The sequence below is a fragment of the Oncorhynchus tshawytscha genome, linkage group LG04, assembly GCF_018296145.1.
Source record: "Oncorhynchus tshawytscha isolate Ot180627B linkage group LG04, Otsh_v2.0, whole genome shotgun sequence".
Lineage (NCBI taxonomy): Eukaryota > Metazoa > Chordata > Actinopteri > Salmoniformes > Salmonidae > Oncorhynchus > Oncorhynchus tshawytscha.
The window spans coordinates 30,035,526-30,098,997 of NC_056432.1; the positions used below are offsets into that span (position 1 = coordinate 30,035,526).

General features: G+C 42.5%; 1 protein-coding gene across 6 annotated transcripts; it reads left to right on the top strand.

Moving 5' to 3' along the window:
- The first annotated feature begins 4,053 nt into the window (after positions 1-4,053).
- Positions 4,054-55,435, top strand: LOC112233530 (MLX-interacting protein). Of its 6 annotated transcripts, none has more exons than XM_024401225.2 (17): positions 4,054-5,033; positions 25,614-25,720; positions 26,064-26,149; positions 26,413-26,502; positions 27,165-27,206; positions 28,731-28,971; positions 32,321-32,410; positions 32,610-32,704; positions 32,864-33,455; positions 33,827-33,933; positions 34,040-34,151; positions 36,568-36,680; positions 36,845-36,952; positions 37,500-37,627; positions 37,748-37,871; positions 38,237-38,366; positions 54,327-55,435. In XM_024401225.2, the coding sequence occupies exons 1-17, from the start codon at positions 4,720-4,722 to the stop codon at positions 54,338-54,340; spliced, it is 2,493 nt and encodes an 830-aa protein (XP_024256993.1). In that variant the 5' UTR covers positions 4,054-4,719; the 3' UTR covers positions 54,341-55,435. The 6 variants fall into 6 exon arrangements, with proteins under 6 accessions (XP_024256993.1, XP_024256990.1, XP_024256991.1 ...); XM_024401222.2 differs by lacking the exon at positions 54,327-55,435 and adding an exon at positions 50,895-51,600; XM_024401223.2 differs by lacking the exon at positions 54,327-55,435 and adding an exon at positions 50,895-51,600 and having other exon boundaries at positions 28,800-28,971.
- The last annotated feature ends 8,037 nt before the right edge of the window (positions 55,436-63,472 follow it).

Genomic DNA, 63,472 nt, shown 5'->3' on the forward strand with positions numbered 1-63,472 from the left:
CAGACAATGAGAGCTCTTACAATTTTCAATAATTACATTTCTCAAAAACAGGTTATAGGTTACATGTGCACCACCATGTCAAAACAGTATTTGAAATTAAGAGGTGGAAATAGGCCAAATGTTTAGGGTGAAGCACATGGGCTACTAACAGCTTACTACACAACATACACTTAGTATAACTCTTTTTTAAAACTTTTACCCCTTTTTCTCCCCAATTGGAAGTTAGTCTTGTCTCATCGCTGCAACTCCTGTACGGACTCGGGAGAGGCCAAGGTCGAGAGCCATGTGTCCTCCGAAACACGACCCAACCAAGTTGCACTTCTTGACACAATGCCCACTTAACCCGGAAGCCAGCCGCACCAATGTGTCAGAGGAAACACTGTGCACCTGGCGACAGTGTCAGCGTGCATACGCCTGGCCCGCCACAAGTAAGGCTACAGTGCAATGGGACAAGGACATCCCTGCAGGCCAAACCCTTTCCTAATCCTGACGATTCTGGGCCGATTATGTGCCGCCCCATGGTTCTCGGACGGCTGCGACAGAGCCTGGACTCAAACCAGGATCTCTAAAAAGAGGCCGAGTTTCGGATTTACAATTTGGAGTTGGATGAAAGTTCAAAATGTATTTTCCCAGTCTTAGTTAATTTTTCCAGTTCTCAGTTGTCTTAAACTCACTAAAGTCAGATTTTGCAGTTCCAAATTAAGTTGTTTTGTGCGCGGCACAAATCATGCTTCATTGACAACATGGCCGATGTTGAATGTTATTTTAAACTAGGAAAAGAGGCCCTTAATCTTAGACTTGTGACCACACAGCCACTTCACTGAATAGGAGGATAATGATTGCTTTGCAATGCTAGCAGTTAGCCACTGATTCCTTCCAAACCACTCTGTTGAATGCAATTTCCAACTTGTGTAATGTTTATGTCCAATGGCTGATGAGCACCAATACGTTTTATCTATAATTTCTCTTCATATGACAAGGATTAAAAAGGATTTGCCAGTAGATTGTTGACTTGATTCATGGTGATGCCTGCTAGCTAAGATTTTGAAAGTCCAATCAAAGCTACTGTAGATATAACACGATTTTATGTCATTCTGTGGCCAAGGACCTTGAGCATTCTTGGATGGGCACTTCTAATAACTCTATGGCAGCACCCAAGGGGGCTTGAATTTTTGAGCTCTGCCCTTAGACTTGGTGGCGACGTAGTGTCCCCATGAGTGACAGAACACTGGGCCAATCACAGCACAACGCTCTTCTGCTGGCTTGTCCCACCACCACAGAAGCACTGAGCAAGGCTGAAATACCTGCATTTTGGAGCTGCCTTGCTCAAAATAAACTAAAAAGACACCATGTTTGTATGCAGTTTTATTAACTCAATGTATATATTTTTTACATTGTTTGCAAACTGATGTGACATGTATTAATGCCAAAATAACATGGAAAACAGGCAAGCCCCCCTGCCATTAACCCTTACCTAACCCATTTAAATTTTCAACTTCAATGGGGTAGGATACGGGAGAGACAAAATGCATGTTACGTGCCTGAAGACCCTGAGCTGTCTACGGACAGTGAACTTGAAATTGATCCTGACTAAAGTGAGAAAAAACCTGGGTCGTCAGGTGGTGTGACGGTTTCTGAGCCTCACTCCAATGATCAGGAAGACTCTGGCCCAATGGGAGTATCCATACCTTTGGTCGATCTGTTTGTGGTTTTGAGTCTCGGGCTGAAAGTGGTGTCCTGCTTACAGAGGTAAAATTAGTTTTATATTGGGTATTCGGTTTCCTCATCAATAGCTATTGAACCAAGCATAACATGACTATGAAGATGGTATATTCCTAATCGCGTGGATGTTGAAAGGTCCAAGGTCAATTAACTACTTGACAATATTTCTACCCAAGTAATTACACAAAAACAAATACATCCCCTCCAACAACGCTGTAGTAACAACACTTCACAATTTTACACACATGTACCAGCATACAATCCATTCTCCAACTAAATATTCACAATGGTTGCTAGTTATATTACACAGTACTAGGATTAGTCCATCCATAAAAATGAGAAATTAAACTGAAGGTGCAAACCGGACTATGACTTCACTCTTTCCCGAGTGTGTTAGTATTACAGTATGAATATCCTTGTCAATTGTCATGGGGCATTCTATCTTGGTCTCCTAAGCCAGGTATGTAGATGTCTTAATGCACTGAAAGATCTCTCACAGCTGCTAACGGATGGTCAGCACAGTCTGTATGATTGCCTTCAGTGATGGGAAAATATCAGTGTCTAACAATTTATACACACAGGACATGTCAGAAGTGGCATATTTATGTTTAGCAAGGACTAGTTCCTCTGCCTTGAGATTAATATGCCATGTTTGTCTTGTGTGGGCCTGCCCTCTCGAGATGTTCTCCTGTCTTCTCCCCTCTCTTCCTTGCTGTCTGACGTTCTGCTGTCTTGGATTTCCTATATTATTACAGAGAAGGCATAGTATCAGTGCCGTAGCAATATGGACTATCCTGAACAGACAAACACACAAGCAATATGCACGCAACATGAACAGGCAAATAATGTTTACATACATTTTTTTCACTCAATCTTAAACCTGATTAACATTCAACTGTCTTACCCTTCACTAACCACAATACCTGTGTTCTCTCTCTGTCGCTTTAGCAACAAAATCTAAATGCGTGCAACCATGTGGCAAAACAAATTAGGTTGGCTTAGATTGTTAACATGTAAGCTATATTTATGTTTTATTGAAAACAAATACATTTGCACAATGACCACTTGTTGTTTCAAATAAATCGTTACAGTTGTTGGTTAGCTAGCTAGTGAATTTGAGCCATATTTGCATTGACATGAAATCAGTCAAAACAAGACATGGGATCAATAACTTGGATGAAATATGCCGAAATAAGACACTTATTATTTCCACACATGGCAGTGTCATTCTTGCTAGCAATCTGGCCATCCAGAATCACAACAGGCTGATTTAATCCCCATGGAAGATTGCACATCATTTTTGTGACGCTGTCAGCCAACCCATCTATGTAGCTAGATGCTAAATAATTGTATTGTACACACAATCTATTCACTTCCTTCTGCAAATACAACAACCGTCTCAGTGTTAGCTCGACTGGGTAGTCCCTCAGGTTAGTTCGTTAGCTTAACGTTACCTGTCAGTGCAGCTTTTGAGTCAACATGTTGAATGTAAATTACTCGAATCTGGATTACTGTGAAGTCAATAACTCTGAATAACATCATTATGGGCAAAAAAAAGTGCTATAGTAATAGCAAACAAAGTTTACCTCCAGTTCTCCTTCTCATCTTTGCGCTCTCTCCCACAGAGAATGAGCCTGTGCACAGCAAAAGATATTTTTTTTGGGGGGGACGAATAAAAAACGACTTCAGAAAACCACTTGGTTTCCGCCTCCTAAAGTGACACCATACACTGAAATGCTGGTTTTAGGCAGCACTAAAAAGACAGGGCAGGCCAGGGCTCATGTTTGTAGGATTCTTTGCAGTGTAGAATAGCTTATTTTACACTATCCCAGCAGGGCAAAGACTCGGAACAGAGACTAAATCATTCGGGGCTAAAGCCTGGGCCTGGTGAAGTCAATGCGTGATGCAATGCAGACCCGGTGGAGAGCGTGAGACTGAGGAGACCCGGTCTGTCCTTTAGAGTTTTGATGCAGAGTGTTGCCGGATAAAGTCATGCTAGGGTATAAATTATCCTGTGAGAGTTTTTGTTCCGAACCCACTAAGGTGTTTCAGGTGCCAAATGTATGGTCATGTTACAGCAGTATGCAGAAGGGAGATTAAAGTGTGATAAGTGTGCAGGAGGGCATGGGACAAGTGTAGTTTAAAGGGAAAAAGTGTGTGTTTCAATTGTGGGGGTGACCATGTTGCTGGGGATCAGAAATGTATTGTGCTAGTGAGAGATTTGAGCCCTGTGAGTAGTAGGCCTTGTTGATTGGAGCCCTGTGGGTAGTAGTTAGCTTGTTGCTGTTATGGTCATTAATTGTACCACAATGAGGGGAAGGAAATCTCAGAAGATTGAATTGGTAGTAGCAACAGCAGCAGAGATGTTCTAGGGTATGAGAATTGTGCTGAAGAACTGCAGGGGGCTTTGAGAGAAGGCGGTCTAACCTCCCAGGCCTGGTGTGGGATCTGTTTGGCCAAAGTAGTGGGAATGTGTGTTGGGCATAGTGGTATGTATAGGATTATGGCGCTTCAATTTCCTTTACCCTTTTTCGTAAACAAATATACAATGCACTTTCCCAACTGGGAAACGCTGCAATATGGAACAAAGCGTCTACCACACGAAGACGACTACTCTCTACGTCGGAAGTTATTTTGAGCCTGCAGCTCGAGTGGAGGGTGTTTCTGTGATACTCCAGCCAATCACGTTGGCAGACATGACGGCGCAACAGTTAGTCCCTTTAGCTTCACTGGACATACTTCGATACCAACAACACTTTTGTTAGCTGTAAGCAAGCTATATATAGCTAGCAAAATAGGATACTGAAAAGACTGGCAGTGGCTGCCAACAATGCAACGTTTCTCAAAGGGTGGAGCAAAACTGGAAAATGTATTCGAAAGAGCAAAGTAACATGTATGAATAACTTTATTTTAACTCGCAACTACTAGCTATGAGAAGAGTTAACGTTAGCAAAGAATTCCAGAAGAACTAACGTTAGCTAGCTAAATAACTAAGACATGGCTACCACCAGGGAAATACAATACCGAAGCCCCACAGTGAGTATCAAGCAGGAGCAGGACGATGACTCGGACACGGAGGAGTCTCACATTGGTTTCAAGAAGTCGGATGGACGCGAGTCGCAGATAATCCACAGTGGTCACTTCATGGTGTCCTCGCCGCACATTGAACACCCACCAAGAAAAGGTTACGATTTCGACACAGTCAACAAACAAACCTGTCGGACGTATCACTTCGGGAAGAAGTGTACATCACATCTCTCCATTGACGCCTCGTTGACAAAACTTTTCGAATGCATGACCCTTGCATACAGGTTTGTGTATTGGTTGATTCTCGTCGTCAATCAATTTAACGTGTGCTAACTAGATAGTTACCTAGCTTTCAAGCATTGCTTTACTGCGGTGGCATTATAATTGAATTGGCTACATATTGGACTGTGTTAAAAATATGCGTTGTCCATACCCAGCTACCGAATGGGGAAGTTTGTTTTGCATGGCCCGGTGCTCCGGTTGAGTAGAGATGTGTTTAAAGACCAATGGACTAGCCTCAAAAGATAAACTCCGCTCACGCGGTGCACCGGGAACGCAAAGTGAACTCGACCAAAATCACGCGGTGCACCGGGACATGCAAAACGAACTCCACCAATGACAACTATCTAAGTGGTTTTATTTTCTAAGCGAATCACAAGTTGGACGAGCCTTTCCTTTTCCAGTGTCTCTCGAGTATTTGATCCCACGCCCAAAGCATTGGGTGTAGCTGAAGTCACGGGTCTACATTTCTTAAACACAGGCTACAGTATAGTGGCATACAACAACGATAATCTAATTAATGCTTTAAATGTAATAATTCGATGCAGCTCCTTCACATGTAGTGTCTGTCAATTTAGTTCAGTTATATCTATCCTGGGCGTGGCGTTTGGTCGGAACGATGTGGCTGGGTAGCCAGGCAAATATTCGGAATTTGCTAAATATTATGTGTTGTGCAGCGGTCCCAATATCAGTTGTCTGTTGTTGCAGTATACTGTCCTGTCCTACTTGCAGGTCTGGTCTGGATAACTTTGCATAACAGTTTGACAGTTACACCGCATTAGGCACTACCTATCAGCATAACCTTCCGTTATTTTTTTAAACTGTTGAAATATTAAGTCATATTTAAACCCACTCTAATAATCAGACGTAGGGCTATTGGAAGAAAACTATTTTTGTACACAGAAGGTAACTCGGCCGAAAATGTATTCTCCAGCAGGTAGCGTTTTGAGTTTTTTTGTATGGAGGTCAATGAATGTCGAATTTGGTCAACCAAAATGTGTCTTTATATGCTATGTGAGGTTTATTTGATCAAATAGAAGTTTCGTAACGCTTATGCTGTTAGGAGTGTACTGGTATAAATAGGACACGTGTCATCCCGGCAACTTTGAGAAAAACCACTATCAGAATTGTGCCTGAGGGTGCAATCCGGAATCTTTTTGACGTCGCTACCCCAAAATCCTAACCATAACCCTATCCGGCACCTAAACCAATTTAAATGGCAACTTCAATGGGGTAGGGACGTCCCAAAGATCCCAAATAGCAAAGACCGTTGTGATTCACACGCGTATCTGCCCTTTCTTTGAATATAATACTCCCACCTGATGCCGCCTCCGGATTACTTTCCATTTTTAAGACATTTATTTTCATTGTTAGAGCGGCCAATGGAGTATCTGGTCAATATAATGGAACATTTGCGGCCATAATTTTCAAACTAGCAGAGATCCCACTCTGGAAAACTATACGTGTGTGTCTAATCCAAGATGGCGTAGCAGTCAGACATCTTTTGTCCTGTTCTTGTCGTGTCCCGTGTATATATCTTTTTATCTTTTTTTCTACGCATATATTAAAAAATATTTTTCTTAACCTCAAACTTCAACATAGTCTCCTGCAATCCGCCTCAATCAATGTGGTATGGATCTGCTATTTTCTCTACTTTTGAACAGGAAACCGCAACAGAAGCTAGCCAGCTACGTAATGGGTCTGCGGTCAAACAATCACCCCTAATCGCTGTCAAACGCTCCCTAAAACACTTCAGCGAGCAGGCCTTTCTAATCAACCTGCCCTGGGTATCCTGGAAGGATATTGACCTCATTCCGTCAGTTGAGGATTCCTGGTTATTCTTTAAAAGTGCCTTTGTCACCATCTTAAATAAGCATGCCCCATTCAAAAAAATGTAGAACCAGGAACAGATATAGCCCTTGGTTCACTCCAGACCTGACTGCCCTTGACCAGCACAAAAACATCCTGTGGCGTACTGCATTAGCATCAAATAGCCCCCCTGACATGCAACTTTTCAGGGAAGTTAAGAACCAATATACATAGGCAGTTAGGAAAGCAAAGGCTAGCTTTTTCAAGCAGAAATTTGCATCCTGTAGCAAAAACCCAAAAGTTCTGGGACACTGTAAAGTCCATGGAGAATAAGAGCAGAATAAGAGCACCTCCTCCCAGCTCCTCCCAAAATCAGCTCTACAAATCAGCCCGGCTAGACAATCTGGGCAAATCAGCCCGGCTAGACAATCTGAACCCTCTCTTTCTAAAAATATCAGCCGGAATTGTTGCAACCTCTATTACCAGCCTGTTCAACCTCTCTTTCTTATCGTCTTGAGATTTCCAAAGATTGGAAAGCTGCCGTGGTCATCCCCCTCTTCAAAGTGGAAGACACTCTAGACCCAAACTGCTACAGACCTATATCTATCCTACCCTGTCTTTCTAAGGTCTTCGAAAGCCAAGTTAACATACAGATCACCGACCATTTTGAATCCCACCGTAACTTCTCTGCTATGCAATCTGGTTTCCGAGCTAGCCATGCGTGATCCTCAACCACGCTCAAGTTCCTAAACGATATCATAACCGCCATCGATAAGAGACAGTACTGTGCAGCTGTATTCATCAACCTGGCCAAGGCTTTCGATTCTGTCAATCACCACATTCTTATCGGCAGACTCAACAGCCTTGGTTTTTGTAATTACTTCCTCACCTGGTTCACTAACTACTTCTCAGACAGAGTTCAGTGTGTCAAATCGGAGGGCCTGTTGTCCGGACCTCTGGCAGTCTCTATGGGTGTGCCACAGGGTTTAATCCTCGGGGCCGACTCTTTTCTCTGTATACATCAATGATGTCGCTCTTGCTGCTGGTGATTCTCTGATCCAACTCTACGCAGACAACACCATTCTGTAAACTTCTGGCCCTTCTTTGGACACTGTATTAACCAACCTTCAAACGAGCTTCAACGCCATACAACTCTCTTTCCGTGACCTCCAACTGCTCTTAAATGCAAGTAAAACTAAATGCATGCTCTTCAACCTATCCCTGCCTGCACCTGTCCAGTGCAGGCAGTGCAACCTGCCCAGTGCAACCTATCCCTGCCTGCACCTATCACTCCAGTGTTTAATTGCTATATTGTAATTATTTCGCCACTATGGCCTATTTATTGCCTTACCTCCCTTATCCTACCTAATTTGCACACACTGTGTATAGACCTTTTCCTACTGTTTATTGACTGTTTGTTTATTCCATGTTTAACTCTGTGTTGTTGTTTGTGTCGCACTGCTTTGCTTTATCTTGGCTAGGTCGCAGTTATAAATGAGAACTTGGTCTCAACTAGCCTACCTGGTTAAATAAAGGTGAAATAAAATATAAATATGTGTGTATGTATGTGTGCACAGTTGATGTCGGAAGTTTACACACACTTAGGTTGGAGTCATTGAAACTCGTTTTGCAACCATTCCACAAATTTCTTGTTAAAACCTCTTAAGTCGACCCTCTACTTTTTCGAACATTCTGTTAAAAATCGCGCAACATTTCGGCGTCCTGCTACTCATGCCAGGAATATAGTATATGCATATGATTAGTGTGTGTGGATAGAAAACACTCACGTTTCTAAAACTGGTTAAATCACCGCTGTGACTATAACAGAGCGTCTGTTTCATCGAAAAGCGCAAGAAAAACTGATCACTGAAAAAAATATCCATGCGCCACTTGCATGTATTGTTCAAGGGGCACGAAATTAAATAGGGCCAAGATTGCAAGTCCTACAGCTTCCACACGATGTCACCACTCTTGTCAATTGCCTTCTCGTTGTTTCTTGGTCAAACGAGGAAGAGAGACTACTTTCCATCCGGTCTCCGACAGGAAGTTTTGGAAGAGAGATTTTGGAAGATGATTTGAAAGCGTGGAGCTATTGAATACACATCGCCTCGTGATCAATTTGATAGATTATTAACATTTACTAATACCTAAAGTTGGATTACAAAAGTATTTCGAAGTGTTTTGTGAAAGTTTATTGTCGACTTTTTTAATTAAAAAAAATGACGTAGCATTTTGAAACAGTCTTTTATTCTGAATCACACAGTTTCCATAGATGGATATTTTGGGTATACATGGACCGATTTAATCGAAAAAAAGACCCAATAGTGATGTTTATGGGACATATAGGAGTGCCAACAAAGAAGCTCGTCCAAGGTAATAAAAGTTTTATATTTTATTTCTGCTATTTGTGTAGCGCCGGCTACGCTAATTATTTTGTTTACATCGCCTTCAGGTATTTCGGGGTGTTGCATGCTATCAGATAATAGCTTCTCATGCTTCTCATGCCGAAAAGCATTTTAATAATCTGACTTGTTGGCTAGATTCACAACGAGTGTAGCTTTAATTCAGTGCCCTACATGTGTGTTTTGATGAACGTTTGAGTTTTAACGAGTGCTATTAGCATTTGGCGTAGTGCATTTGCATTTCCAGATGCCTAGATGGGACGTCTGCGTCTCAGGTCGACGCAAGAGGTTAACTTTAGTTTTGGCAAGTAGGTTAGGATGTCTACTGTGTACATGACATAAGTAATTTTTCCAACAATTGTTTATAGACAGATTATTTCACTAATAATTTACTGTGGCACATATCCAGTGTGTCAGAATTTTACATACACTAAGTTGACTGCCTTTAAACAGCTTGAAACATTTCAGAAAATGATGTCATGGCTTTAGAAGCTTCTGATAGGCTAATTGACATAATTTGAGTCAATTGGGGGTGTACCTGTGGATGTATTTCAAGGCCTACCTTCAAACTCAGCACCTCTTTGCTTGACATCACGGGAAAATTAAAAGAAATCAGCCAAGAATTGTAGACCTCCACAAGTCTGGTTCATCCTTGGGAGCAATTTCCAAACGCCCGAAGGTATCACGTTCATCTGTACAAACAATACTACGCAAGTATAAACACCATGGGACCACGCAGCCATCATACCGCTCATGAAGGAGATGCATTCTGTCTCCTAGAGATGAACTTACTTTGGTGCGAAACTAACAACCTCAACGGATCTTGTGAAGATGCTGGAGGAAGCAGGTACAAAAGTATCTATTTCCACAGTAAAAAGAGTCCTATGTCGACATAACCTGAAAGGCCGCTCAGCAAGGAAGAAGCCACTGCTCCAGAACCGCCATAAAAAAGCCAGACTACAGTTTGCAACTGCACGTGGGGACAAAGATCGTACTTTTTGGAGAAATGTCCTCTGGTCTGATGAAACAAAAATAGAACTGTTTGACCATCGTTATGTTTGGAGGACAAAGGGGGAAGCTTGCAAGCCGAAGAACACATCCCAAAAGTGAATGACGGGGCGGCAGCAGAAATTTGTGGAGTGGTTGCAAACGGGTTTTAATGACTCCAACCTAAGTGTATGTAAACTTCCGACTTCAACTGTATTTATTTAATTTACATACTGTGCTGTTTCGTTGTTCATCTGTTCAGTCGTTTCAATCTCATCCAGGATTTCTATGGAACACCCTTTGCATGTCAAAAAATATACTGTTTAACACTATTTGACATGTCAAATAACAATATTTGACGTGTCAAATAACAATATTTGACCAATCAGGACCTGAATATGACTGTACATCACATAATTTAACGTTCATAAATGTTTTAAGTAGTTATTACACATTGATTACACTCACTCATATTTGATATGTCACAGCGATTCATCGATATGTATGCTAATGTGCTGGTAAAGTTGTCTCGCGCACCTACAGTGCTGATCATAAAAAAAGCTAGGTTGCTCATGGATGCAAACAATCATCTTCCTCAAAAACATAGAAAATCGACAATCTGTTTCAGTAGCTATAGTTAGTTAGCTAACTATATAGCTAGGTGTCATCTAAAATAACCCTAATTTATAAGACAGTTCTTACTTGATTAATGGCGGTGGGCCCCATCTATGTGAAGCTAGCTACAATAAGGATTAGCCGCAATAGTGGACATTGCGGTTAGCCTTCAAAGTAAAAGTATGGCATAATTCTACTATTTTTATTAATTTGCATCACTTTTAATGACATTATTTTATTTTGAAGGTGAACCGCAAATTCCACTATTGTGGCTAATCCTTATTGTGGCTAGGTTTACAACACATAACCCGCTCCTGTCGAGCCTCACTAGCCGGATGAAGCTAGCTGGCTGCTTATAACGTTAGCTTTGGGCAATAGGGTTAAGTAGCTGGCTAGCTATTTATTTTCATGAACTGAAGTTCAATTTCAATAGACGAATAACAAGTGGCATCCTAGCTAATACGTACTCACAAAGATTCCTAAATCATTGCCCAGATTAATGAAAATGACTGCAGTTTCTACTGGTCATTGTTTTCAGGCTGACTAGGTAATGCTAGCTACCCCAGAAGTTGTGGTTGAACAAATTATGCTTGATAACCAATGCTGTATTGTAAACACATCTTTCATAACCAGTGTTTGCATGTTTGATGACTTTTTTGTACAGCTTTGACAGTGCTAGTGTATCTTCTTTGACACACAAAGACCCAAACGGTGTTTCATAGTATGTATGTCGTGAAGCTAATAGCAGTGACGCTATTACTGTAATTCCGGTAAGGCAACATAGCACACTTGGTAGTGTTAACCGGTGCCCGACCAGTCGGCGAAAGCCAACATCACCAACGATGGAGAACGGTGGATTGTCAAGAGCAATGAATTCCATTATCTTGGCTTTAATGGATTTTGCCTTTGAGTTGTCTTGCTGAAATGTTGTTACTCTTTCAAATGACTGCTTGACTTTGTTGACTGATCGATCCACACAGCAGACGTTTGGGCTAGTTTAGGAATGCTGTGTTGAATGTATTGAGCAAAATTTTACGTGGCGTCATTACGTCATGTACCTTCGCTATATACAGTGGGGCAAAAAAGTATTTAGTCAGTCACTAATTGTGCAAGTTCTCCCACTTAAAAAGATGAGAGAGGCCTGTAATTTTCATCATATGTACACTTCAACTATGACAGACAAAATGAGGGGAAATAATCCTGCATTTTATAAGGAATCACTCAGATGCCGTCTTTTGTCTAGTGCCAAACACAGACAGACATATACACACCCTGTTTCGCTGAGAGAATGGACCCTGGATTGTTGGGATTTTACAGCCCGATGTTTAGCCATGCTTGATGTGCTGAGTGTGGAGAGGACACTTGACACCAGATGCCCAGGCAATGCAAACAGCCTGAGCACCACTTTGCTGACAGGGGTTTTGCAATAAAAGTTGGTGTTGCTCCTTCTCAGAACACCCTCAACCCATGTCAACACATGATATGACACCTGTGCAAGGGAGATTGCATTCCTTTTACAGCTCTCTTCTTGCCAAGGATTGGCACCATCGCACATCCCGCAACCTTTGCTCTAGTTTTACGGCAGACTAGGTTTAGTGGAATGTAGAGAACAATGACAGATGTTCAGAACCTGAACTAAATGTAGGTGGTAGGGCCATGGTGCAGGTACATAACACAAACTTGGCCAATTAAATCAACAGCATTTTTTTGCGCTTTCATTCTCATAATCTAAGGTCATCCCTCAGTGATGTCAAGCTAAGGTCATCCCTCAGTGATGTCAGGTAAGCGCTGCTTGACCGTTTATCTCTAGTGAACCACACCCTTTACTACATGCACGATAATCTGGATTCCTTTAGCACTTTGGCTCTCTCCTTAGAGCAACAAAAGTGTACTGCAATGTAGACGGTCCAGGTACACTCTGTTTTGCTACACAGTAGGACAGCGCCTGAAGAGTCCACCATAAAATCAAACTCACTCCTCTTTTTTAAATTTTTTTACACTGCGTTTGAAGATGCACATGACTGTGGTAGACTGGCCCAGTTTAAGGAACCACAACGATTCTGCCAACCTTTTTCACTCATAATAGTTTCACATTGGCTGGGTGCATCTTCAAATCTACAAATGTCCTCTCCATCTATGACAGCCCATGTGAGGACACTTGTTGCTCCTGACGCCCACCTCCTACCCAACCCCCCCCAAGTGAAAGGCAACACGGTGCGGGTGGGTGATTTATTTGTCCTGTGTCAAGGTCAAGAGTGAATGCCAATGTGCAACTATTATGAGTGAGAAAGGTTGACAGACTCATGGCAGTGACTTAAACTGGTCCAGTCTACCAAATTCATGTACACTCTTGACCTTGGCACTTGCTCAGATGGCTTGACACGGACATCACCCACCCGCAAAGTGTTGCCTTTGCAACTTGGGGGGTTTGGGGTAGGGCGTCCGGAGCATCAAGTGTCCTCACCTAGGCTGTCATAGATGGAGAGGTTTTAAGCCTGGTGTCCCCAGGAATCTCCAATGCAGTGGCTAGTGGCTACATTTGTTGACATGTAGCCAAGTGGATGGGTGATACGGGCATCCGGCTCAGGTGGCTTTGTACACATCAACTTGGCTTACGTGGAAGGACATATCCTTGACTCATTAATAGTTTCAGTTCACTTGTCAGGGGATAAAAAATACCTTTCATCCCATTTATATGCAAAATACATACTAAATAGAGTCTATGCTCATTGTCATTGGGTAATTTAAACTGAAAAACACTTGCGAGAGTTGTGAGGTGATTTGCTAAATGATGGACTGCAAGCGCCACTTGAGCTGCGACTCGCGCTACCGAAACAGGGCCTGGTTTCCTAAAAGCATCTTATGGCTAAGTTCATCGTTAGAACCTTCGTAGGAGCTATGTTAAATCTCCAAGCTGTTTCCCAAAACCATTATTAGAAAAGTTGCCCTTGAAAACGCTCATCATTTACCGACTGCCTCAGACCTCTCCTAGAACCAGCCCCAACCTGGCCTCCGAGGCAATACGAACCAGCTAAGTGTGCCGTTAGATGTTTTTTGCATCTAACGAAGATATACGCTAAACACAGAATCAAGATGTTTGTCTGTCTCTCTGACCGTCGATAATGATGTTGACTAGGCTACAAATAAGCAAAGGATAAAATTATGTTTCAGATAAATACAGTATAGGCTATATAGGCCTATATATTTAAATCCCATTTAAATCAATTTCATGTTAAATCAATTGAGTTATATTTGGTTAATTGTAGGCTACTTTCTGTAATATTTGCCTCAATATATTTAATGTGTAGGCCTAACAGCATGTGAACAATTTTGTACCAAATCTGGGATTTTAGTGCATTATTATTGGGTAGGCATTAGAATAACCCTCCTATATTTGCAGTCATGGGTGGTAATATCTCTAGGAGCTGATCCATTCTCAGTATTGTGAAAGAATTCTAATGTTAAGGTTTGATTTTAATATATACTGAACAAAAACATAAACGCAACATTTTTTTTGCTCAGTGACAGTTCATGTAAGGAAATCAGTCAATTTAAATAAATTATCCAATGGCTTTCACATGACTTGGAATACAGATATGTATCTGTTGGTCACAGATACCTTAACAAAAATGGACCTCAAAATGGGCCTCAGGATCTCGTCACCGTATCTCTGTGCATTCAAAATGTTATTGATAAAATGCAATTGTTTTTGTTGTCCGTAGCTTATGCCTGCCCATACCATAACCCCACTGCCACCATGGGGCACTCTGTTCACAACGTTGACATCAGCAAACCTGCTCGCTCACACAACTCCATACCCGTGGGCTGTGATTGGTGGCCGGCTGTGGCACAGCCTGGGATCGAACCCGTGTCTGTAGTGACGCCCCAAGAACTGCGATGCAGTGCATTTGACCACTGCGCAATTTGGGAGGCATGATCTGGCTGTATAATCAGCTTTTTGATAATCCGTCCACCTGACAGGTGTGGCATATCTTGGCAAAGAAGAAATTGACACTAACAGAGATGTAAACAAAATTCGAGAGAAATAAGATTTTTGTGCATTTGGAACATTTCTGGGATCTTTAATTTCATGAAACATGGGACCAACACTTCACATGTTGCGTTTATATTTTTGTGCAGTGTAGAAAGGTGATCCGAGAGCAGCGCTGCCTATTTTTCAGTATCGACACATGCTTCAACGACGCATTTAACACACGTTCTCTGCATGGTGTTTTGACAAACGTATGTTAAGTCTTTGGCCGTTGGAACGATGCGTTGTTAAAACACTCCTAAACCCAGGTGCAACTTCGTCACTGTTTACTCCTGATTTAACAGGGTGTTTTTCCCTGAATATTGCGAGTTGAGACAAACCGTTAACAAGATTAGAAAGCTAAAATTCCCATATTTACCCATACGTCACCCACATTCCATGGGTGTACATTTGTTTACCTTGTGTTTGATTTGTTTAGTTTAAACTTGGTGGGCAGGCTTTTGTTAAAAATGTAACAAAGTAGACTAATGATTCAGAAAGAAATACTCTGCCTTTTACCAAAACAATGTTTTTGTTGCACGTTTCAGTCTGGAACCTGCCTAGGTGTAGGGCTGTTGTAACCAATTCTGAATGAATTTGTGATAAAGCTGTCGTGATTAAGCAAGGAATGTAGCTTGTCTATAGTTTTGTTTGTGTATCCCATCAGTTAGATACGTTTTATAGGCAGTATTTCTACAGGCCTAATGGGATATTTTGTGTTCAGCACGCCTGTGAATAGACTAGAGGGAGTGGTCTGATCAGAATTGAGTGAGGCACTTGGCCTTGGTTTAATGTTTGCTGTTTTAAACAAATGGAACACTAGAATCAATGTGAAATAAAGGTTGTACCTTTCCCGACCGGGCATCCACAGTTTACCTACCCCGGGCCATTGGGCAACCTTTAATGTCAATCCAACATAGCATATTTCCCCAGATTCTCATTGAAAGTTCAAAAGGGGAAAGATAGTTCCCGGGCAGGAATTGTGCTCATATTTAAATAAGGCAACAAGCGGATATGGCAGTCGTGTCACCGGTGACGCGCGTTCATTTCTGACTCATCCTCTCTGTCCCAACTGAAATGGGAACTTCTACAGAAGTGTAAGCTGGAGCGTTGTGTGAGGAAACCCGTCTGTGTAGAGCGACCAAATAAACACTCACCGTAACCATGTCTGTTGAGGGAACATCCATTGCTGTGGCGCAACCTGTTAGTCCTACACATATGAATGTCCCGTTGTTCCTGTTTTTTTCTTGTCCTGTTGATGGCCTCTGTCTTCCTGTGTTTGACTCAACCCTATGAACTGCACTTTTAGTTAGAGTAAACAGATTATACTAGGCCAGGGAGTCTCAAACCTTTTTGGGCACTACCCGTAGGGTGGCGCACAATTGGCCCAGCGCTGTCCAGGTTTGACCAGTGTAAGCTGTCATTGTGAATAAGAATTTGCTCTTAATTGACTTGCCTAGTTAAATAATGGTTACATAATTTTTTTATGTTGATGGCGAAAAATGATTCCGACCCCAAACAAGTGAGGAACAAGTGAGAAACATTTTTTTTATTTGGGGCTATGGCAGTCAATTGAAAAATATTCTAACAGTATTTCTGATTGTCTTCTCAAATCACCATCACAGCCTACGTTTTAATGTGGGGCTATGACAGTCAATTGCAAATTACTTACATGTATAGTATCTCACCAGCACTAATGAGATGGGTGTGCATGTCGAGTCGGAGATTCTCAAAGTCGGGGCGTTTTTCGAAGGGCGTGCCTCATCTCTGCGGTCACATCCAACCTGGTGACATTTGGTTTTAATGCAGACGAGAGCACTGAATCCAGCTTCACACAGATACTTTTGGTCATGTAGTGTATGTGGACACTCGTTGAACATATCTTTCCAAAATCATGGGCATTAATATGGAGTTGGTCCCCTTTTTGTTGCTATAACAGCCTCCACACTTCTAGGGAGGCTTTCCTCTAGATGTTGGAACATTGCTGCAGGGACTTGCTTCCATTCAGCCACGAGCATTAGTGGGGTCGGGCACTGATGTTGGATGATTAGGCCTGGCTCGCAGTCAGCTTTCCAATTCATCCAAAAGGTGTTCAATCGGGTTGAGATCATGGCTCTGTGCAGGCCAGTCAAGTTCTTCCACACCGATCTTGAGAAACAATTTCTGTATGGACCTCGCTTTGTGCATGGGGGCATTGTCATGCTGAAACAGGAAAGGGCTTTCCCAAACTGCTGCCACAAAATTGGAAGCACAGAATCATCCTGAATGTCATTGTATGCTATACCGTTAAGGTTTCCCTTCACTGGAACTAAGGGGCCTAGCCCGAACCTTGAAAAACACCCCCAGACCATTATTCCTCCTCCATAAATCTTTACAGTTGGCACTATGCATCCGCCAAACCCAGATTCTTCCGTCGGACTGCCAGATGGTGATGTGTTATTCATCACTTCAGAGAATGTGTTTCCATTGCTCCAGAGTCCAATGGCGTCGAGCTTTACGCCACTCCAGCCAATTCTTGGCATTGTGCATGGTGTTCTTAGGCTTGTGTATGGCTGCTTTGCCATGGAAACCCATTTCCTGAAGCTCCTGCCGTAGTGATTGCTGCAACCAAGGACAGAATATTTTTACTTGCTAAGTGCTTCAAAATCAAATCAAGTTAAATTTATTTATATAGCCCTTCGTACATCAGCTGATATCTCAAAGTGCTGTACAGAAACCCAGCCTAAAACCCCAAACAGCAAGCAATGCAGGTGTAGAAGCACAGTGGCTAGGAAAAACTCCCTAGAAAGGCCAAAATCTAGGAAGAAACCTAGAGAGGAACCAGGCTATGTGGGGTGGCCAGTCCTCTTCTGGCTGTGCCGGGTGGAGATTATAACTGTCACGTTCTTTCAAAATCGAACCCAGAAGCAGACCAGGACAAGGAGAGTAGGAAGAAGGTGAGTATTTATTTACAAGTGAATGTGAATGGGTAGATATATCCAGGTGGCGTAGCGGGCAGCGGTGGTGAGTTGATGGGAGTAAATAGGTGGATAATATGGGGTAGCGGAATCCTCCGACGACCAGGCGGGAATGGGGTAAATGATCCGGGTGAGTAACTGAAGACAGAACAAATGGAGGTAAGTTTAAGGCAAGCAATACGTAAAAAACAACAAAACAAATTCTATCCAACTTGAGGCTGATACTATGGCACAACATACTGTTCATGGCTAACGATCCGGCAGGGAATGGATGTCGGGTCAGAGCTTTTGAAGGGGAGAGGTGATGATCAGGACAGGTGTGCAGATTACTGATGGGATACAGGTGCGGGTGAACATCGATCTCCCAACAAGCTAATTCGCCCGGCAACCAGACAGGATGCGTTCCAGGACACCGGAAACACAGTCCAGGACAGAAACACAGGCAAACACAGACTCAGGAAGCGGGATTCGTGACAGTACCCCCCCCTCCGACGAACGCCACCGGGCGGACTACCTGGAGCGCCAGGGTGGAGGCGGTAGAAGTCACGAAGCAGGTCGTCATCAAGGATCAGACGCCGAGGAATCCAACTCCTCTCCTCTGGACCATATCCTTTCCAATCCACGAGATATTGGAAACCTCGACCCCGCCGTCTGGAATCCATTATGCGGCGCACCGTGTAGGCAGGACCACCTCTGATCATCCGAGGAGGAGGGGGCAACAGAGGACTGAGGAGAACCGGCTTGAGGCAGGAGACATGAAAGGTGGGGTGTACTCGAAGCGTTGCCGGCAATTTGAGTCGGACCACAACAGGGTTAATGATTCTCTCCACCACAAACGGACCAATGAACTTTGGTGACAGTTTCCTCGACTCAGTCCGTAGAGGAAGATCCCGTGTAGCCAACCAAACCTTATCTCCGATGGTATAAGCGGGAGCAGGAATACGGCGACGATTCGCCTGGATCTGATACCGGTCAGAAACTCTAAGGAGGACTTTCCTGGCCCGATGCCAGGTCCGGTGGCAACGATGAATGTGGGCCTGGACAGAAGGAACCGAAAGATCCCTCTCCTGAGAAGGAAACAAGGGAGGTTGGTATCCGTACAGGCATTGGAAGGGGGACATCCCAGTGGCAGATGAAGGAAGGATATTATGGGCATACTCGACCCAGGGTAATTGAGATGACCAAGAGGTGGGATCAGAGGAGACAAGACAATGCAGCGTGGACTCCATCTTCTGGTTGGCTCTCTCCGCCTGACCATTAGATTGTGGGTGAAATCCAGAAGTGAGACTGACTGTAGCTCCAATGGCCAAACAGAAGGATCTCCAGACAGCAGAGGTAAACTGAGGACCACGGTCAGAAACAATGTCACTGGGCAATCTGTGGACCCTGAAAACCTCCCTAACCAGGATCTCGGACATCTCCGTGGCAGATGGAAGCTTGGAGAGAGGGACAAAATGAGCAAACTTGCTGAATCTGTCCACAATGGTCAGAATGACCGTGTTCCCAACAGAAGGGGGTAATCCTGTGACAAAATCCAGGGCCAGATGCGACCAAGGTCGCCGAGGAATAGGTTTGCAGGCCACCAAAATCGTCTGCGCAGTAGCGCCATAGTCCGAGTAACGCCAGGGTGACAAGCTATCTTGCTGGTGTGGGACCACTGAAGAACAGCAGAACGGACAGACTCAGGCACGAACAACCGACCGGGTGGACCGTTACCGGGGCCGGGCTGCGTCCGAAGGGCCGCCATCACATCCTCCTCAATCCTCCATGTAACGGCTCCCACGACAAGGTTCTGGGGAAGAATCGTCTCAGTCTTGGCCCCACTCTCATCCGTCTTGGAGAACATCCGGGACAAGGCGTCCGCTTTGCCGTTCTTCGACCCAGGTCGGAACGTCAGGGAAAAATTGAAGCGTCCAAAAAACAAAGCCCACCTGGGCTGACGGGAGTTGAGACGTTTAGCCGATTGCACGTAAGCCAGATTCTTGTGGTCAGTCCAGACCACAAACGGTTGCTCCGCTCCCTCCAACCAGTGACGCCACTCCTCCAAGGCAAGCTTCACAGCGAGAAGCTCCCGGTTACCCACATCGTAGTTTCTCTCAGCTGGTGAAATACGACAAGAGTAGAAGGCGCAGGGATGGAGTTTACCGTCAGTGGAGCTACGCTGGGACAGGATGGCGCCCACCCCCACATCAGACGCGTCCACCTCAACAACAAACTGACGGGAAGTGTCAGGTTGAGAGAGAATCGGCGCGTTGGTGAATCGGCTCTTCAAGTTCAGAAATGCTCGGTCTGCCTCAGGAGTCCAACAGAAAATTCTGGTGCAAGACGTCAGAGCAGTTAAAGGGGCGGCCACCCGGCTGTAATCATGGATAAACCTCCGATAGAAGTTCGCAAATCCCAGGAATCTCTGGAGCTGCAATCTCGTACCGGGCCGGGCCCAATCCCGAACCGCCCGAACCTTCTCTTGGTCCATCTTGATCTCACCCCTGGAGATGATGTACCCGAGGAAGGATGTAGTGTGGGCGTGAAAATCACACTTCTCTGCCTTCACAAACAGACGGTTCTCCAATAACCGCTGCAGGACCTGCTTACCATGCTGGATGTGGCTGGAAAGCTCCTTGGAGAAAATCAGAATGTCATCCAGGTAAACGAACACAAACAGACCAATCATATCCCTCAGCACGTCATTCACCAAACCTTGGAACACTGCTGGAGCGTTGGAAAGTCCAAACGGCATCACCTGGTACTCCAAATGTCCCATAGGTGTATTGAATCCAGTCAACCACTTGTCCCCCTCTTTGATCCGAACCAGATGATACGCATTGCGTAGATCAAGCTTCGTAAACACAGTAGCACCCTGTAAAGAATCGAAAGCGGAGCTCATCAAGGGCAAGGGGTACTTGTTCTTGACCGTAATATCATTCAACCCCCGATAATCAATACACGGTCGAAGAGAGCCATCCTTCTTACTCACAAAAAAAAATCCAGCTCCCAGGGGTGATGACGAGGGACAAATGAGACCTGCAGCAAGAGACTCCTTTATGTAGGTCTCCAGGGCTTCCCGTTCAGGTCGAGAAATACTGTATAACCGTCCCTTGAGAAAGGCAGCTCCAGGGAACAGCTTAATTGTATAATCATAAGGTCGGTGGGGAGGAAGTGACTGAGCTTTCTGCTTACTGAACACCTCACCCAACTCGTGATATGTTTCAGGAACCAGGGACAAATCAGGAGGAGCAGACTCACTAACCCGACTGGGGACAGCATGAGAACAGGCAGTCCTGAGGCAGTTAGCATGGCACTCAATGGTCCAACTAGTTACCTTACCAGTCACCCAATCGAACGAAGGATTGTGTTCTCTTAGCCAGGGGTATCCAAGAACCAGAGGAACATGGGGGGAAGGCAAAATGAAAAAAGAAATAACCTCTGATTCCCCGACAACAACATCTTAACAGGTTCAGTCCTCATAGTGATCCGTGCCAGAATACTGCCGTTCAGAGTGGTTGCTTCAATGGCTTCCGGTAATTGCTCCTTGGAAAGCCCCAGCTGTTCCACTAAGTCGGCATCAATGAAGCTGTCATCGGCACCTGAATCGATGAAAGCGTTAATCGCTAAACTCTGATTCTTGTTTATGAGGGTAGCAGGAAAACGAGGTCTGACAGGGCTCTTGAGAGGTTGAAACTGGCTCGCTAACAAACCTCCCAAACTTAACGAGCCGAGCAGTTTAACGGGCGCTGAGGACAAACGGAGATGTAATGTCCCGAGCTACCACAGTAGAGGCAGCTGTTGGTCTCACGTCTACGTTGGCGCTCGTCCTTAGTTAACCCGTGCCGCCCCACTTGCATAGGTTCAGGATCTGGCGGCAGGACTCCTCCACTAATCCCGTGTGAAGGAAAATGATCAACCCGTTCTGGTCCACTTCCTGACCCGAATGGTAACCGAGTCTCAGATTGATTAGATGGACCCCACTGCTTCTCCCTCCTTCTCTCTCGGACTCTATTATCTACCTGAATAGCTAAGGTGACCAAGCTGTCTAGATCACTAGGCTCTGGATAGGATATCAGCTCGTCCTTGAGTTGCTCCGACAACCCCTGGTAAAAAGCCGCTTGTAGTGACTCCTCATTCCAACCACTCTCCACAGACAATGTCCTGAACTCGATCATAAAGTCTGCCACACTGCAAGCTCCTTGGCGAAGAGTGAACAAACGTTTAGCTGCGTCCTTACCTCGGACTGGATGGTCAAAAAGCTTTCTCATCTCTCCCGTGAACTCCTGGTATGAAGCCATGCAGGTCTCCTGTTGTTCTCAAACGGCTGAAGCCCATTCCAGAGCTCTTCCACGCAGCAGTTCAATAACAAAGGCTATCCTAGCCTTGTCAGTGGCGTAAGAATGGGGCTGCAGATCAAACACTAACCCACACTGCATAAGAAAAGAACAGCATCTTCCCAAATCCCCTTCATATTTATCAGGCGTCGGTACCTTGGGTTAACGGAAGGAAACCGCACCAGACACGGCAGGTGAGATGGGTGAAACAGGTGGTGAATGAATCGCCGGCAAACTGAGCTGATCCTGGATTTGTGTCAAGCTAGCAGATAAGTTCTGGATTGAACCCGCTATCTCCTGTAGCGCCGTCTTGTGTTGTCCCAATGTCTTCCCTTGCTGGGTAATGGCATGGCAAACGGAGTCCAGGTCCGCTGGGTTCATCCTTGGCCGGATCGTTCTGTCACGTTCTTTCAAAATCGAACCCAGAAGCAGACCAGGACAAGGAAAGTAGGAAGAAGGTGAGTATTTATTTACAAGTGAATGTGAATGGGTAGATATATCCAGGTGGCGTAGCGGGCAGCGGTGGTGAGTTGATGGGAGTAAATAGGTGGATCCAATGGGGTAGCGGAATCCTCCGACGACCAGGCGGGAATGGGGTAAATGATCCGGGTGAGTAACTGAAGACAGAACAAACGGAGGTAAGTTTAAGGCAAGCAATACGTAAAAAACAACAAAACAAATTCTATCCAACTTGAGGCTGATACTATGGCACAACATACTGTTCATGGCTAACGATCCGGCAGGGAATGGATGTCAGGTCAGAGCTTTTGAAGGGGAGAGGTGATGATCAGGACAGGTGTGCAGATTACTGATGGGATACAGGTGCGGGTGAACATTGATCTCCCAACAAGCTAATTCGCCCGGCAACCAGACAGGATGCGTTCCAGGACACCGGAAACACACTCCAGGACAGAAACACAGGCAAACACAGACTCAGGAAGTGGGATTCGTGACAATAACAGAACATGGCCAAGATGTTCAAATGTTCATAAATGACCAGCATGGTCCAATAATCATAAGGCAGAACAGTTGAAACTGGAGCAGCAGCACGGTCAGGTGGACTGGGGACAGCAAGGAGCCATCATGTCAGGTAGTCCTGGGGCATGGTCCTAGGGCTCAGGTCCTCCGAGAGAGAGAAAGAAAGAGAGAAGGAGAGAATTAGAGAACGCACACTTAGATTCACACAGGACACCGAATAGGACAGGAGAAGTACTCCAGATATAACAAACTGACCCTAGCCCCCGACACAAACTACTGCAGCATAAATACTGGAGGCTGAGACAGGAGGGGTCAGGAGACACTGTGGCCCCATCCGAGGACACCCCCGGACAGGGCCAAACAGGAAGGATATAACCCCACCCACTTTGCCAAAGCACAGCCCCCACACCACTAGAGGGATATCTTCAACCACCAACTTACCATCCTGAGACACGGCTGAGTATAGCCCACAAAGATCTCCGCCATGGCACAACCCAAGGGGGGTGCGCCAACCCAGACAGGATGACCACATCAGTGAATCAACCCACTCAGGTGACGCACCCCTTCCAGGGACGGCATGAGCGAGCCCCAGCAAGCCAGTGACTCAGCCCCTGTAATAGCACTTGGTGGTTCCCGTTCTATGAGCTTGTGTTCCCTACCACTTCGCGGTTGAGCCGTTGTTGCTCCTAGATGTTTCCACTTCACAATAACAGCACTTACAGTTGACCGGGGCAGCTCTAGCGGGGCTAAATTTGACAAACTGACTGTTTGGAAAGGTGGCATCCTATGACGGTGCCACGCTGAAGACCTCAGTGATTTTCAACAAGGCCATCCCACTGCCAATGTTTGTCTATGGAGATTGTATGGCTGAGTGCTCAATTTTATAAACCTGTCAGCAACGAGTGTGGCTGAAATAGCCAAATACGTTATCTGCAGCATTCAGTCACATGACAGCTCAATCAACTGTTAGATTTTACTTACTGGCACATCAACTGAGCCAGGATCACAGTCAAGCGGATTGGGAAGTAAGTCCCAAACTGTTCTTCTAATCGTTGGAGGTGAGCAGTCATCACTCGTGTGGGACACTTACTGATACTGTACTCAGAGCATGCTCTGACCAACTGGCAAGTGTCTGTAATAGTCTGTAATACCTACATGTTTCAAGCAGAGCACCCTAGTCCCTGTGCCCAAGAACACCAAGGTAACCTGCCTAAATGATTACCAACATGTAGCACTCACATCTGTAGCCATGAAGTGCTTTGAAAGGCTGGTCATGGCTCACATCAACACCATAATCCCAGAAACCCTAGAACCATTCCAATTCACATACTGCCCCAACAGATCCACAGATGACGCAACCTCTATTGCTCTCCACACTGCCCTTTCCCACCTGGACAAAAGGAACACCTAGGCCCTAAAAATTGTTAGACTCCAGCCACCCTAGTCATAGACATGTCAAGCGGTACCAGAGCACCAAGTCTATATCCAAAAGACTGCTTAACAGTTTCTACCTCCAAGCCATAAGACTGCCGAACTGTTAATCAAATGGCTCCCCGACTATTTGTTATTACGCTGCTGCTCCTCGCTGTTTATTATCAATGCATAGTCACTTTACCCCTACCTACATGTATATATTACCTCAATTAACCTCGACTTAACCTGAATCCCTTGTATATAGCTTCGTCATTATTCTTTTATTGTGTTACTTTTTTTTTTTAGTTAATATTTTCCTATCTCTTATTTTTCTTAACTGCATTGTTGGTTAATGGCTTGTAAGTTAGCATTTCACGGTAAGGTCTACACCTGTTGTATTCAGCGCATGTGACATGCACCGCCAAGGGAAGGGCGCATGGTTCACTTTTGAAAGACTCTCCAATAAGAATTATTTCCTCTGAATCCACTGATTGTCACTCATCTATATAATGTTTTTGTATTTCCCCTGCATGCATGCATGCATGCATGCTTGCGTTCAGTTAATTTAGTTTCCCAAATATGTCAGTTACATAGACAAGGAGACACATTTTCTTTTCATTACACAGAGAGTCAACCAAGTCTATTTTGTATTTGAATCTTTCCAACACTCCCCCACGATAACCACCAAGCATCGGTGTGAAATAGAACATGAAGTTGTTGATAGAACATGCTAAAACCTCCACTGCCTTGTCTTTGCCTCACCTATGCTCTCTGCCTCACTGTTGTGTTTTGTGTAGTCTCCAGTGTCAACGGTGGCCTACTTAGTCCCTATGGACGCATGTGTTATGTTGGCCTTTTCAGAGTTGGAGTCATGGAGTGTGTCCACTGTCAAGGCAGCCTGCCTACACTTAGGATAAAGGGAAGGTTGAGCTGTCTGAAATCAGGGGTGACATCCATATTTGTTCTATTAAAACCTCTAACTCCACTGTTAACATTACCTCTTGATTTTGCAAACCTGCGTCTTTGCCGCTTGAGTAGGTCATTTAGATGCTTGTGTTGTCTCCTGCCTTTTCAGCGGCAAGTTGGTGTCGCCAAAATGGAAGAACTTCAAAGGCCTGAAGTTGCTGTGGAGAGACAAGATCCGGCTCAACAATGCTATCTGGAGGGCCTGGTACATGCAATGTAAGAGCTCCACACATGGCCTCATACTCTATTCTGTCTCTCACTAAAAACAGTAACTCAACTGTTGTAACGAAGTAACAACCAGGTTTAACTTTGCTGAAAGAGGTTTTGGATTAACACTTGTGCAGGGGAATCCAGGGTTGGGTTTGGAGAGCCACTGAATGGCACTTGAATCACCTTCTGATTGAGAAGTATAGTCTACAGTTAATGTGTACAAATCATATTTAATCAATCTGGGTAAATTGATATCTGCTCTCAATTATATTAGGTATATTCTATAATTAGTAAGCTGGTGTGTTATTTTCACTCAACTGGTAGCTCTTGCATGTGTTCTACTCTACAGATGTGGAGAAGCGAGAGAACCCTGTCTGCCATTTTGTTACTCCTCTGGATGGGACCGTGGACATGGAGGACCATCGTCCGGCAGAGGTAAGGAGGGGTAGTGGATTGCTGGGTATATAGGCAACAGTACCATACCGCTGCTTCACCCTAATAACCAGACTCTTCTCTCTGATCACTTTTTTTATCCCCGTTTTGGCTCCTTCGCATGTCGCTCTTCAATTATATGATTTCCCCCCCCCCCTCTCCTCTGTTCCACTCCCACCCATGTCTCTCACCCCTCCTTACTGCTTACCACTCTTCTGTCAACCTCTTCCCACGTTCTTTTCTCCCTCCCCCTCTATCTTCCGTAGGCAATAGCCACAGAGGGGAAATATTGGAAAAGAAGAATTGAAATTGTAATTCGCGAGTATCACAAGTGGAGGACATATTTCAAGAAAAGGGTAGAGTAATGGATTTAGTTATTTCCTGAAATGGTGCCTTTTCTGTGTTTAGATTAAATTAGCACAATGTTAGGCCTCTTGAGTGGCGGAGCGGTCTAAGGTTGCAGTGCTTGAGGCATCACTACAGACCCGGGTTCGATCCCGGGCTGTGTCACAGCTGGCCGTGACCAGGAGACACATTTGGCCCAGCATCATCCGGGTTAGGGGAGGGTTTGACTGGCCGGGAATCCCTTGTCCCATTGCGACTTTAGCGACTCCTTGTGGTGGGCCGGATGCCTGCAAGCTGACTTCGGCCGTCAGCTGGACAGTGTTTCTTCTGACACATTGGTGTGGCTGGCTTCTGGGTTAAGCGAGCAGTGTGTCAAGAAGCAGTGCGGCTTGACAGGGTATGTTTCGAAGGAGGGAAGTTGCAGCTGTAACTACCAATTGAATATCACGAGAAAGGGGTAAAATGAAAAATATATGTATTTTTTTAAAGTACCGCTATGTCGCAATTAAACAAAAGACTAAGCAGTAGTATGCCTATTTTAGGTTCTTGTCAGTTGCTTTAACTGGCTCGTGAGGCAACCAGTTGAATATCCTACATTTAGTATGCTCTACTTCATGTTATTCATTCAATATATGAATCTGCCAATTAACATTGATTTTCCAATTTGTCACAGTTACAGAAGCACAAGGATGACGATCTCTCAAGCCTTCTCAAGGTATGCAATCTAAGTGATCTTGTGTGTGATGCTGGCTCTATTCAAATGTGGTAATAGCAAAGTAGTGTGAGAGAAAATAAGGTTAACACCCAAATAATCCCAACATCTGAAATCTAATGTGAAAATGGAAAATAATAGGTTATTAATGTCACAGAATGAATTCATTAAAGTTGTAGGTTGTGTTCTAATGCTGTTTTTGAGTACACATACACTCACTCTCCTATGTATTTATTTGGACAGTGAAGTTAAAACTTTTAATTTGTCTCTATATTTCAGCATTTTGGATTTGAGATCAACTTTACAGAACACTACAGAATGTCACCTTTTATTTGAGGGTATTTTCATACATATCTGTTTTACCGTTTAGAAATGTAAGCACTTTATGCATCTCGTTCTCCCATTTGAAAGTGCCTGTAGTATTTGGGCAAATTCACTTATGTGTGTTAAAGTAGTGAAAGTTTAGTATTTGGTCCCATATTTCTAGCACGCAATGACTACATCCAGCTTGTGACTCTACAAATTTGTTGGATGCATTTGCAGTTTGTGTTAGTTGTAAATTAGATTATGTTGTGCCCAATATAAATGAATGGTAAATAATGTATTGTGTAATTTTGTAGTCTTTTATTATAAAGAAGAATATAATATGTGTCTGAACACTTCTACATTCATGTGGATACTACCATGATTTCAGAAAATCTGGAATGAATCGTGAATGAGTTAGGCACGAAGATCATACCCCCAAGACATGCTAACCGCTCACCAGTACCAATAACCGGGAAGGTTAGCATTTTTTGGAGGGAGTATTCTATTTATGCCTCTAACTTTCTCACTCATCATTATTCACGATTCATTCATGATTATCCATAATCAATGTAGCATGCACATTAATCTAGAAGTGTTCAGAATCATATTCTATTCTTATTTCCAATAAAAGTGACTCAAAAATGACACACTACATTATTTATCATTAATTTCTACTGAACACAACATAATCTGAAACACAGCGTAAACAAACTGCAAATGCATCCAATAAGTTTGTAGAGTCACAAGCTTGATGTAGTCATGCGTGCTAGGAATATAGGACCAAATACTGAACTTTTGACTACTTTATTACAAAAGTGAATTTCTCCAAATACTTATGACGCCTTCAAAAGCGGGCACTAGAGACATAAAGTGCTTTAATTTCTAAACGGTAAAACAGAATATGTATGAGAATGCCCTCAAATAAAAGGTACTGTCACCTCATATGAAACATTGTATCTCAAAATCCAAAATGCTAGAGTATAGAGTCAAATTAAAAGTTTCAGCTTCACTGTCCAAAAAATACGTAGGGGAGTGTAGTAGGTCTACTTCAAACAAACCGCTTGGTGCATAATCAATTTGAGTATGCGATGTGCATGTTTCATAATTGTTTTATCTTACTCTGTTAAGTAGATTAGTTGTGTGACTATGCTGTATAATATGTGCACTGCATGTTTTTTGTGTAACTGACTGGCTGGCTTGTTGCATATTGAACACCCCAAGGGGCCGGAAGAACAGTTTTCGCTGTTTGGGGATGTCTTTCCAGACACCTTCCGTGTGTCCCTTTATCAGGATGAGGAAATGGCTGGGCGCCGCATTGCTCGCAAGAGCCGTGAGTCACCCGTCCCCATGGAGATGGACCCACTCTTTGACATGGATGTGCTGATGTCAGAGTTTTCTGACACACTCTTCTCCACGCTGGCCTCCCACCAGCCCATGGCCTGGCCCAATCCCAGGGAAATAGGTGAGGGCCCACCACCAACATCCCATTCCATACACCAGGGCTTATCAACTATATTCTTACAGGGGCCAGATTTGAAGAAGGTTATTTACAGTGGGGAATTTAACATTTTTTAATTTTTTTATTTCACCTTTTATTTATCCAGGTAGGCAAATAGAGAACAAGTTCTCATTTACAATTGCGACCTGGCCAAGATGAAGCAAAGCAGTTTGACACATACAACACAGAGTTACACATGGAGTAAAACAAACATAGTCAATAATACAGTAGAAAAATAAGTCTATATACAATGTGAGCAAATGAGGTGAGATAAGGGAGGTAATGGCAACAAAAAAGGCCATGGTGGCTAAGTAAATACAATATAGCAAGTAAAACACTGGAATGGTAGATTTGCAGTGGAAGAATGTGCAAAGTGGAAATCGAAATAATGGGGTGCAAAGGAGCAAAATAAATAAATACAGTAGGGGAAGAGGTAGTTGTTTGGGCTAAATTATAGATGGGCTATGTACAGGTGCAGTAATCTGTGAGCTGCCCTGACAGCTGGTGCTTAAAGCTAGTGAGGGAGATAAGTGTTTCCAGTTTCAGAGATTTTTGTAGTTCATTCCAGTCATTGGCAGCAGAGAACTAGAAGGAGAGGCGGCCAAAGGAGGAATTGACTTTGGGGGTGACATAACACATTTGTTTTGAAAATAATTTGTTTTTCCAACCATGTCAATAAATGTTTTATCCCTCCCCTGTAGTCCCAAATTAAGTACATTTAATTGCTTGAAGATGTCACAAAGAAACAAACATCTGATATGATTTTTTTTTCTAGATACAGTGCATTCAGAAAGTATTCACACCCCTTTGACGTTTTCCACATTTTGTTATTACGGAGTGGGATTTAAATGGATTACACAAAATACTTTGTCAAAGTAGATTAACATTTTTATTTTTTTGGATTAATGGAAAATTAAACACTAATATCTTGATTAGATACTGTAAGTATTCACCCCCCTGAGTCAATACATGTTAGAATCACCTTTGGCAGCGATTACAGCTGTGAGTCTTTCTGGGTAAGTCTATCTGTCTGGATTGTAAAATATTTTCCCATTCTTTAAAAAATGTGTCAAGCTCTGTCAAGTTGGTTGAAGTCTTGCCATAGATGTTAAAGTCGATTTAAGTTGAAAAAAAAAAAAATATATATATATATATATATATATATCTATATATCTAGGCCACTTAGCAACATTCAATGTCATCTTGGTAAGCAACTCCAGTGTATATTTGCCCTTGTGTTTTAGGTTATTGTCCTCCTGAAAGGTACATTTGTCTGTTGGAAAGCAGACTGAACCAAGTTTTCCTCTAGAAGTTTGCTTGTGCTTAGCTCTATTCTGTTTATTTTACTTTTTTATAAACTCCCTACTCCTTGCCGATGACAAGCATACCCAAAACATGATGCAGCCACCACCATTCTTGAAAATATTCAATAGTGGCACTCAGTGATGTGTTGTGTTGGATTTGCCCCAAACGTAACACAGGGCAAAAATCTTTTTTTTTGTGGCAATTTTTTTTGCAGTGTTACTTTAGTGCCTTATTGCCAACAGGATGCATGTTTTGGAATATTTGCATTCTGTACAGGCTTCCTTCTTTTCATTGTCATTTATGATAGTATTGTGGAGTAACTACAATATTGTTTATCCATCCTCAGTCATCTCCTATTACAGCCATTAAACTCTTAACTGTTTTAAAAAACACCATTGACCTCATGGTGAAATCCCTGAGCTGTTTCCTTCCTCTCCAGCAACTGATTTAGGAAAGGCGCCTGTATCTGTAGTCACTGGGTGTATTGATACACCATCCAAAGTGTTACATTCATAACTGCACTATGCTCAAAGGGATATTCAATGTCTGTTTTTTCCCCCTATCTACCAATAGGTGTCTTTCTTTGCGATGCATTGGAAAACCGACATGGTCTTTGTTGAATCTGTGTTTGATATTCACTGCTCGACCGAGGGACGTTACAGATAATTGTGTGTGTGTGTGGGGTACAGAGATGGGGTAGTCATTTAAAAATCACGTTAAACACCATTATTGAACAAGGAGTACATGCAATTTATTGTTCTATATTTTTACCAGGAAAGTTGACTGAAAACATTCTCATTTAAAGCAACGACCTGGGGAATAATTACAGGGGAGAGGAGGGGGATGAATGAGCCAATTGGAAGCTGGGGATAATTAGTTGGCCGTGATGGTCAGATTGGGAATTTATCCAGGACACCGGGGTTAACACCCCTACTCTTACAATAATTGCAATGGGATCTTTAGTGACCACAGAGAGTCAGGCCACCTGTTAAACATTCAATCTTAGAGATGATGCCCTAAACAGGGAAATGTCCCCAATCACTGCCCTGGGGCATTGGGATATTTTTTTAGACCAGAGAAGAGTGCCTCCTACTGGCCCTCCAACACCACTGCTAGCAGCATCTGGTCTTTCAACCAGAACAAACCCTGCTTATCTTCAGAGGCAAGCTTGCAGTGGGATGCAGGGTGGTATGCTTCTGGCCTGCAGGGTGGTTATGCTCATTTTCACTCCTGAACCTATTTAGGCTTACCATAACAAAAGGATTGAATGTGTATTGACTCCAGACATTTCAGCTTTAAATGTTTTATTAATTTGTAAACATTTCTAAAAACATAATTCCAGTTTGACATTATGGGGTTTTGTATGTAGATCAGTGACACAAAATCTAAATTTTCTCAATATTAAAATGTAGTCTGTAACACAACAAAATGTGGGAAAATGTATGTAAAGTAGATCATGATGCTCAGCAGACCACGAAACAAGCGATGTTGCAGGCTAGATGTTGATCGGATAAAGTTTATGATAGCCACAACTGAGTCTGATGTTTTTTTAAAAACTCAAATCACGCTCTTCTGTATCAGGCAGTGTAGTGATCTCATCTGCGGTGAAAGAGCCAATAGGTGGGAAAACAGACCCTGTACCCCTGTTAGCAGCTCTGATTTGCTGTAACTTGTATGTTGGGTGATATTGACTTACAGCACTTAATGGTTGGGACTACAGGAAAACAGATTCTCCCAATGGAGAATATTGAACGAGGGCTCCTTTTGGCACTTAACATTGGATTTTGGGCGGATTGTCTCAGCTGTTCTTTTTACTAATGTTCAGAGTTTATCAAAGGGCCGTTCTAAATTGATAAACGGGCCTGATCTGGCCCGCGGGCCGCCAGTTGAATAGCACTGCCATACACCAAGCCTTTTTCTATTTACTCAGATCCACCCAAACCTTCCTCCAACCAGAGCTATAGGAAAAGTCTGTTTGTTATTCACACCCCATCCATGTTCCCCATAGCTCATGCAGGGAACGCAGACATGATCCAGCCTGGACTCATCCCCCTACAGCCCAACCTGGACTTTATGGACTCCTATGAGCAATTACAAGGTAATGACAATGCACTCTGCCACAGCGACAAACTCTAAATAATGTCACTTGCACAGTGCACCAACTCTTTAACAGGTCCCTGGGGCACCATGTTACTCTCATACGGTAAGTATAATACAGCAGGTGGAATATCCTAACACTTATGAGGGTAGAGTGGATGTTATACTAATTCTAACTAACCTAGAGACTCTTCTTCCAGACTTATTTCACAGCCTCCGTCAGCCCATCTTCCCCTCTGCTTCCCTCACTGCCTCATCCGCCACTCCTCTACACAGCAACAGCTCTCAATCCCAGGTAAACCCCAACCCTTGGCCCGGTCCCTGTGAACCTCAACCCTAACACACCCCCAGACCTAACACACCTGTCTTTTATTGTTCGATGTTTTCACAACATCTTACTAGCTGATAACATTATAAATGTGCTATCTTTGCTCTTGTCCTTGTGACTTGATAGGGCCAGCTTCTCTCCTCCATGCACCTCTCAGCTGACCTCCCGTCCATCAGTCATGACCACAGACTCATCGCCTCCCCAGCCCCCCTGACTATCTCATCCCTCATGTCCAATCAAACCAGTGGAAGCCCCTCTTACGTACAGAACTACATGCCTCTGTTCTCTGGGCCGGTGCCCCCTAGTGCTCAGGCTGGAGGCTCCTCCCTCATGCAAACCTCAGCCCTTCCCACGGTGCGGCACACCCAGACCTGCCAGGGTGCTGCCACCCCAACACTAGTAGCCCCCCCACCCCTAGACGATGCCACAAGCCTGGACGGTTCCCCGCCCTCATCTGTCATCACACATACAACCACCTCCACTGTTCTACCCAGTGATGCTGCCACCACCTTCAGTCACAGCTCTGACTTCAGCTCCCTAAACCGGGAACCTCCACCACCACCCCTCCAGCCCCTGCCACCCTCACCTGCCACCACCCCACAACACCCCCAGACCTTCGCCCTGCCCAGACCCTTCCAGCCCTCTTGCTCCAACAAAAAGACACGCCGTGTCCAAAGGATTGTTCCTGCCATCTCCTCGTCTCACCTCATCCTAACAGGTGAGTTAATCACATCCCAAAAGGTGTAACTGTTGCTGAATAAGAATAAGTAATAATAATAATAATAAGAAAAAAACGACCACATTAGAAACAATAGTATTTATTGAAGTGGGGATTACTGCTCCACTAGAGCTGTCTGATCTCACCACTAGGTGGTGCTACTGTATATCATTATATAGTCAGTCACTATTGTAATGAAAAACTAAATGAAAACTAGTCAATGTTTGTAGGTGATTCAGCCGAAATTATCCTAGCAAAGATCATCAATGACATCCAGGCTCAATATTAGACATTAAATACATGAGAGAATCCGCATTTACCCTGTGGTTTTAATGTCAAAGGCCCTGACAGATGATGTTTTGCTGTCCCAGCACCCTTCCCAGGGCATACCAGTGCAGTGATTGTTACTCCAACCCCCCTGAAAGCAGATGTGGTTCCCTCAACGGGCGTGATCATCGGCTCCTCCAGCCTATCAAGGGTAAGACCCGGTCTGCTCTGAAGCGCCCCCTTTTGCATTCAACTGTTTTAATAAAGATAGTTTTCATTTACTTTCTGTTTTATTTCTTTACATCCCTCTATCTCAGGCTCCTGGATTTCACATCCTTCCACAGACTCCGAAGTCTCCCCAGCTCATTATCCCTAAAGAGGAGACCTACTCTTCCAGCCGCAAAAAACAAGAACCCTCCACAAGTACTGGTGAGAGTGACATACACCAGGCCCTTACTTTTTTTGTTGTATGTACTGTGGGGCAAAAATGTATTTAGTCAGCCACCAATTGTGCAAGTTCTCCCACTTAAAAAGATGAGAGAGGCCTGTAATTTTCATCATAGGTACACTTCAACTATGACAGACAAAATGAGAAGAAAAAAATCCAGAAAATCACATTGTAGGGTTTTTAATGAATTTATTTGCAAATTATGGTGGAAAATAAGTATTTGGTCAATAACAAAAGTTTCTCAATACTTTGTTATATACCCTTTGTTGGCAATGACAGAGGTCAAATGTTTTCTGTAAGTCTTCACAAGGTTTTCACACACTGGTGCTGGTATTTTGGCCCATTCCTCCATGCAGATCTCCTCTAGAGCAGTGATGTTTTGGGGCTGTTGCTGGGAAACACGGACTTTCAACTCCCTCCAAAGATTTTCTATGGGGTTGAGATCTGGAGACTGGCTAGGCCACTCCAGGACCTTGAAATGCTTCTTACGAAGCCACTCCTTCATTGCCCAGGAGGTGTGTTTGGGATCATTGTCATGCTGAAAGACCCAGCCACGTTTCATCCTCAATGCCCTCGCTGATGGAAGGAGGTTTTCACTCAAAATCTCACGATACATGGCCCCATTCATTCTTTCCTTTACACGGAGCAGTGGTCCTAGTCCCTTTGGAGAAAAACAGCCCCAAAGCATGATGTTTCCACACCCATGCTTCACATTAGGTATGGTGTTCTTTGGATGCAACTCAGCATTCTTTGTCCTCCAAACACGACGAGATGAGTTTTTACCAAAAAGTTATATTTTGGTTTCATCTGACCATATGACATTCTCCCAATCTTCTTCTGGATCATCCAAATGCTCTCTAGCAAACTTCAGACGGGCCTGGACATGTACTGGCTTAAGCAGGGGGACACGTCTGGCACTGCAGGATTTGAGTCCCTGGCGGGGCGTAGTGTGTTACTGATGGTAGGCTTTGTTACTTTGGTCACAGCTCTCTCTCTGTCATTCACTAGGTCCCCCCGTGTGGTTCTGGGATTTTTGCTCACCGTTCTTGTGATAATTTTGACCCCACGGGGTGAGATCTTGCGTGGAGCCCCAGATCGAGGGAGATTATCAGTGGTCTTGTATGTCTTCCATTTCCTAATAATTGCTCCCACAGTTGATTTCTTCAAACCAAGCTGCTTACCTATTGCAGATTCAGTCTTCCCAGCCTGGTGCAGGTCTACAATTTTGTTTCTGGTGTCCTTTGACAGCTCTTTGGTCTTGGCCATAGTGGAGTTTGGAGTGTGACTGTTTGAGGTTGTGGACAGGTGTCTTTTATACTGATAACAAGTTCAAACAGGTGCCATTAATACAGGTAACGAGTGGAGGACAGAGGAGCCTCTTAAAGAAGAAGTTACAGGTCTGTGAGAGCCAGAAATCTTGTTTGTTTGTAAATAAATTCATTAAAAATCCTACTATGTGATATTCTGGATTTTTTTTCTCATTTTGTCTGTCATAGTTGAAGTGTACATATGATGAAAATTACAGGCCTCTCATCTTTTTAAGTGGGAGAACTTGCACAATTGGTGGCTGAGAATACTTTTTTGCCCCACTGTATGTACACTAAACTCAGTCATGTGTCACAGGGTGCTTTCCTCCTGTCAAACATAAGCTATCAATCTATTAGCTCTACATGTGTATACAGGATGTGGCATGGTAACACATTCATACACAGTGTTTTGGAATGTTTACAGTACTGATCTGCTTCCCAGAAAATTAATGAATTGTCTTTAATGTGAGTTGGTGCTGTTTTGGAAATGTCCTGTATTTACCAAATCACGAGAGCAAACCACACACAAGTCAGAGTTAGTTATCACAAAGTCCATCTTTAATTATATGAGCTCCATCACAACCCTGTGACTCTCAGATCAATTCAGTGTCTAAATGAATTCTCTGAGAGTCCCTTACACATTGCAACTGACATCCTTTATAGCAAAGACACACATAGCCAGACAGCATTGGCATAGTTTAGGAGACAAAGCTGAACGATAAATTATGTTATTTTCTCAAACTCAGAACCATAAACCAATCCTCCATATCAACAGGCATATATCAAATCCATCCTATATTGACAAGATCACAGAGACACATTGACTGGCACACAGACATTGTGGAGCCAAGAGATACACGCTTGACCTCTCCCCTCTCTGCGGCCCAAGTAACTTAGTCTTGACATAGAACAGATACTGCAACCCCGGCCACAGTATTATACAAACACATTCTGATGAGAAGTAACTTATAAACGTGATGAATATAAAACATCTTACCTATGTTACCAACTAATTCTGATTATTCCCCAACAGTGCAGCAGTCTTTGTTATGATGGTTTTTGGTAAGTGTGGATAATTTGTGTCTCCCAGGGCATGAGGACCGTAGCTCAGGTCAGGGGTCACTGTGTGGGTCAGAGCAGGTCTCCAGTCCTCAGTCTCCACACAGCAGCTGCATTGCCCTTTCCAAGAACGAGTCCAACCAGGTAACAGCAGCCCACCCTCCTGCCTACTATTCTCTGTCTGTGTATGTGACTGTGTATGACTCCAGCTTTTTCAAGCAGGTCCAGGGTTGTGTGCCTGCCGTTGAATCATTGCAGACTAATCATTCTGATTATGTGTGTGTCTGTTCTCTCCCTGTTTGTTCCAGAGCCGTAGGGTGACCCATATCACTGCTGAACAGAAGAGGCGCTTCAACATCAACATTGGCTTCAAAATGCTGTGCAGCCTGATTCCTGCTCTCAAGTCCCAGTCCAATGTAAAGCCATGTCTGTCTGTCATCGGTCTACTGAGTCCTCCTACTAATATATTCCAGATCTAGCTTTTGATGGCTTTTATTTAAAGATCAGTTCAGAAGCATAGTGTTTGCACATCCTATTATTTTCAGGTATAGGGTACAAATATAGTATCCCTTTCATACACAGACCAAAATCCCACATTTACCATGCCTGCTTTTTTATACTAGATTTTGCATATATAGGAATGGGGTAGGGGGTAAAAAAACAACATTGTAAATTAAAAGCCCTATAACCAAATACAGTTATCAGGGCTGTGTGAATGGTTCTAGGCTTTTTCTGCAGGTAAGTTCATTAACATTTCCATTGTTTAACACCTCTCTAATGTGAAATGTAAACAGTACCCATTGTTTAATTTTATTTTACAAGTATTATATCACATATTCTGTCTGAAATGGTAAAGTCATGAAAGAATGATACATACCCACACATTGTTGAATGCTCCAGCAGTTGACGACATGTCAGGACCTTTCCAATATCGCCACCTATTCTTGTTGTGTTTGATACCAGATCAGTAATGCAGTCACGCTGCAGAAGACAGTGGAGTACATTAGGAAGCTGCAGCAGGAGAGGCAGCAGATGCAGAAGGAGACCAAAAGGCTACGGGAGGAGATTGAGGAGGTCAATGCCTCCATAAAGTATGTACTGCCTCACTGTTATGTTATCTCTCTTATCTGAGAAGATGAGTTCAGGAAACAGTTTGAGTATGAGTAGACATGACATAGTAATCTGATCTGTGTGCTATTGCTGTGCCACAGTGTGTGTCAGGAGCAGCTGCCTGCTACAGGTGTGCCCATCACACGCCACCGATTCGACCACATGCGGGAGAAGTTTGATGAGTACGTGAAGAGCCGCACACTTCAGAACTGGAAGTTTTGGATCGTATCCGTTTTTACCCTTATCACTGACATTTAACATGACTTTTGCATTTAACATGACTTTGTCATAATGATATAAGATTCAATCAGGCTACTTTTAATATTTATTTAATTTATGTCAGATTAGATGCTGTATATAAGCAAAGAAGAGCTATAATTTTTGGTTTCAGGGGGACTTGTGAAAGGTTACGTACGACTAGAAAATGAAGTAGTATGATATAGGACTATATACCATGAGCCATCTGAGTACATCTGAGGTCCTTTCTGCCAGAGAGATTCGTTCATATGTCTTCTGAGATTGAAATAGGATGCAACTTTGAATCTTTTCCCTAAATAGTGTGTGTTTGACCCTTGACCCACCATCCTTAGTTCAGCATCATTATTAAACCCCTATTTGAGTCCTTCAATGGGACTGTCTCCACCACAAGCAAAGGGGAGCTGTGTGAGACCACACTGCAATGGCTGGACCGTCACTGCTCCCTCCATGTGCTGAGGCCCAGTGAGTAAACTACACTCAATGCCCCTAACCTCTCTCTCTCACACACGCACACAGCATATGTTTTACTGTCATTGTGGGGACCTAAAATATTCAAAATTATATTTTCCCTAACTTTAACTTTAATCCTAACCCCCAACTCCTAAACCTAACACCTAACCCTAATTCTAACACTAATGCTAACCCTAAACCTAAAATAGCCTTTGTCGTTGTAGCGATCTGGGAAATGTCCCCATGAGGGATAATTTTCCTTGTTTTACTATCCTTGTGGGTAGTAAAAGCCCACACACACACACACACGTTTGTTTTACTAACCTTGTGAGGATAAAACAATTTATTCCCATTAACCTTTACCCCTAAATCTAACCCAAACTCCTAACCCTAATTGTAACCCTAAAATTAACCTCTGAGCCAAGGATAATAAAACCAAAAATCCACACACACACACTCAATGTTTTCAATTAAATGGTTTCAAGATTCCCCCATGATTTTCCTGCTAATCAGTCTTCCTGTAGCTGCAGCGTCAGAGTAGGACAGTGAGGAGGTGGATAGAGAAGTGGCGGTTGGCAAGTGGTTCCATTACAGCAGTGATATTCAAATGGAATTGCAGGGGGATCGTAAAATAAAACATTTTCTTTCAGGGGGAGAATCAGAGTACGTATTATTTCATAGGATAATATATTAACTTATTGAGAAAGATAATACAAATATATACAGTACCAGTTAAAAGTTTGGCACACCTACTCATTCAAGGGTTTTTATTTATTTAGACTATTTTCTACATTGTAGAATAATAGTGAAGACATCAACACTATGAAATAACACACATGGAATCATGTAGTAACCAAAAAAGTGTTAAACAACAAATATTTGAGATTCTTCAAAGTAGCCACCCTTTGCCTTGATGACAGCTTTGCACACTCTTGGCATTCTCTCAACCAGCTTCACCTGGAATGCTTTCCCAACAGTCTTGAAGGAGTTCCCACATATGCTGAGCACCTGTTGGATGCTTTTCCTTCACTCTGCGGTCCAACTCATCCCAAACCATCTCAATTGGTTTGAGGTCGGGTGATTTGTGGAAGCCAGGTCATCTGATGCAGCACCCCATCACTCTCCTTCTTGGTCAAATAGCCTTACACTGCCTGGAGGTGTGTTGGGTCATTGTCCTGTAGAAAAATAATGATAGCCCCACTAAGCTGTGGTAGCCATGCTGGTTAATTGTGCCTTGAATTCTAAATAAATTCGGAATAAATCACCATCAGTGTGACCAGAAAAGCACTATCACACCTCCTCCTCCATGCTTCATTGTGGGAATCACGCATGCAGAGATGATCCATTCACCTACTATGCATCTAACAAAGACACGGTGGTTGGAACCAAAAATGTCAAATTTGGACTTAGCAGACCAAAGGACAGATTTCCACCAGTCTAATGTCCATTGCTCGTGTTTCTTGGCCCAAGCATGTCTCTTCTTCTTCTTGGTGTCCTTTTAGTAGTGGTTTCTTTGCAGAAATTCGACCATGAAGGCCTGATTCATGCAGTCTCCTCTCAACAGTTAATGTTGAGATGTGTCTGTTACTTGAACTCTGTAAAACATTTATTTGGGCTGCAATCTGAGGTGCAGTTAACTCTAATGGACTTATCCTCTGCAGCAGAGGTAACTATGGGTCTTCCTTTCCTGTGGTGGTCCTCATGAGAGCCAGTTTCATCATTGCGCTTGATGGTTTTTGCAATTGAACTTGAAGAAACGTTCAAAGTTCTTGAAATGTTCTATAATGACTGACCTTCATGTCTTAAAGTGATGATGGACTGTCATTTCTCTTTGCCTATTTGAGCTGTTCTTCCCATAATATGGACTTGGTATTTTACCAAATAGGGCTATCTTCTGTATACCACCCCTACCTTGTCACAACACAAGTGATTGGCTCAAACGCATTAAGAAGGAAAGAAATTCCACAAATTAACCTTTAACAAGGCACACCTGTTAATTTAACTTAATTCCAGGTGTCTACCTCATGAAGCTAGTTGAGAGAATGCCAAGAGTGTACAAAACTGTCATCAAGGCAAAGGGTGGCTACTTTGAAGAATCTCAAATCTAAAATATATTTTGATTTGTTCAACATTTTTTTTGGTTACTACATGATTCCATATGTGTTTCATAGTTTTGATGTCTTCACTATTATTCTACAATCTAGAAAATATTACAAATAAAGAAAAACCCTTGAATGAGTAGGTGTGTCCAAACTTTTCATGTGTATTGAGTAAATACATGTACAGTACCTTCAGAAAGTATTCACACCCCTTGACTTTTTACACATTTTGCTGTGCTACATTGTGGGATTCAAATGGATTGAATTGTTTTTTTTGTCAACGATCAACACACAATACTCTAATGTCAGTGGAAGAAAAATTCAGATTATTTGTTTTATATGGAAAAATAAAACACTAATATACTGTATCTTAATTAGATAAGTATTCAACCTGCTGAGTCAGTACATGTTAGAATCATCTTTGGCAGCGATTACAGCTGTGAGTGTTTTTGGGTCTCTAAGAGCTTTGCATACCTGGATTGTACAATATTTTCCCATTTATTCTTTAACATTATTCACGCTCTGTCAAGTTGGTTGTTGATCATTGCTAGACAGTCCTTTTCAAGTCTTGCCATACATTTTCAAAGTCAAAACTCTTATTAGGCCACTCAGGAACATTCAATGTTGTCTTGGTAAGCAACTCAAGTGTATATTTGGCCTTGTGTTTTAGGTAATTGTCTTGCTGAAAGGTGAATTTGTCTCCCAGTGTCTGTTCGAAAGTAGACTGAACCAAGTTTTCCTCTAGGATTTTGCTGGTGCTTAGCTCTATTGTTTATTTTTATACCCAAAAAACTCCCTAGTCCTTGCTCATGACAAGTATACCCATAACATGATGCAGCCACCACCATGCTTGAAATATGAAGTGGTTCTCAGTGTTGTAGATTGGCCCCAAATATAACACTTTGTATTCAGGACAAAAAGTTAATTGCTTTGACACATTTTTTGCAGTATTACTGTAGTACCTTATTGCAAACAGGATGCATGTTTTGGAATCTTTTTTTATTCGGTCCCTTTCTCACTCTGTCAGTTTGCTTAGTATTGTGGCATAACTACAATGTTAATCCATTCCTCAGTTTTCTCCTGTCACAGCCATTAAACTCTGCAACTGTTTAAAAATCTCCATTTGCCTCATGGTGAAATCTCTGAGCAGTTTCCTTCCTCTCTGGCAACTGATTTAGGAAAGGCACCTGCATCTTTGTAGTGACTGGGTGTATTGATACACCATCCAAAGTGTAAAATTCATAACTGCACCATGCTCAAAGGGATATTCAATGTCTGCTTTTTTACTCATCTACCAATAGGTGTCCTTGGCGAGGCATTGGAAAACCTCCCTGGTCTTTGTTGTTGAATCTGTGTTTGAAATTCACTGCTCAACTGAGGGACCTTACAGATGATTCTATGTGTGGGCTACAGAGATGAGTTAATCATTCAAAAATTATGTTTAACACTGTTATTACACACAAGTCCATGCAACTTATGTGACTTCTTAAGCACATGTTTACTATTGAACTTATTTAAGTTTGCCATAAAAAAGTAGTTGAATACTTATTGACTCAAGAAATATCAGCTTTTCATTTTTAAAGATGTATTATGCACATATCATTCCATCATTACCCGGTAAAATTGTAATAGTTTGCCTAATTTCAGTTTAAGTGACAAAACAAGTATAGTGTAGAGAATCATTTTACAATCTAAACTGCTGTGAAATATATTTTCCATAACCAAAAGTATTGTATTTTCTACTGTTTGAAGCTGGTGTTCAAAACTGAAAGTAACAGACACAAAAACAAAACTAAAGAATGGGAAGCATAGAAATAATACACATAGAACATATCTACCATTTTCTTAGACCTACTTTCAATGAGTGACAGATCTATAACTCATATTTTTATGTGAAGTTGGTTGGGTTGCCCAAAAAGTTACATATTGCAGCTTGAATTAATTTGTAAAGATTTCTACAAAATGAATTCCACTTTGACGTTATGGGGTATTGTGGGTAGATCAGTGACACAAAATCTCAATTTAATCCATTTTAAATTCAGGGTGTAACACAAAATGTGGAATAAGTAAAGGGATATGAATACTCTGAAGGCACTGTATATATTGGTTCTCTTTATTTTGATAGGAGAGATGGTTATTTGTTGATATGAAAATCTAAATGTACCCATTTTTAAGGGTGCTTCGTTAGATTTGTGGTGGGGTCTACAGAATTTCCGGCGGGAAAAAAAATGGGGTTCCAGAAATGTTGGTGGAAATAATCATTTGAGTCCCCGCTGAAAAAGCGAAGCAACACATAATATTTTGCCATGAACACTGCAGCAGAAGCGAACTCCTTCCTCCGCTACTCTTTCATCCACGTGAGACTACAATACGTTGAGTTTCCTGGTGAAGCTGTGAAGTGATCTGTAGCCTATTGCGTGATTTTGTTTGTCTGTTATTAAAGAATGTGAAATAATGTGTATGTTTACTGCTTTTCGTTTACTCATATGGTTCTAAATATTGTATAGCCTATTGGCCTACATTCGTTCACATGGGCAGTTGTTTTTAGTGCTTTTCATTTAATCACGAATGGCTACAAATATAGTATATACATTAGCGCTCATGGGTAGAATATTGTGTGTGTGTATATACAGAAATTGGTTCAGTTATGGTCTAAAGTAAGTTAGTATGGGCAGAATATTATATATAAATTTGTGCATATGGTTATATATATATATATACTGCTCAAAAAAATAAAAGGAACACTAAAATTACACATCCTAGATCTGAATGAATGAAATATTCTTATTAAATACTTTTTTCTTTACATAGTTGAATGTGCTGACAACAAAATCACACAAATTATCAATGGAAATCAAATTTATCAACCCATGGAGGTCTGAATTTGGAGTCACACTCAAAATTAAAGTGGAAAACCACACTACAGGCTGATCCAACTTTGATGTAATGTCCTTAAAACAAGTCAAAATGAGGCTCAGTAGTGTGTGGCCTCCACGTGCCTGTATGACCTCCCTACAACGCTTGGGCATGCTCCTGATGAGGTGGCGGATGGTCTCCTGAGGGATCTCCCAGACCTGGACTAAAGCATCCGCCAACTCCTGGACAGTCTGTGGTGCAATGTGGCGTTGGTGGATGGAGCGAGACATGATGTCCCAGATGTGCTCAATTGGATTCAGGTCTGGGGAACGGGCGGGCCAGTCCATAGCATCAATCCCTTCCTCTTGCAGGAACTGCTGACAGACTCTGGCGAGCACATGGAGGGCTGTGCGACCCCCCCAAAGAAATGCCACCCCACACCATGACTGACCCACTGCCAAACCGGTCATGCTGGAGGATGTTGCAGGCAGCAGAACGTTCTCCACGGCGTCTCCAGACTGTCACGTCTGTCATGTGCTCAGTGTGAACCTGCTTTCATCTGTGAAGAGCACAGGGCGCCAGTGGCGAATTTGCCAATCTTGGTGTTCTTTGGCAAATGCCAAACGTCCTGCACGGTGTTGGGCTGTAAGCACAACCCCCACCTGTGGATGTCGGGCCCTCATACCACCCTCATGGAGTCTGTTTCTGACCGTTTGAGCAGACACATCCACATTTGTGGCCTGCTGGAGGTCATTTTGCAGGTCTCTGGCAGTGCTCCTCCTGCTCCTCCTTGCACAAAGGCGGAGGTAGCGGTCCTGCTGCTGGGTTGTTGCCCTCCTACGGCCTCCTCCACGTCTCCTGATGTACTGGTCTGTCTCCTGGTAGCGCCTCCATGCTCTGGACACTACACTGACAGACACAGCAAACCTTCTTGCCACAGCTCGCATTGATGTGTCATCCTTGATGAGCTGCACTACCTGAGCCACTTGTGTGGGTTGTAGACTCCGTCTCATGCTACCACTAGAGTGAAAGCACCGCCAGTGTTCAAAAGTGACCAAAACATCAGCCAGGAAGCATAGGAACTGAGAAGTGGTCTGTGGTCCCCACCTGCAGAACCACTCCTTTGTTGGGGGTGTCTTGCTAATTGCCTATAATTTCCACCTGTTGTCTATTCCATTTTCACAACAGCATGTGCAATACAGTTTGATTTCACAGAAGTGTGATTGACTTGGAGTTACATTGTGTTGTTTAAGTGTTCCCTTTATTTTTTTGAGCAGTGTGTATATATAAGGCTAAAAACAAACTATAATCTATCTAGGCCTGTATCTAGTTTCTACAATGTATTTTAGTTTCATATAGTTTTTACACCATCCATTCACACCAACCATTCACTATAAAACATGTATTTATCAACAAATAAGCTTAGCAAAATACAAAAAATGCATCCGACCTTCTCCCCAACCCATGTTGTCTGAAAGTATGTCAGGAGCTCCTCCAGTTGACATTCCGTGCGCTGAAAGAACCGGGTATCCAGAAGGTCGTGGACACATTGGCCTACATCAGCCGGCGGGACGAATGCTAGCACGCCGAGCTCCCTGATCTCTTGGGCATAGTCGGTGTCGTGGAGGTACTTTTGTCGCACTTTGGAAAACATTTGTACATTTTGCCAAATGGCCTGTTTCATGTGAAAGAAGCAACCCAGGTTGTGAGTCCAAGGAAACACCTTTGTGAAAGCTTTAAAAGCCGCTGGCTTGAAGTAAGTCATGATTGAGTCGGGTTTCAGGTCTTGCCTCACACCATGCCCAAACTGCATCCGCGTGTGCCATCGTGCGCAAATAGATTTTGTCCCCTCACACCAAATGCGATCACGACAAAGCAAACTCTGAAACAATTATATTAATTTGGAGACAGGTCAAAAAGCATTAAACATGTATGGCAAATTAGCTAGCTTGCTTGCAGTTGCTATCTAATTTGACCTATTTAGCTAGCTAGCTTGCTGTTGCTAGCTAATTTGTCCTGGGACATAAACGTTGAGTTGTTATTTTACCTGTGCACAAGGTCCTCTACTCGGACAATTAATCCACACATTAAACGGTCAACCGAATCATTTCTAGTCATCTCTTCTCCTTCCAGGCTTTTTCTTCTTTGGACTTTATATGGCGATTGGCATCTAACTTTCATAATAAGGTGTATTACCACAACCGACCGACCGACCACAGTTCATCTTTCAATCACCCATGTGGTTATAACCAATGAGGAGATGGCATGTGGGTATATTCTTCTACAAGCCAATGAGGAGATGGGTGAAACATGACTTGCATCGCGTTCGGCGTCACACATAGAAGCAACTTATATTTTAGCCCCTGGCAACACAGACGCTCGTTGGCATGCGCGAGCATTGTGGGTGCAATGATTGAATAACATGTATGTGTGCATTTATTTTGCAACGCTCGCACAGATGCTGAGCAGTTGCCATACCAGGCGGTGATGCAACCAATCAGGATGCTCTTGATGGTGCAGATGTATAACTTTTTGAAGATCTGGGGACCCATGCCAAATCTTTTCGGTCTCCTGAGGGGGAAAAGGATTTTTCGTGCCCTGTTTTTGGACCATGATAGATCGTTGGTGATGTGGACACCAAGGAACTTGAAACTCTCGACCCGCTCCACTACAGCCCCATTGATGTTAATGGGGACCTGTTTGGCCCTCCTTTTCCTGTAGTCCATGATCAGCTCCTTTGTCTTGCTCACATTGAGGGAGAGGTTGTTGTCCTGACACCACACTGTCAGTTCTCTGACCTCCCTAAACGCTGTCTCATCATTGTCGGTGATCAGGACACTGTTGTGTCGTCAGTGTTGGAGTCGTGTTTGGATGAACAGGGAGTACAGAAGGGGACTAAGTACACACCCCTGAGGGTGTTGAGGATCAGCGTGGCAGACGTGTTGTTGCCTATCCAGTGGCCCATCAGGAAGTCCAGGATCCAGTTGCAGAGGAAGGTGTTAATTCCCAGGGTCCTTAGCTTAGTGATGAGCTTCGTGGGCAATATAGTGTTGAACGCTGAGCTGTAGTCATGCTTTGAGTACACGTCCTAGTAAATCCATCTGGTCCTGCACTCTGTGAATGTTGACCTGTTTAAAAGTCTTGCTCATATCGGCTACCGAGAGCGTTATCACACAGTCATCCAGAACAGCTGGTGCTCTCGTGCATGCTTCAGTGTTTCTTGCCTCGAAGCGAGCATAAAAGGCATTTAGCTCATCTGGTAGGCTCCGGTCACTGGGAAGCTCGCGCCTGCGTTTCCCTTTGTAGTCAGTAATAGTTTTCAAGCCCTGCTACAGGGCATAGCGGGATTATCAATTGGCATCCGGATTAGTGTCCCGCTCCTTGAAAGCGGCAGCTCTAGCCTTTAGCTCGATGCGGATGTTGCCTGTAATCCATGACTTCTGGTTGGGATATCTACAGTTGAAGTCGGAAGTTTACATACACCTTCAAAATTCCTGACATTTAATCTGTGTAAAAATTCCCTGTTTTAGGTCAGTTTAGGATCACCACTTTATTTTAAGAATGTGAAATGTCAGAATAACAGGAGAGAATGATTTATTTCAGCTTTTATTTCTTTCATCACATTCCCAGTGGGTCAGAAGTTTACATACACTCAATTAGTATTTGGTAGCAATGCCTTTGAATAGTGTAACTTGGGTCAATCATTTCGGGTAGCCTTCCACAAGCTTCCCACAATAACTTGGGTGAATTTTGGCCCATTCCTCCTGACAGAGCTGGTGTAACTGAGTCAGGTTTGTAGGCCTCCTTGTTCGCACATGCTTTTCAGTTCTGCCCACAAATTCCTTATAGGAATGAGTTCAGGGCTTTGTGATGGCCACTCCAATACCTTGACTTTGTTGTCCTTAGGCCATTTTGCCACAACTTTGGACGTATGTTTGGGGTCATTGCCCATTTGGAAGACCCATTTGCGACCAAGCTTTAACTTCCTGACTGATGTCTTGATGTTGCATCAATATATCCACCTAATTTTCCACCCTTATGATGGCATCTATTTTGTGAAGTGCCCCAGTCCCTCCTGCAGCAAAGCACCCCCACAACATGATGCTGCCACTACTGTGCTTCACGGTTGGGATGGTGTTCTTCGGCTTGCAAGCCTCCCCCTTTTCCCTCCTAACAAATCAATGGTCATTATGGCCAAACAGTTCTATTTTTGTTTCATCAGACCAGACGACATTTCTCCAAAAAGTACGATCTTTGCCCCTATGTGCAGTTGCAAACTGTAGTCTGACTTTTTTATGGCGGTTTTGGAGCAGTTGCTTCTTCCTTGCTGAGCAGCCTTTCAGGTTATGGTGGTCTAGGACTCGTTTTACTGTGGATATAGATACTTTTATGTCGGTTTCCTCCAGCATCTTCAAAAGTTCCTTTGCTTTTATTCTGGGATTGATTTACACTTTTCGCACCAAAGGACATTCATTTCTAGGAGACAGAATGCGTCTCATTCCTGAGCTGTATGATGGCTGTATGGTCCCATGGTTTGGGACAGATGTTTGTACAGATGAACGTGGTACCTTCAGGCGTTTGGAAATTGCTCCCAAGGATGAACCAGACTTGTGGAGGTCTACCATTTTTTTCTGAGGTCTTGGCTGATTTCTTTTGATTTTTCCCATGATGTCAAGCAAAGAGGCACTGAGTTTGAAGGTAGACCTTGAAATACATCCACAGGTACACTTCCAATTTACTCAAATGATGTCAAATAGCTTATCAGAAGCTTCTAAAGCCATGACATAATTTTCTGGAATTTTCCAAGCTGTTTAAAGGCATAGTCAACTTAGTGTATTTAAACTACTGGCCCACTGGAATTGTGATACGGTGAATTATAAGTGAAATAATCTGTCTGTAAACAATAGGAAAAATGACTTGTGTCATGCATGAAGTAGATGTCCTAACCGACTTGCCAAAACTATAGTTTGTTAACAAGAAATTTGTGGAGTGATTGAAAAACTAGTTTTAATGACTCCAACCTAAGTGTACGTGAACTTCCGACTTCAACTGTACGTGCGGTCACTGTTGAGACAATGTCGTTGATGCACTTACAGTGCATTAAAGTCCCCGGCCACTAGGCGCGCCGCTTCTGGGTGAGCATTTTCTTGTTTGCTTATGGCCTTATAGAGTTGGTTGAGTGCGGTCATAGTGCCAGCATCGGTCTTCGGCTACGAATAATTTAGATGAGAACTCTCTTAGTAGATAGTGGGGTCTACAGCTTATGATATGGTACTCTACCTCAGGCGAGCAATACCTCGAGACTTCTTTAATGTTAGACGTCGCACACCAGCTGTTATTGACAAAAAGACACACACCCCCACCCCTCGTCTTACCAGACGTAGCTTCTCTGTTCTGCCGGTGCGTTGAAAATTCCTCCAGAACTCTATTTTCCGTGTCGTCGTTCAGCCACGACTCGGTGAAACATCACATATTACACATATCACATATTACAGTTCTTAATGTCCCGTTGGTAGGATAATCATAATCGTAGGTCATCAATTTTATTTTCCAATGATTGCATGTCAGCAAGTAGAATTGATGGCAGTGGGAGTTTACTCGCTCACCTACGGATTCTCAAAATGCAGCCCGATCTGCGTCCTCTTTTCCTCCGTCTTTTCTTCATGCAAATGACGGGGTTCTGGGCCTGTTCCCAGGCGAGCAGTATATCTTTCATGTCTGACTTGTTAAAGGAAAAAGCTTCTTCCAGTTCGTGGTCAGTAATCCCTGTTCTAATGTCCGGAAGTTATTTTCGGTCATAAGAGATGGTAGCAGCAACATTATGAACAAAATAAGTTACAAACAGCGCAAAAACAATGAACAAAATAGCACAATTGGTTACTGGCATGTAAAACGTCAGCCATCCTCTTCGGCGCCATCTTCCAGACTATAATCATTTATATGTGAAATTAGACATTCAACTTGAACCCTGTTTCAACAATCAGCTGAATCAGAATTTTGACAGTTATGTGAAAAGCTGTTGTGATTGCATGCAAGGTAAAAAAAAAAAAAAAATGGAAGTCTCATACTTTACGGAAAGGATAGTCCAAACTATACAGGCTAAACATGTAGGCCTATAGCATGTTTAAAATGGGTTCAAAAGCAAAAAGCTTAATTTCCTTTGAATTAATTGTATTCAGTGGCTTCACCTGTGTCCTCGGCAGCCAGGGTAGGGCAGCACTTTACAACATTCCAATGTTATAGTCTTGTGAGTCTGTCATGCATATTTCTTTATTGAAAATGGGAACAATGGGTGATATGGACAAATACTGATTTCAAAACTAAATGGATTTCATTCACATTATCAAGACATGAGGTGAGTATCAAAAATAGTTTTAAAAAATGCCCTTGTCCTAAAGTTGAACCTCGGATAGATCTTTACTATAATAGCCTATACAGTCAACGCAATGTGGTATTCAATTATTTTGAAATAGCCTACATTTTCCGCATCATAGTGAGACTACATAAAACGACGTAGGCCAAATTGATTTTGTGATGTCTTACATTACGTTGACTTATTTAGTCTGTTAAAATGTAGGGGAAAAGGCAGACTTTTTATATAAACAGTGGATTTCTTCGGTCCTAATTTCATAATCGGAAAGTCTGCTTATTGATGTCAATACCAAAGCCGATAATTGTGACTTGATTGAATTGGAATGATGTGAATAATGATGATGACGGTATAGCCTAACCCTTTAATCATAGGTTATTGTTACTTTGTGTCTCTAAAATCGTAATGTTTCCATTTCTATAGTCATGTGACAGTCTGTTTTAACTGAAACATCCAAATGTCAGCCTTTTACCAGATCCACTTTTCTGCATTAAAGGTATTATTTTCATAACTGATAAAAATTCAGTATGCTATAGCCTATAGATTATTTTCTGCCCATATGAACACATTTATTTTAGGCCATATAAAGAACAGCTATGCATGTTTTAACGAAAAGCAGCAGACAGACACATTGTTTCACATTATTTAATAAAAGACTCAACAGAAATATTGTTCCTGAATGGTCCAGTCTCAGTCCTGACTTAAATTTGTGTGAAAATCAGAGCCAAGGTTTGAATTTTTCTAACCATCAATGATTCCCAAACAAATTTACTGAGCTTGAGCAATTTTTTACAAAAACAATGGATATTTGTTGCCTTAAGACTTGTTGGTGACTTATTCAAAATTATTCAAAGCTGTAATGGCTGCCAAGTGTGCTTCCACCAAGTGTTAAAGTGAAGATTCACACATTTTTAATGGTACATTGTTTTTGTGCATCTCTTAGTGATGTTCTATCGATTCCCTGGGTCATAGACTTTTACTAGCAACTATATATTACTACCGTCTGATTAGCATGCTTTTGGAAGTAGGATTATGAAGAGTCAGATGCACAATCTGAAGCCTTACTGAGAGGCATGCTAGCTCGTCTTTGTCTGCTGTTTCATAAATTATTTTATGGAGGGAAAAATAATAATTTTGTAACTTGTTTTGTGTAACTTGTCACACAAAATGTCAACTGTGATGAATGTATAGCTGATTGGTCTTTCTGTTGTCCAGTGGTACTGAGCACTCTCCGACAGTTCAGCACTAGCACATCCATCCTTACTGACCCCACCCTTCTGCCTGAGGAAGCCACCCAGGCTGTCACCAACACCCACAGTCACTTTGCAGACTCCTAGCCGCACCTCCAGGGGAGGGGAAGAGTGATTCAGATAGAGTGCATGGTCATAGTACCCTCTAGTACAGCACTCCACAGAGGGTCTCTACCACAAAGTACTCTAACCTCTCCAGATTGAAAAAGACCTTGAAACTACAGAATGGAAAAGTACCAGCACTAGTTTGCCGTAAAGGTAAACCAAAGAAGTTACTCTGTCTTCCACCCTATCCATTACCATTTAGAATAGGACATGAAGTTTGTGGTCTTTGTATACGTGACCTCATCCAGCTTACTGACCTCTCATTCCTACACATCGACTGGGCTTTGCGGTCAACAACCCAAGCTCGGTGCATTACTTTGGATGATCAATACACACCACACACAGAACAACATTTGCAGCATATTATGAACCCAGCAATAACATTGCTCTTTGTTAATGTAACTCGCCACACTGTTGATGGTGGAACTCCCAATTAGTTTTAAGGCTTGCAGTGCCTTCAGAAAGTATTCACACCCCTTGACTTTTTCCACATTTTGTTGTGTTACAGCTTGAATTTAAAATAGAATAAATGTAGTTTTGTTTTTGTCACTGGCCTACGCACAGTACCCCATAATGTCAAAGTGGAATATATATATATATATATATATATATATTTTTTTTTTTTTAAATAAAATTACAAATTAATTCAAAATGAAAAGCTAAAATGTCTACAGTCAATAAGTATTCAATCCTTTTGTTATGGCAAGTCTAAATATATTCAGGGGTAAATATTTGCACATAAGTTGTATTGACTCACTCTGTGTGCAATAATAGTGTTTAACAGGACTAACTCATCTCTGTACCCCACACATACAATTATCTGTATGGTCCCTCAATCAAACAGTGAATTTCAAACACAGATTCAACCAGAAAGATCAGGGAGGTTTTCCAATGGCTTGCAAAGAAGGGCACCTATTGGTATATTTATTTTTTTTTAAATAGGCGTTCTTCCTAATTCAGTAGCCGGAGAGGAACGAAACCAACCTCTCATGGTTACAGAGTTTAATGGCTGGGATAGGAGAAAACTGAGGATGGATCAACAACATTGTAGTTACTCCACAATACTAATGTAATTAGAGTGAAAATAAGGAAGCCTGTACAGAATTGTATTTTCTTCTCCAAAACAGGCATTCTGTTTGCAACACGGCACTAAAGTAATACTGTAAAAATAATTATGCAAAGCAATTCACTTTTTGTCCTGAATATAATGTGTTATGTTTGGGGGAAATCCAATTCAACACATTACAGAGTATCACTCTCTCTATATTTGCAAGCATAGTGGCTGCATCATGTTATGGGTATTGTTAGGTTCTGAAGAAAGAGTAAAAACTCAAACGGACGATTAGGAAAAGCTCAAACCAAGTTATTCCCCCACTGGGTGAAACAGCTGCAAAGGCAAAAGACGTGTTTACACAAGCACATATATTTATACCCTTCTACTAGGCTGAGTCAACTCCTTGCACATCTAAACAGCCAATACATCTCTTTTGCAAGTCCAGACTTAATTGGTTCCTCTCACTGGTGTGGTCATGGCCCCGCCTCCTGCTAGAACCTTCATGGGCATGGAAGTATAATGTTTGTAATATGACTGTTCCTTGTCACTTCATCTGACCCGACCTCGGGACAAATTCCTCACTCCTCCCTACTCCACGGCTGTCCTACCTTATCAGTGACTGAAACCAGACTGTTGCAGTTTGCTTCTCTCTTTAGGAGCCATGAGATTTAACAATACCATGTTTTGAGAATGTAAACTTTCTGCACTCCCCTTCCTCACTCAGTAACTTTCCATACACCTAGTTCTTACACTCTCTATAGACCCAAACGTATGCATTCCTTATACATGTAAAGTAATCAATAAGTTCTAGTATGGTAACATTAATAAGTATATTTCAAACTAGAATCCAACATTATGCTTGTAATCGTTAAGGACTGGGGAGTTTTTCAGGTTAAAAAAAGAAACGGAATGTAGCTAAGCACAGGGAAAATCCTAGAGGAAAACCTGGTTCAGTCTGCTTTCCAACAGACACTGGGAGATGAATTTACCTTTCAGCAGGACAATAACCTAAAACACAAGACCAAATCTACACTGGAGTTGCTTACCAAGAAGACGGTGAATGTTTCTGAGAGGCAGAGTTACAGTTTTGACTTAAATCTACTTCAAATCTATGGAAAGACCTGAAAATGGTTGTTTAGCAATGATCCACAACCAAATTGACAGAGCTTGAAGAATTTTGAATAAAATGTTGCACAAACCAGGTGTGGAAAGCTCAGCGATTTACCCTGAAAGACGCGCAACTATAATTGCTGCCAAAGGTCCTTCTACAAAGTTTTGACGTGAATACTTACAGAAATAATTCATTTACATATTTTATTTTCAATAAATTTGCAAACATTTCCAAAAACATGTTTTCACTTTGTCATTATGGGGTATTGTGTGTAGATGGGTGAGAAAAAAAATAGATTTAATCCATTTTGAATTCAGGCTGTAACACACCAAAGAAAAATGGAGTAAGTATGAATACTTTCTGAAGGCACTGTACTTTGGCAGGTAAGTAACATGGTGTTGAACCAGAGGTGTTTTACCCTGTTTGCTCGTTTTATTTGGTATTTTTGTTTTTATTGAGCTCTTATTGTTATTTTAAGGTATGAAACAAAGAAAACGGCATATGATTTGTCATAAAAGGGAAATATCTCTTGAATGAGTTGTAGCGTCCTGAGATTCTGTTGGTTCTGTTGTTGTTTTCTCTGTTGTATGATGGTGAGTGTGGATACATTGAGTGTTATCAAAAAGGCTATAAAAAGGCTTAGCACTGATTGGCAGTATGCTTTGAGTACTCTGAAATCCTTCAGTAACTACTTACTACTGTTTCTTCATCATAATTCGGCTCATGTGCCTTTGCATCTGGTGGGGTCTCAAACTCATCCACAGTTGTCTTCCGTGAAGTGGGAGGGTGTCCCAGTTTTTTTTTTGCCAGACATTCTGGGTATTCTACCCTTTTCTTGGGGGGTTGGACTGTTCAAATAATACCAGAAGTCTTTAATATCCTCAGTGATGTTAAGCCAGTCTATCCATGGAACAAGGTTCACTTTTCACTCAAGGAAAATTCAGTCTTTACTAATGGACCCTGGGTGGTTCCTGGACAAGGCCATGGACAGGTGTGAAGCACTTTGAGCACATTTAACCTTACACGCTGCAGCCTATCTTTTCATTGTCTTTTAAACAAACATTGTGCTATAGGAGCATTCAAACATTATGTGGTGAATGTTGCTTTTTTTCTTCTTGTTCTCTCAGGGATGCGCTGGTGAGCTTTTTATGCTGCTCCCTATAACATAACAAACACAATCAGGATATTTTATGATGAAGAAAGAATCAGCCATACTGTAAGCATACAGGTTACATACATAGCATATGTATGATGTTCTTTTTTTGTTTCTTATAATCAAGCCATCCATTATGTCTAAGGTATGCTTATGACAGCGTTATGCTAGCCTGTCAAAGATACATAGCTCTTCTCATAGTTCAGATCGTATTTGTCTAAGATACAGTTAAACATTATAGGTTATATTGCAAAAGTAGAAACTTTAATTTCACGTCTCTCCTTTATTAGTCTCAGAAACCCTGACCTACATTGGTACATTGTGGGAGGCATTTAGAGAAACTACTCCTTTATTAGCAATGCACCTCAGAACAGCAAATACATGAATATACTTTATTATTGTAACTCCTGACTGTTGCAGAGTGATATTTAGTATTTGTTTTTTGATGTATTTATTATTTTGATGCACAACGGAATTTGCTTGGAATTATATCACATTTAGCACTATTGGTTTTGTATTTCCTGAATGTACGTTATTTTTTTAGAGGCTATATGGGCTTTATGAGAGTCCTTAATACATCTCAATAACTGTGATCACCTAAATGTTTGCACTCTTTGCTACTCTACGAGTGGAGTACCCTTTATCCTATGACTGGGGACTGTATTATTGTTACTGATTCTGAGCCCCATGTACAGTATTGGCCACATGAGACAGCATTTCTGTGGGCTAATCACAACTAACATTAATCTAGTGTCATTCAGATCAAAGGTTTTATTTATGTTCCATTCAAAGGGAATTGTAACTATGCAAAGACTCCAAAAGAACAAGAGCAGATGGATGTCATTTAAAAATGTGTTTGCCAAGCAGTTACTATGTGGTGGGGAAAGTTTCCAATATTCTTTTGTCAAGAATCATGACCTGGTTTAAGTTATAAAACAAGGATTAACTATTTTGTTTAAGGGGAGATTTCATTTATGAGATTACTTTTTGGGAAGTCTTTCTATGTTTGTTCCCCCTGAGATACAGTAAGTGTTGTAAATATTCTCTTTCTTGGTCTACAAAGTAAAGACATTTTTTCCCCCAGCATGGTTTCTGTGTTTTTGTACTGTGTTTAGGTCGCATCAATATCCTCCTTTCTTGCATTCCCGAGTGCATATGTTACAAGTCTAGGAAGTATGACAACAGTACAGTTTTCTGCTCTTTGACAGTTTCTCTCATGTTTAAGACATTGACATTTGTTTCTGAATAGTACTTTTATTCCATGTTAACGGATTTGTATCAGGTATAACACCACATTTACATTTAACCATTTATTTTGAAAATATTTCCAATGATGGCTAATATTCTTCTATGACTATCAACTGATAACAATGATACTTTAATCCATGAATTGTCTGTAACTAACTGTACAGTGAAAATCTCACTTAAAAGTTCATATTCTGTTAACTCATACCCAAATAATGTTGACTAATCCTATACTTGTATGTGGCCAAAGCATATATTGGAGAACAAACCCTTCAAAAACCCCACCTCAAACGTGTATCTCAAACAGACGGTTTCAAAAATGTGCTATTTTAGGATGAGCTGGCCAATCAGTCTACTCTAAATGTTTTATGCCCAGTATACGCCCACACCATTCTGTTGTTGGGGTATGCCTAGCCCTCAATCATGCCTCTCAGTTCCATAACATTACACACCATTCTGTTGTTGGGGTATGCCTAGCCCTCAATCATGCCTCTCAGTTCCATAACATTACACACCATTCTGTTGTTGGGGTATGCCTAGCCCTCAATCATGCCTCTCAGTTCCATAACATTACACACCATTCTGTTGTTGGGGTATGCCTAGCCCTCAATCATGCCTCTCAGTTCCATAACATTACACACCATTCTGTTGTTGGGGTATGCCTAGCCCTCAATCATGCCTCTCAGTTCCATAACATTACACACCATTCTGTTGTTGGGGTATGCCTAGCCCTCAATCATGCCTCTCAGTTCCATAACATTACACACCATTCTGTTGTTGGGGTATGCCTAGCCCTCAATCATGCCTCTCAGTTCCATAACATTACACACCATTCTGTTGTTGGGGTATGCCTAGCCCTCAATCATGCCTCTCAGTTCCATAACATTACACACCATTCTGTTGTTGGGGTATGCCTAGCCCTCAATCATGCCTCTCAGTTCCATAACATTACACACCATTCTGTTGTTGGGGTATGCCTAGCCCTCAATCATGCCTCTCAGTTCCATAACATTACACACCATTCTGTTGTTGGGGTATGCCTAGCCCTCAATCATGCCTCTCAGTTCCATAACATTACACACCATTCTGTTGTTGGGGTATGCCTAGCCCTCAATCATGCCTCTCAGTTCCATAACATTACACACCATTCTGTTGTTGGGGTATGCCTAGCCCTCAATCATGCCTCTCAGTTCCATAACATTACACACCATTCTGTTGTTGGGGTATGCCTAGCCCTCAATCATGCCTCTCAGTTGGAAACACTGGACAGTTACTTTAAACAGTATATTCAATATGTGAACTAGAATCAAATTAGTCAATTTAATAATTAAGACACTTATTGGTACACTGATAAATACATGTGGTTATAAATAAATATATGAATTCATTAATAAAGATACTTTTACTCGTCACATTGTTCCTTTTCTCAACCATTGTGTGTAGAGAGTGAAGCCTCCTCACATACAAGATTTTTCTGCTGGCGGTTCACATCAAAAGGGAGTTGGCATACTTCTTGGTGGTCGCACATCCATTGTTTCAGGTTTTTGATCTGTTGACAGGCCTTATGAGTCCATTGATCACCCTTTCCGGGTTCTGTTTGGCAGTTTCTCTCATGTAAAAAAGGAAGCAGATATGTTTTCCAGTGATCTTCTCATTCATATTTGGTTGGGACCAGTATGGTCGAGGAGAATCCCGGTCTGGTTCCAGTGCAATATAACCACCTGTGCTATCCAAAGCGTCATGTCACTACTGATACTGGTCAGCAGTAGCTGAACATCTGCAGCATGCACAGCATGCACGGTGAGAGTGACATGATCATGTAAAACCTAGACCTACAATAAAGTCTACCTGAGCTGAAGCTTATGTCTAACGGTATATGCTGGTAAGCCATGAAACAAGATAAAGGACCTGATAACAAGATAAATAGACCCCATAGATTACTAGAATAAGCTTTCAGTGTCTGAAATAAACTGATCGCCAACAGCTGATCATGCTAGGTCATATATAAATATATAAAACATTTTTTACCCTTATTTTAACATGTAAGTTGACTGAGAACACATTCTCATTTACAGTAACAACCTGAGGAAAGAATAATTACATGAGAGAGGAGGGAAGATTGAGCCAAATCCCAAGAGAACTACATTACGTTTTGCAAAAATCTAAATAGCCTAATCTTCATGACTGATGTTCAAACTTAGATGTCAAACAGTATCACGGTTCTAGTCTAATGCTTCTAAAAATCTTAGGCATAACCGCGTTCATGGAGCTCTTAACTAGCCTTACACCTCACAGATTAGGGTGGTTTTTATGTTGGTGTAACCTCAAATTTATCATCACCACCCAATCCAACGCGACTGGAAGCTATAGCGAGCCTTGATTGGTCATCGCACTGCAATACAGCCTCAGCTCCCCCACTAAGGTCCAAAGTGATAACAAAAAATCTGAGTGGGGAAAAAATGGTTAGGGTTAGCAGTAGTAATCGGTGAATATATGTTTAATAATGAAAAGACTGAGTAATGTTAAAGAGAAGCTTCGAAATGTTTCAACTTCATATTCATCTCCAGCACCATCCCAACATCAACATATGTGAAAATGGCACATTTCTGTTTTGTAGTAAAAAAGATAGAGGAAATAAGTGTTTGCAATGACATCATAACCAATTAGTAAACAATTAGTAGGCAAGTAATAAATAGGCAATTCCTACTCACAATCGGTCCAAATCAAACGATGCACACTGATTGTCTCACCAGCCTTCACTTTGGCTCTCCCTCCTGTCCAGCTCAGGTGTTCGGCATCGCCGGCCTTCTAGCTGCTGCCGAACCTACTGCTGGCAAACGCAATTCACTCATCAGCCCCGGACTTGTTTCATCATCATTACACACACCTGGTTCCAATCCCCACTCTCTCACTGTGTACAGTTGAAGTCAGAAGTTTACATACACCTTAGCCAAGTACATTTAAACTCAGATTTTCACAATTCCTTACATTTAATCCTAGAAAATATTCCCTGTTTTAGGTCAGTTAGGATCACCACTTTATTTTAAGAATGTGAAATGTCAGAATAATAGTAGAGAGAATGATTTCTTTCAGCTTTTATTTCATTCATCACATTTCCAGTGGGTCAGAAGTTTACATACACTCAATAAAAATTTGGTAGCGTTGCCTTTAAATTGTTTAATTTTGGTCAAACGTTTTAGGTAGCCTTCCACAAGCTTCCCACAATAAGTTGGGTGAATTTTGGCCCATTCCTCCTGACAGAGCTGTTGTAACTGAGTCAGGTTTGTAGGCCTCCTTGCTCGCACACGCTTTTTCTGTTCTGCCCACACATTTTCTATAGGATTGAGGTCAGGGCTTTGTGATGGCCACTCCAATACCTTGGCTTTGTTGTCTTTAGGCCACTTTTCCACAACTTTGGAAGTATGCTTGGGGTCATTGTCCATTTGGAAGACCCATTTGCGACCAAGTTTTAACTTCCCGACTGATGTCTTGAGATGTTGCTTCAATATAGCCACATAATTTTCCTTCCTCGCAATGCCATCTATTTTGTGAAGTGCACCAGTCCCTCCTGCAGCAAAGCACCCCCACAACATGACGCTGCTGCCACCCCCGTGCTTCACAGTTGGGATGGTGGTCTTCGGCTTGCAAGCCTCCCCCTTTTTCCTCCAAACATAACAATGGTCATTATGGCCAAACAGTTCTATTTTTGTTTCATCAGACCAGAGGACATTTCTCCAAAAAGTACCATCTTTGTCCCCATGTGCAGTTGCAAACTGTAGTCTTTTTTACAGTGGTTTTGGAGCAGTGGCTTCTTCCTTGCTGAGCGGCCTTTCAGGTTATGTCGATATAGGACTCGTTTTACTGTGGATATAGATACTTTTGTACCTGTTTCCTCCAGCATCTTCTCAAGGTCCTTTGCTGTTGTTCTGGGATTGATTTGCACTTTTCGCACCAAAGTACATTCATCTCTAGGAGATAGAATGCGTCTCCTTCCTGAGCGGTATGACGTCTGCGTGGTCCCATGGTGTTTATACTTGCGTACTATTGTTTGTACAGATGAACATGGTACCTTCAGGCGTTTGTAAATTGCTCCCAAGGATGAACCAGACTTGTGGAGGTCTACATTTTTTTTCTGAGGTCTTTTTTTTCTGAGGGCTACCTAAGTATGATTCTCAATCAGAGACAACTAACGACACCTGCCTCTGATTGAGAACCATACCAGGCCAAACTGAAAACACAACATAGAAAAACGAACATAGACAACCCACCCAACTCACGCCCTGACCATACTAAAACAAAGACATAACAAAAGAACTAAGGTCAGAACATGACACTTATAGAGTTGGTTGAGTGCGGTTTTAGTGCCAGCATCGGTCTGTGCTGGTAAATAGACGGCTACGAATAATATAGATGAAAGAATAATATAGATACTCTCTTGGTAGATAGTGTGGTCTTCAGCTTATCATAAGGTACTCTACCTCAGGCGAGCAATACCTAGAGAGTTCTTTAATATTAGACATTGCGCACCAGTTGTTTCCAGACGTAGCATCACTGTTCTGCCGGTGTCGTCGTTCAGCCACGACTCGGTGAAACATAAGATATTACAGTTCTTAATGTCCCGTTGGTAGGATAATCGTAATCGTAGGTCATCAATTTTATTTTCCAATGATTGCATGTTAGCAAGTAGATCGGAAGGCAATAAAAGTTGACTCACTCCCCTACGGATTCTTAGAAGGCAGCCCGATCTGTGTCCTCTTTTCCTCTGTCCTTTCTTCACGCAAATGACGGGGATCTGGGCCTGTTCCCAGGAGAGCAGTATATCCTTCCCATCTGACTCTTTCAAGGAAAAAGCTTCTTCCAGTTCGTGGTGAGTATGTAAAACATCAGCCATCCTCTTCGGCGCCATCTTGGAGGTGGATGCCTCTGAGGTTGGAGTACGGACTGTTCTCCCCAACGCACTGGATTGCCGCCTAAACTCCATCTATGCGCCTTCTACTCACAGAAACTGTCTCCAGCAGAGCGGAATTACGACGTGGGGGATCATGAGTTGTTGGCTGTCAAGAAGGTGCTGGAACACTGGCTGGAGGGTGCTAAACACCCATTCCTTGTCTGGACGGACCACAGGAACTTGGAGTACATTTGAGCAGCGAAGAGGCTGAACCCGCGTCAGGCCAGGTGGGCCCTATTCTTCGCCAGGTTTGACCTTACCCTCTCCTACTGGCCGGGATCAAAGAACGTTAAGGCCGATGCATTGTCCCGGGTGCATGACACAGAGGATCGGAGGGAGAAAGTGATACCCATTATTCCCTTGTCCCGCATTGTGGCTCGTGTCGTGTGGAATGTGGACACGGACATCCGTCGAGCCCTGCGACAGAAGCCCTCACCTGCCCACTGTCCTGAGGGGCATATCTATGTGCCCTCTGATGTGCGGGATCGTCTCCTCACCTGGGCACACACAGCACCAGTGTCGGGGCATCCGGGTATAGCCCGTACTATCGACTGTCTCTCTGCCAAGTACTGGTGGCCCAACTTGGCCCGGGACATCCTGGTTTACGTCTCTTCCTGCTCCACCTTTGCACAGAGCAAGACACCTAGACACCTCCCCTATGGCAAACTCCACCCGCTGCCGGTCCCACAATGACCCTGGTCCCATCTCTCCATGGACTTTGTCACAGACCTTCCCCCCCTCGGAGTGGCACACCACCATCCTGGTCGTTGTGCACGACACAAGTAATTTTTCCAACAAAGATGATTTCACTTATAATTCACTGTATCACAATTCCAGTGAATTGTTTGCCTTTAAACAGCTTGGATTATTCCAGAAAATGATGTCATGGCTTTAGAAGCTTCTGATAGGCTAATTGACATAATTTGAGTCAATTTGAGATGTACCTGTGGATGTATTTCAAGGCGTACCTTCAAACAGTGCCTCTTTACTTGACATCATGGGAAAATCAAAAGAAATCAGACAAGAAAATAAATTGTAGACCTCCACAAGTCTGGTTCATCCTTGGGAGCAATTTACAAACACCTGAAGGTACCACGTTCATCTGTACAAACAATTGTATGCAAGTATTAACACCATGGGACTACGGTTTGCAACTGCACATGGGGACTTTTTGGAGAAAAGGCCTCTGGTCTGATGAAACAAAAATAGAACTGTTTGGCCATCATTATGTTAGGAGGAAAAAGGGGGAGGCTTGCAAGCCAAAGAACACCATCCCAACCATGAAGCACAGCGGTGGCAGCATCATGTTGTGGGGGTGCTTTGCTGCAGGAGGGACTGGTGCACAATAAGATATCCGCTTTATTTTTAATAAATTTGCAACCTGTTTTCACTTTGTCGTTATGGGGTATTGTGTGTAGATTGATGAGGGAAAAAATATATTTGATCAATTTTAGAATAAGTCTGTAATGTAACAAAATGTGGAAAAAGTTCAGGGGTCTGAATATTTCCCGAATCCACTGTATATCAATATTTGCTTATAAAGGTGTTTCCACCTCCATTTTTTGCATAATTCATTTTACAGACACAAAAGGAACAGACCATGTCGAAAGAACAAATGATCAGTTGGCATTTATAACATTTTACAAAAACGGCCTGTTTCCATCACAGCTGTCATGTTTTTTTTAATATGCAATGACTTTACTCACGTAAAAAATGTAGATTGAAATGTAGTTTATGTCATGGAAAGAGCAAGTGTATGAGTGACTATTTACCAGTGGTGCCCTACATTTCTGTTTGTTTTGGGGATGTCTGTAGAGACGTGGGACGGTTTTAAAATGGTATTTTGTCCGGCATCTCGCAAACACATTGTAAGCAGTGTTTGACTCTAGTTGCCTACTTGAGCCGACTGCGAGCTGGGGTAATTCATTTCACTTCTCAGGCCCTCTGTCTGTGCCGCGAGAGGGCTGGGTTAGCCGTTTGAGAGAGTGGTGAAAGTATGTTAAAAAGGGCAAATCCGGGGACGCAGGCGAATATAAAGAACAAACCACTGTTTATGATTCCACTCTTTCACAAAGAGGCAGGTGCAATATTTAGACCGGGGCTGTTCATGGAGAGCTGCTGTCCTGTTGGTTTTCACTCCAACCCTAATCAAGCCTACCTGATTCTAATAACTAGCTGGTTGATTAGCTGAATCAGGTTAGTTACATCTGGGGTTGGAGTGAAAACCTACAGGAAGGAAGCTCTCCAGGAACAGGGTTGGAGAGCCCAATTTAGATGTTGACCCATAATTGATTTTCTTTGAGTACAAATAATATATATATATTTATTTTTAAATCGGATGAGAAACAATTACTGAGGTCCGAACCTCAGTGTCCTTGTATGTAGTTACGGCCAGGTTAGACACCTAGTTGTTAAGCACAGGGAAGGGGTTTACAAACATCTCCTCGACCCCCAGCCGTTACATGCATTTGAACTATTCCACAGCTAGCACACCTGATTCAACTTTTCAAGTAATCATCAAGCCCTTGAGTATGTGAAACAGATTAGCTAGTTCTGGGCTATAACAAAACTGAAATGTCTGAGGATTCCTGAGGAGAGGTTTGAAAGCCACTGGCCTAGGGCCTACATTGTCCCAAAAATGTGTATTATTCTGTAATGGAGAAAGCCCCAGAGGTAGCCTGGGGACCACCAGTCTGTTTGGTATAACAAGGAGTGACATGGATGGCACAAACATGTTTGGTATGGCAAGGCGTTGACATGATAGCGTAAACAGATCTGGGACCAGGCAAACAGAGGAATAATTGTGTGACCTGCGTACTTTTGGTAGTGAGACAAAATAAATTGTGCCGCTTGTAGCCTATTGTAGGCTTACTTCATATACTAGTGACAATTATGTCTCCTTGTTGCTAAAAAGTGGTGTGCTAATT

Excerpts from the sequence above, each read along its gene's own strand:
- LOC112233530 (XM_024401222.2), top strand. The coding sequence starts at position 4,720 with ATGGCTACCACCAGGGAAATACAATACCGAAGCCCCACAGTGAGTATC. Across the intron at positions 5,034-25,613 it reads TGCATGACCCTTGCATACAG|CGGCAAGTTGGTGTCGCCAA; the intron begins GTTTGTGTATTG and ends CTGCCTTTTCAG. Across the intron at positions 25,721-26,063 it reads GAGGGCCTGGTACATGCAAT|ATGTGGAGAAGCGAGAGAAC; the intron begins GTAAGAGCTCCA and ends TCTACTCTACAG.